Source organism: Folsomia candida, unplaced genomic scaffold, assembly GCF_002217175.1.
Source record: "Folsomia candida strain VU population unplaced genomic scaffold, ASM221717v1 Fcan01_Sc038, whole genome shotgun sequence".
Taxonomy (NCBI): Eukaryota; Metazoa; Arthropoda; class Collembola; order Entomobryomorpha; family Isotomidae; genus Folsomia; species Folsomia candida.
The window spans coordinates 764,431-836,519 of NW_019091230.1; the positions used below are offsets into that span (position 1 = coordinate 764,431).

At 37.2% G+C, this 72,089-nt stretch overlaps 3 protein-coding genes and 1 long non-coding RNA gene across 5 annotated transcripts; 2 read left to right on the forward strand and 2 right to left on the reverse strand.

The window, feature by feature from the left end:
- Positions 1–12,761: 12,761 nt before the first annotated feature.
- LOC110861181 lies at positions 12,762–14,345 on the reverse strand. The gene is made up of 2 exons (XR_002549031.2): positions 14,288–14,345; positions 12,762–14,216 (listed from the first exon to the last, which is right to left on the reverse strand). It is a non-coding gene; the product is annotated as an uncharacterized LOC110861181 (long non-coding RNA).
- A 7,548-nt stretch (positions 14,346–21,893) lies between these two features.
- On the forward strand, positions 21,894–23,011 carry LOC118432984. Of its 2 annotated transcripts, none has more exons than XM_035844475.1 (2): positions 21,894–22,136; positions 22,278–23,011. In XM_035844475.1, exons 1-2 carry the CDS (start codon positions 22,067–22,069, stop codon positions 22,793–22,795), a joined length of 588 nt encoding a protein of 195 aa, XP_035700368.1. In that variant the 5' UTR covers positions 21,894–22,066; the 3' UTR covers positions 22,796–23,011. The 2 variants fall into 2 exon arrangements, with proteins under 2 accessions (XP_035700368.1, XP_035700367.1); XM_035844474.1 differs by having other exon boundaries at positions 21,897–22,136; positions 22,275–23,011.
- A 2,404-nt stretch (positions 23,012–25,415) lies between these two features.
- On the forward strand, positions 25,416–28,326 carry LOC110861222 (RCC1 and BTB domain-containing protein 1). The gene is made up of 8 exons (XM_022110330.2): positions 25,416–25,767; positions 26,178–26,578; positions 26,636–26,704; positions 27,065–27,415; positions 27,478–27,602; positions 27,673–27,779; positions 27,888–28,025; positions 28,100–28,326. Exons 1-7 carry the CDS (start codon positions 25,533–25,535, stop codon positions 27,947–27,949), a joined length of 1,350 nt encoding a protein of 449 aa, XP_021966022.2. The 5' UTR covers positions 25,416–25,532; the 3' UTR covers positions 27,950–28,025; positions 28,100–28,326.
- Positions 28,327–28,430: 104 nt separating this feature from the next.
- Positions 28,431–30,708, reverse strand: LOC110861149. Its single transcript, XM_022110257.2, has 5 exons — positions 30,549–30,708; positions 30,394–30,456; positions 28,993–30,319; positions 28,756–28,901; positions 28,431–28,658 (listed from the first exon to the last, which is right to left on the reverse strand). The coding sequence occupies exons 2-5, from the start codon at positions 30,436–30,438 to the stop codon at positions 28,548–28,550; spliced, it is 1,629 nt and encodes a 542-aa protein (XP_021965949.1). The 5' UTR covers positions 30,439–30,456; positions 30,549–30,708; the 3' UTR covers positions 28,431–28,547.
- Between the last annotated feature and the right edge of the window lie 41,381 nt (positions 30,709–72,089).

Consider the following 72,089-nt stretch of genomic DNA (forward strand, 5'->3'; position numbering starts at 1 on the left):
GGAAAACTTACAAGTATCTACATACGTATGCATTGGACTGTCATATTTAAATTCAGAGGACTTCTTTGTCATGCCAGCTATTCAACTTATTAAATTATCAGTAAGTTTTGTTATTATTTTCGTCGATCCCAGATCTAAATACATAAATAATAAATTTATTACCTGTATCGTCATCTAAGTAAAACCCACAATAAAGCGCCCAACATGAACATTATACATTATACCCATTTCTAAGTAGGTTCAACTAATTTATTGCATACCTACGTCAACCTATACATTTTCCCAATAAGAATATAGAATTTCCTAACAAAACTCCTATCGAAACTTCTATTACTTAATTATTCAATTCTTTTTAAATTTTTAATCAGAAACTTTGAAACCAATCGATCCACATGTTTATATAACAGGATATCCTAAAAGACCAACGTTAGCATTACAAATTTTCATCACTTATTCTATAACTCGGAATCCAAGGAAATGGCTCCGCTCTACGTGTCCTCCAGTTTTTTAGAATATGGCTCGAAGTTAGGATTTGTTTCCGAATGTCCCATCCAATGGGATGGAAGGCGGGAATGTCTCCGCTATAAATCCTCGAGAGGAAACATTTCTGTAAAACTGTGACTTGAACATGTTCCTCGTCGTGGATACAATCTCGGGTGGGGTGGTCTCGTACACTTTCCTTCAAATTGTGCGCTCCTCGTCGAAAAAACCTTACACATCGCTACCATCCTCATTAATCTTGGGGTTTCTAGGGGTCTCTTTGTACTACGCAATAGTGAACCATGTCATGGTTACTGTATACGGAAAAGATGCAGTCAACGGGTTCAATGAAATTGTTAAGATTGAACGCCAGCTGGTAGCAACGACGTTAGAGGGTAAGTCGAGCTGTGTAAAATGTGAAATCAAATGGTTTTGAACAAAACAGTTTTTTGACTAAAACTTTAGGTCCGACTGAGTAATTTGTATATTTTTATGAGAGACTGAGTTAGAAATCTGTTTCCACCTAAGATCTGGTCTACATACCTTTTTCTGAACGAATCATGAGTAGAATTTGCTCATACCTTACATAAATGTACTTCGAGAAAATTTTTAACCCTTAGCCATGGGAGACCGTTTAAAAACGTTTTAGAGTTTTTGCTTTAATTCGGGAGACCGTGAAAAGCCGTTCACAAAAAAAGTTTCTGCCTTCGGGGTCAACGGCTTTTCACGTTTTCACGTTTCCATGTCAGGTGCGGGAAAACGGATATTTCCGTGGTAAAAATTATTTAGCTGATTCGGGAAACGACAAAACACGTTGGCACTAAAAACTAAAATTATTAGGGCCTTGGTTCAGAATCGTCCGTGGTAACACTAGGTCACTTTCATATAACTTCGCCCCAACATTGCATAGGATGGGTTGTACGTAAAAATTTTGACTCAAGTTTACTAACTACTAACACTATTCAAGAAATTTATAACGGAAAGTTATTGAACCCAAACTACACCCGTCTCGTGTTATCTTGGTTTTACCAGGACAGGTTCATTTTTGATAAAATTTGCTAATATATTTGCTAAGATCAACGTTGATGAAACACTATTGAGCGAAATTAGTTTCGGGTTTTGCAATAGGCTCAACAAATGCAAATGTTAGTGCACCAACTATTTCAGATAATTTATAAAGGTTCAGGGGATTATTTAAGATACAAAATATGAGGTACAACCAGTGTCGCCAATAAATAGTGCTTTTCAATCAAATTCATTAAATATCCAAGTGATTTCTTGGTCGAGATTGAGGTCTTGGCTGCATTTAAAACTTAAAATATACCATATGCATGCATTAGGTTAGTCAGAACTCTTGATCCAAGTTAAAAAAATCCACTATGAATGTTACGCAGCTCCACAAACGTGTGGTTAAGGACCAATAGCTATTTTTTACAAATATTAGTTTTGTATAGTCATAATTGTGCACCATAATCAGGGTCATAGTTCATCATTAATTCGTCGTAGTCATAATCCTCCAATTATCATGCAACGTTGCTTTACAAAGCTACATTGTTAAATTTTAATATTGATCATTTTAAATAATTTATTGCCGTTTTCCCGCAGCTAATTTTCTAACGTGTTTTGCCGTTCTCCCGAATTGAGCATTTATAAAATCGTCCCGAATCTAAGCAACTCATATAATAAAAGTTTCCAGATTTAGAACTTGTCAGATTTTAATTATTTTTTGGCTTCCCGAATGATCACAATTGTGGTCATCGAAACGCCCCGCAGCAACGCCAAACATAGTTACCGTTTCTCCTCGGCTAAGGGTTAACAGAAGTGAATAGCGTCTACGTTGTTCATTTTTAATGTGAACCAAATTCACGTTCTTTTACTGATCCTATTAATGGTAAGTTATAATGGAAAGTTCTTCTAGACTAGTCTCAACAGCAACCAGGCAACTAATTTAATCCAGTACCGATAACAGCATTGATAGAAATTCAACTTTCCAAATTAAAAAAATGTTAATTGCCTCTATTCCTAATTCTCATTCTAGAGGCCGGCACGACAAGACCCGTGATAGACGATTCTCACGCAAAACTGGCCTCCATTTTGACCATGATTGTTCAGAGTTTCTCCGCTTATCGATATATCATCGCCCCATCCCAGTTTTTCATGCAGTTTGACGCCTATTATTTTACATTGCGAGACTTGAACGACATATTCAAGTTTAGCCAGTCAACTATGCTCGTCTTTAACCTGGCTCGGTTGGGGATTCTCACTATCACCGTTTTCGAAATATTCCGCCTCCTGTGTCTTGTAATTCTCATTTTTATCAGCGCATTAAACATGGTCCGCTCCATATTTGCCGTCCTGCTGCACGTGTCGGGACAGCGTTTCACAAGTTTGGCACGAATCAACGCGGGTATCACGACCCAGTTTAAAATGCAACTAGCAATGAAAGCCTTGGCGCCATTTCAAGAGTTGGGTACCTTCTTCTTAATCCTGATCGGACTCGTGATCTTCGTCGTGTCGAATTTCGTCACGATTAAATTGTACGATTCGTTACCGTTTCCTGTGTATGCATTCTTTTCCTCGGTATCGGTTGTGGTGGCGCTTGTTATAAATCTCACGTTACCCCTGGCCCATGGGTTGTTGGATTCTAGCACGGAAATTAAGAGGAGATTGGGCGCTTCGTTGATGGGGGAAGGGAATAAGCGTCAGATCCAGTGTGGACGTAGGAGGTTAAACGGGATGCAGTTATTTTGTGTCTGGGCTGGATTCGGCGGAAATAGGATGTTCCGATTGAATAAGGAGACAAAGGTGCAGTACTTCGAGCAAGTTATTTCCGCGACGGTAAACATTTTGCTGGGCAATTAAGAAGGTGCATTCAGTTAAAAGGAATTATAAATCAGGAGTATTTGATTAAGAAATGTGTGACCAAAGTCTAAAGTGTAATTGGGATTGATGTTATTTTTTTAGTTATTAAATAAATGAATGAAAAAAATTTGGTATAAAATCAGTTGAACTATTTATTTTAGCGATATATATTCTGTATGATTGCACATAAAATTTGAACTTCCTGCAAACATGCTTATGTATGTATGGTTCATGTATTAAACCGGTGGCTTTTTCCATGAGAAGATTTCTCAAAATGCTTTTTCGATTACAATTTTTATTGTGAGCCTTTATTACAAGTACTCAGCAGGTTTCAAAATTGAGGATATTTTAAAAACTTTGGATTATTGACAACGATATTTAATTTGCATTTGTTAATTGTAACTCCATTAACTTGTATTCAAGGTCTTAGGAATAACAAATGACCATATTTCCATCGCAATTAAAAATTCATTATCGCCAATTTAATGCAAATTTCCACATAACAGTTTGTCCTCATAGCCATGGGAGTTGAAAAATACAACCCTGAAGTATCGCTAAAAATTGGTGTGTCAGAAGATGTGGAGAAAGCTACATTTAATATAACCATTTAAAGCTTTATCGGATGGGAGTCTACGACACAAGTAGAAAGTTAGGGATGAATTGCAAGAATATACAGTTCAAATTCTGCATTCTAATTTTGCACATGTATTTGGTTGCGTTTTATGAAAATTGTTCCCACCTATTTAAAGAAAACGAGTTTGCCTACCCACTTACAATTCAACGTAGTTATATAGGTATTTGAATTAGGAATGTACATATTTATTACATAATTTGTACAATATTAACTGTAGAATCGTTTCCAACTGACTACCAACGTTTCTGTCTGCTTTATCTTTTCTACCTATCTAAATAATATGTAGGTGTACACTTAATTATATTGTATATGTTTTAATCCAGTTTATCGAATATACCGGCCCTTTATAATTCATAACCCATACACTATTTCTGAAAGGTATTCTGCAACGATTAAGTGTTTAAATGAAATACTAGTGTTATTAATATAATTAATATGTATTTGTGTATGGGTTCTGCATTTCGAATTTCTTACTTTATGCTAGAATTGTGTCTATCGAATAATCCAACATTTGTTTGAAAACGAATAACTTCCTAGCCTTCCCCAAAATAAAAAAAGTTACCTCACCAAGACCAACATGTAACGCTAATGGCTCCAAACTTTTGATCCATCTCGCCATCTCATTCCTCTTCCTTGATTCTCTTACGTCGCCTAACCCTTTCTTAAATTTATGCAATAGATCCTCACTCTTATCATTAATATACGCGCCATAATTACAAACCATCGTTTGCACATAGGTAGTTACAAAGACCCCAAAACCGCTCAATAGCAAGAAAATAATCGGAGTTTTTGAACGCGTTCGGATCAAGACGTAAAAAAATAAAACGAAACTTGCGCTAACAAAGGTAATTGTGATGAACGCGCCGAATGCGCTTAGCACGACCTGTTTTCGATAGATGATTGCCACGTGAGAGTACACTTTAAGTTGTTGCATTCCATTTTGTCTTCCGAGAGATTTCACGCAGTCGAAGTAAGCGTCGGCAAAGTCGACAAGATTTTTGAATAATTGTATTCCCGTGGTGATTACGACTGCTAGCAGTATGAAGCAGCGGAAGAGATCCATCGTAAAGTAAACTAGGATCACGTACCTGGCCAGTAATAGAAATGTGTTGAGGCCGGTCGTACTACCGAAAGAGAGCCAGAGAGCTAAATTGTAGATATCTGGGTATTTTGAAGATATGAATGACATAATCAGCATTTCGGGGTCTAGTTGGAATAGGACAATCGTCGTACATGCTAGTGGGGGAAGAACTATTCCGGCCCACACTAGAATTCGGATGATGTAGTCAAGCATGGATGGACGACGAGATAGCTTTCGATGGGCGGCAACAGCTAAATAAACGTACAAAATATGTCCAAGATTTTCAGCTCGTAACGTAAAAATACGTAGGAAGCCAGAAATTAAGGTATTTGATCAACAGAAATTTCTTTAGAACGCTTTATCCTCAAAGATTAGCTGATATGACTTATGATAAAGAAACACTGCAAACAAATTACCTTTTGCCAATTCCACACCATATGGATAACCCAGATTAGCGCAATACATTGCCATGTCGCCATATCCCAAAATTGTCATGACGATCATGAATAAATAAATCATATGCATCGCCAAGAACCATTGGTACCCAATTACAATTAATGATCCGAGTCCAAGTGGCATTGAGTCAAGATTTCTTACTGCTATCCATGTCGATAACCCAATACGGGTCAGGCAAATGACTGACAGGACAAGTGGAATTATTGTATCGGAGAGTTTGGTTGATTTTGCAAGATAGACAAATTTTCCCTTGACGGAAATGGTTATTGGGAGTCCGGACCAAAAAAATGGCTTGGCATAAAATAAACGGTTAAATAGTCGAACCGTTTCGAACTGATGGGGATTCATTTTTAATAAGCAGATAAGATTAGAATATAACAAAAGGTGTCGATGAGAAAGGGCTGGGGAAATCTGACCCAATATTCTGTCTGCATAGTTGAAATTTACAAATGGTGAATTTCAACATCGCCTATATTTACCTAATAATTATGACGCATTTTAAAAATAGGGGCTATGTCTGGCTCTAGGATTCCATAGACTAAGCTTTTTACCACTCTGTATGTCGCACAACTATGTACAGTAAACCAAATATGCAAGAAATATCCACGTCACCAAGTATTTCAATGAATAGTAAATAAAATTATATTTAAATCCACCTTTTCCTAATTCTCGAGTATTACTACATGACGCAAATAAGGAATCGCTAATCCGTTCCAAAAATTGTTATTAAACATCTAATTTCTAAAAAAAAGTATCAAAAACAATAAACCATTACGCAAAATAATTTCTCAAACTTGGTAAATGAACAAATTCGCAAATATGTACCGTAAAACCTGTATTTATAGCCCTCTTCTAATTATAGCCGGTCTCCAAATATAGCCGGGTCTAGAGACCAAGATTTCGAAATTTTAGCCGGGTCTCTAATTATAGCCGGGTCTCTAATTATAGCCTGTCCGCTGTGTCCCTGTTCATAGTCCATTAAAGAAAAATGTTGCACATTATGCCAATCAACGAATAAGTTGAACTACTAATTTTTTCGTATTAATTTCAGGTTAATAATGGATATAATTATGACAGAAAATTTAAAAAAAAATCTGCTAAACTTCGTTTCAAGATGTAGATTAAAAGCGAATGGGTTACTTATGGCTTATCTTGCTAAATTAAAAAACTCAAATTGAGTCAACATGAATTATATTTGATTTTGTAACATCTAAGATTTTTGGAGCAACAAAATTTAGCCGGGTCTCTAATTATAGCCGGTCTCTAATTTTAGCCGGGTCCGTGACCCTCAATTTTGGATTTTAGCCCCGGCTATAAATAGAGGTTTTACGGTATATAACTTGGCCGAACCAATCAAGCCATAATATTTGTAGATGAGCACATAAGTAATTTCTAAGAAAATTTTCAAACATCCAACGGTATGAGAAAGTATTATTGTACATTATTTACAAATTGATTATGACTCAATAAATTATTCAGCAAAAACTTCCAATATAAAATTGGTAGAAGTAGGTTGAAAACTTTAAATTAAGTATAATTGTTATAAATTAGTTTTGATATAGTAGAATAAAGAGAACAAAGCTATTGCATCCCCTCTACATAAATGTCATGGACAGATAAACAAATTCCATACCAGGGTATTAAAAGAGCAACATTCATTAATTTTCACGACATCCACACGGAAATTAATGAATTTCTCAAGATAATGATTCGTCCAGTTGTTAAAGCTTTATCTTAAGGAATTGATACATAGAGAACACAGAACATTGCAGCTATTCGGCATAGAATTGAATAACTAACATGATGTTAATCATAAAATTAGTAAATAATGGCATGGTCTATTGGCTTGTCCCGTTCATTTTATAAAGCATCGATAAACTTATTTTTAATTGGTGATAAGCCCTTATCGACAAGTAGCTATGGTTTAATTTTTACGACGACAGGGCTGCCCGCCATGAGCTCTGCATGTAAAAGAGCTTCTCCTATTAAAACTCAAGTCATACTGTAATATTTAATATATATATATATTTGTTTATACTTTGGCGTAATAATTTGGAAGCCATATAAGAATAAGTTTGAATTGTTAACTTTAAATTAGTCTAGAATTTGTTCAAGCATAAAGGACAAACTCATTTATTATACTCTGGTTTCGAACACTTCGTTTCCCCCTTGGAATATTTAATTGTGAGCAACATTTTATAATTTTTCAAGCAATCCTACGAAGATCTACACGCTAACATGCAGATATAAAAAAAATTTGATATTAACTGGATAAATGCACTATAAGTAAATTTGATTAAAAGCTACTCAAGGTTGAATAAAACTTGCGATCACTATGAAAATAGTTGTACGTATACAGTTGATTTTGTGAAACTTAAAATTTATACAACGTTCTAGAATTTTCGCTCAATCTTGGCTAAATTCTACTTTACAAATTTTACACAGCCAGTTGTCTCATCGTAAATTTTACTCAACTTTATTTGGAGTGTGAGACTTACGGATAAATTACCCTACTTCAGTCGTCGACCCGCTCAAAACCAGCATAGAAATCGACTGCTTCGTACAAAAATCCTGCAAAACTAGAGGGGTCAATTGATCCACGAAATTATTTCCAAACTCTACCCTTAGTTTTCTAAACGATTTTAGCATCATCCTTTTCTCGCGGATACCACAATTCTGCTCTGCTTTCACCTCTTCTCTCCATCCCCGCAACAATCTATCCCCCAAAATGTATACCCTCGCTGCTCCAGTAAACACTAACACATTAAACATCGCCACATCCAAGTAGACACTGACATAAATCGGCATTGTGTAAAAACCCAGCTGATCGTGCAACTTGATCAACGCGAAACAGCTGGTGATCTGTAATCCTGGCAGAGCAATGGATACCATGGGCAGGATCCTACTTTTTACCGCGGCATTTAAAAGTTTCTCTAAGACTTGGAGTTTTCTGTACACCGACATCTTTGGATTTTCAAAATTCGCGGCTATGTTGCATTCTGCGACGAGATAGGCGATCCCTGTGAGCAAAACGTCGACGTTATAGAAAGTTCCGCCAATGAAGGTATTTGAAAGGACGAAGCCTTCCGTGAGTGCTAAGGTGAGACGGAGGATTGATTGAGGCATGGTGAGATTAGAGGTGGAGGAACATAGGGGCGATGAGGTGGGGAGCAGGAAGGAACCGATTAGGGGTTCTATGCACGGCGAGAAGTAGACGAGTATCACGAACCCGACCGGGAGGCCGATATAGGTCACGTTCATCATTGAATAGAAGATGTGCAAAAGGCAGGAAAGGATGCGGGTAGTATGATTTTCTGAAAAAAAGTAGAATTTTCTTGAATAATTATTATGTATGTATGCAATTATTGCCATCATAAATCCTGTATAGTCACGCAGATATTTATTTCTATGTAGATGTTAAACTTGCTATTGCTTGGTACTAAAATTGTACCAGTCCGTAAACCTTTCCTACTGATAGGGTAAAACTTTACTACCGAGCTATTAAATATTACAACGCAGTACTTGTCAATACCACCTCGGTATAGTAATAAATGCATACTGCTTGGTGTTAATTACATACTGGACTTATGTATAAGAGTGTGCTTAATCCTTGGTTCATACATAATACGTTTAATTCGCAAATTCATCTGGGTCTTATCCGTTTCTATTCCCCTGGGTACTATTTATCTAGTACTGGATTTCTAAAAGTGTAACCTTTACCTATGTACGAATTTCTGCTTATTAGTGGAATTTCAGTTACCTACATAATTTGGTGAAAAGAACAATTTCATTAGCATTTCACAAGTTTATAATTAACCAACACATTAAAAAATACCACGACTTTTGTAAAAAATTCTTTAGAATTATCACGGATTTAGTTCAACCCACCTTTTACTTCCGTATTTGCAATCAAATTCAACATCGCCACGGGAGTGGGATCCACTTCCCAATCCCACCAGATCGTGGTACAGGCAACATAAACCATGAAGAGAAAGCAGGCTTGCGTCTTCTCCATGATTTCCATCTCCTTCAAAAAGATGTAGGCTGGTTGTGCTGCCAGATAAATTGTGCAAAAGATCAGAAAAACTTTCACACGTGTGAGCACATTTCTACTCCGTTTTACGAGACAATTCCTTTCCTTGTCCCACGTGAAGTTGGAACAACTCAGAAAATCGGCCAGCTTGCAACGAATCTTTAACCGTTGGACGACAACGGCACGGAAAGATTTATTTAGATTTATCATGGCAGACTAATTTTTGAAAAAGTATATAAAAAAACTTTGTTACTTTGGCTGAAATTTTATTTTTTGTTTAATTAGATTAAGCCAAGTTGGTTACAATGTACAAATAACTTCAATACGCCGGAAATCGAAGCCATCGATGCTTTCACTGGCGAGATATGAAACTTATCCAACTTTGATATGTCGCAAAATTGTGTAATTGATTATAAATACTTTTCGTCATCAGACATTAATTGACCAAAGCAAATAAAGCTGAAGGGGAATGTTTAGTTGTGCTGGTTAAATTGATTGAAATGGGGATTATTTCACCGAAATTGTTAACCCTTCCATGATATTAATAACACCAATTAAATATAATTGTGTTTACTCTAAGACCAATTACTTGTCAATTAACCTGGTGGACTAAAGTTTAGTCTGTTTCGCAACTGCTGAAAGAGAAACAACTTGTCCCCAATAAAAATATTTACATACGTACATACTCATCTTGTTTTAAAACCACTGTCGTTTCACTTTTATTCGGACATTCGGACATTCGGTTCAATTTTTAATATGCACGTGTAGTGTCATTGGGAAAAAATATTTGTAAGGCGATACACAGTTTTCTAGAATCAGAGCACGTGTTTTTATTAAAATTTAATAGATTCTATTGATCACGTCAATTGATTCCAAATATTCTAAGTTATTCATCTTTGTTTAAATGGTTTGAGCGTTCCCAAGTATCGTAAAATAATTTTGCCTGTCAAATGCTATATACTAGCAATTATTGTTTTAAAGCTACTTTATCACGAACGTGTGGACAGTTGTTATCAACAACTTGGGTATTTACCTATTTAGCCAAATGGGTTAAGCAATTGTATGTCTATATCAACACATGCTAACGTGTGTATGCATGCATGCCGGAAATTCAATTAATCCAGAGCTTAACTTCGTAACGCCATTTTACATTCATGAAATTTGTTATGATTATGTAGCTTGGAGATGGTTAATGCAGAAATCGTGCGTCACGAATGCAGTCAATCTGTCAGTGTAATTCATACTTCCAACTTAAAGACCCTCTTAGAAACAAATCAAAGAAATACAAAGCGGTATTCATAAATATGTAATCCTACCAAAGTTATATGTATTTATACGTAATACGGTGTAACAACAGTTAGGCATTAAAGTTTTACAATATCGGTAGCAATTTTTTATTTTAACACCAAGCAATGGCAGCTTTAATACCGGGAAGTTAATACCCATGTTCTTCATATATGTACGAGATTGTTAACTGTGTAGAAAAATAAAGTCTTGGAGAATGGAAATTGAGGTTTCTTCCTCCACCTGAAATAAATCATAAATTTTTCAAGTCTGACAGCAAATATTTTGATAAATTCAAACATTCCACAAACTTCAAGAAATGTTGGTTGTGTTAATCCAAAATACGTAATTTGAAATACGGAGTGTTGCACTTTACACACACTATTGCAATGTAAGTTTGTTTATTATGTTGTCATAAATTTGAGACTAATTTAGAATTTATGGTTTGGCCTGATTATTGGGTATGTATTTATTATTTGATAAATTCTTAGTCTAAAGTGAAAACGCTTATCAAGCTTTTTATTTTGCATGAACAAATTTGTATCTCTTCATTGCTGATGAGAATGATAAGCTCGTTAGACTGACCTAAGCAGTACGAAAATCACTGCTTTAATTATACATTTATGTAGGTTGGATACAAAAATTTAACCTGTTAGACGGTCCATGTATTGACGAAATTATTATAAGGAAGTGCGCCTAGCGCAGGAGACTGGCATAAAAATGTGGATATCTGGAAATATAGCAGACTGGGTTTACTGAAAATTTACGATGATAAAGTATTGACCTTACCCTACAACCACCCTAAGCCATAGTTTGCTATGTTTCGCGTGTGGCTTCCACAACCACTTTGTTCCTGAAAACTCCCAAAAAAATTTTCTCACCCACCTCGAGCGAACTTGCTACCACATTCTGTTGAATCAAGTTTATCCATTCGGTGTTTCTGATTCCTTAGGATATTAGCTTTTAAAATCTGTCTCTACTTTTTCAATGTGACGACATCGGGGAAAGTTTGGGACAATTTCCTCTCGGCAAAAAAATCAAATTTTTTTTAACTTTTTGGCAATTTTTTAGGAATTTTGACTTCTTGACAGCAAGTTACGTCCAGCCAAAAAATAATTTTCTGCAGAAGATGATGACCAATGGCCATAGATTCCAAAATTCATTTTATCCAGTTTTTTGCGTACGTATTTTGGTCACTGGGATCATTTATAGTGAAGAATTCAGGGTCATTTATTTTCTGACAAATCCCCGAATTTTTTGATAAACTTGCTTGTCACTTTTAATTTGAAGCCATATCAGACTTCCTGACCCTTGACTGAAAAGAAAACCGGCCATTTGAAAATTCGGCTAAATTCGATTCTGGTCAGCCATATGAGTTTAGTTTCGAGCATATTTTTTGAAAAATTGTATGCAAAGTGCCCACTTTGAATTTGACCTATAAAAGTTGCAGGCATTATTTAAAGTAATACATCATGTGTTTTTAAGTCAACATAAGTTTGTCTAAAGATTCAAGAAAAAATTGTGTTTTTAAATCCGCGTACGAAGCCACACGGCGTTTTTCGACCAGTCTCATCCGCTAGGCGCACTTCCCTAATCTCTGCTTGTCGAAATATGACGAACGAGTTGTTTCGGCGGGGGTACTAATATAATACATAGATAAATTAGAATAGGTACGACGATTACGAAAAAGTTATACTGGTTTATGTGCATCGTGAAATATTGGATGACTGCAAAATGTCACAGTTTTTGGCTAATAGTCGAATTTAGTCTCCGGAAAATGAGGAAAGTTTTCAATTTCGTTTTCAATTTCTCCGATACATGTCGTTAACCAAACATCTGCAAATTTTTCGACGCTAATTATTTCAGGTTAACTGAGTCCTTCATGACAATTTGATGCATGTATGCATAAGACTAAAATAATATAGACAAGCTGAAATTGGCAACTATTTATTGAAAATACTATTAATGCATATTGAATTTGGAAATTCATTTTCCAAATTCTAATCCATCGTGCGCATATAAACATGTAGATAGAATAAGAAAATCGTCAATAATTAAGAATTACTCCGAAATAATAAATGCATTAACTTATTTCGGTTGTGCTGGATAAAACTGCAAATTATGTAGAATTTAGCTAACGTTATCTGTCGACTGTCGAATGTCTGAAATTATGACAAAATTTGTCTTTCACTGATTGAGGCCTACATTACACTACATTACACAGTGTATCAAACAATTGAGTGCACGTTGACATTTTTTTAATTACGATATGATGCCGTGTACTGTTATGTCCCACTCCGGTGGTTCACACAGAGACCCCACATCGTCGGCTAGGGGGGGAAGAGATGATGAACAAGTCGATCGTCGTCGTTGTTGTACATGGAAATAAATTGCGTCTTGGAGGCAAGGTGAGATTTGGTGAGACAAAGTCAGGACAGGTTTTATTGCACGTATCAAGATACAGGCAGTCGACTCGCTGTCGATGGTCACTCTTGTTCTTACTTATATACGTATACCTATTTAGTCTACTTATATGTCTAACCGGTTATTGGGTGGTAAGAGTTGTAAGAATTGTAAGAGTTGCCTTTTTGACATAGTAATCATTGAGCACTAACACAACTACGAAATGGAGATAGTGAGAGTTGCAGATCTAAAGAACCAGTTTTTCAATCAGGATGTTGGCCAAGATCACATCTTTACAGAGTAGATGTTGCAATTAAAAATTGCAACAGAAAGTGAGTCAATCACTTTCACACAAGACAACGTGATACCTAAATAATCGGGTTCTTTACAATATCCGACTTTCTTATACCGGGCCCCGGTCCAAAATTAAATGTGAGATTTAATTTAGCGGTCTGCATTATTGTTGTTTACAATTATTAGTGATTTTAAAGGTAGTGTTATTTTAACAGAGTTGGTAAATTAAACTAATTGGTAAAATAAACCACTTAACCAATATAACCCGATATTTGACAATACGGAGTACTTATGCTAACAAATTTGAGCATAATTTGACAAAATTTTAATATAGGTAGATGGATTTTGTAAAGTCTAATTCCTAACAGAGTATGGAAATATACGGATATTATCGTTATCCTATATATATCTATAAGAGGGGTCACGGGAACCAGAAAAATTGTCTCGTGCAACTGAGGCAAGCCTCTGGTGTACGAGCAATTTGTATTGGTGGAATATGCTTACATATAGGTATAAAATGACACCTAGGAGAGAGATAATTTAGTATATGAGCTAAACCTGAAGGAAGAGAAAAAAAATGTGCATACTGTATGATACACTATCGTGTGTTAGACAGGAATGCACTTTTTAACTATGTCTAGATATGCAACTAATATAAAGGGTGTTAATAAAGTCCGATCCCATTTTTCCTATAAAAAAGTGAAGGCTAGTATAAAAAAAACTACCCGTGATACTTACAAAAAATGTTCGACATATTTACCTTAGTATTTGGTCTTGTTACCATTTACTTTAACCATGCCCTCAACTCTTTGTTTAAGGCTCTGTGCTAATTTTTCCAATGTGTCTGTGGGAATCGAATTCCATACATCTTGAACTTTTTTTACTAGCTCTTCCCTCGTCCGGGGTTGTGGTTCTTTGTATACATTTTCCTTAAGTATGGACCACAGGTTCTCCAGGGGATTCAAATCTGGGCTGTTTCCGGGCCACACCCCCTTGCTCCAGACCGTTGAAACTTGCGTCTTGATGAGACTCAAACTCGCTTTTGCTGTATGGGCTGTAGCACCATCCTGCATGAAAACTATTTTTCTTTCATTCGGAAATATTTCCTTGTTCCCCATGCTATCGAAATAGATAGGTAATATTTTTTCCATATAATACTTTGCATTGACTGTTTGGCCTTTTGGTATGATATGTAGAGGAGTCACGCCACGTGCACAAAATCCACCCGCTACCATAACTTTAAGCCCGAATTTTGGGACTACTCTTGATGGTACATCCGATTTGTTTTCTGTCCTGTAACGAACATTTTGTTGGTTCAATTTTGGATATAGCTCAATAATAGATTCGTCAGTCCAAAGGATGTGACTGCGCAATTCTTCACCAAGTCTTTTTTCACTCAAATGGCCACTTTTCTGAAGGAGTTCTCCAAATTTCAGACGGTCATCGATATTTTTTTGTGACATGAGAGGTTTTTTGGTTAGTTTGTAAGCTGTGTGACCCCACCTCGTAGATTTCACAAATTTTTGCACGGTCACATAGTTAATTTGCTTCTTCTTCTCTTTATAGCGTTTTGAGTCATTTAACTCACTTGCACAATTACGTAATGAACTACCGGTTTTCTTGTAAAGTCTGTTTTTAATCATTCTAGGGGGGGAAGAGATGATGAACAAGTCGATCGTCGTCGTTGTTGTACATGGAAATAAATTGCGTCTTGGAGGCAAGGTGAGATTTGGTGAGACAAAGTCAGGACAGGTTTTATTGCACGTATCAAGATACAGGCAGTCGACTCGCTGTCGATGGTCACTCTTGTTCTTACTTATATACGTATACCTATTTAGTCTACTTATATGTCTAACCGGTTATTGGGTGGTAAGAGTTGTAAGAATTGTAAGAGTTGCCTTTTTGACATAGTAATCATTGAGCACTAACACAACTACGAAATGGAGATAGTGAGAGTTGCAGATCTAAAGAACCAGTTTTTCAATCAGGATGTTGGCCAAGATCACATCTTTACAGAGTAGATGTTGCAATTAAAAATTGCAACAGAAAGTGAGTCAATCACTTTCACACAAGACAACGTGATACCTAAATAATCGGGTTCTTTACAATATCCGACTTTCTTATACCGGGCCCCGGTCCAAAATTAAATGTGAGATTTAATTTAGCGGTCTGCATTATTGTTGTTTACAATTATTAGTGATTTTAAAGGTAGTGTTATTTTAACAGAGTTGGTAAATTAAACTAATTGGTAAAATAAACCACTTAACCAATATAACCCGATATTTGACAATACGGAGTACTTATGCTAACAAATTTGAGCATAATTTGACAAAATTTTAATATAGGTAGATGGATTTTGTAAAGTCTAATTCCTAACAGAGTATGGAAATATACGGATATTATCGTTATCCTATATATATCTATAAGAGGGGTCACGGGAACCAGAAAAATTGTCTCGTGCAACTGAGGCAAGCCTCTGGTGTACGAGCAATTTGTATTGGTGGAATATGCTTACATATAGGTATAAAATGACACCTAGGAGAGAGATAATTTAGTATATGAGCTAAACCTGAAGGAAGAGAAAAAAAATGTGCATACTGTATGATACACTATCGTGTGTTAGACAGGAATGCACTTTTTAACTATGTTGCAATTAAAAATTGCAACAGAAAGTGAGTCAATCACTTTCACACAAGACAACGTGATACCTAAATAATCGGGTTCTTTACAGTACTTAGAGCTTCTATACTTCGCAGGCATTTGTATAAACTCATAGCCGAATAATTCCGCGTCGCCGATTTTTAAGGTCACCGAAAGGTCAAAGGTCAGAATTTTTTTAGCAATTCAAAAAAAGGGCCCAAAAATAAAACTTCAGGGATAATTTTTTTGGACTTTCTAATATTTTTTATTGGATACCACAAGGCCTTACGAAGAAAATGAGCTACCGAACGAAAATCTACGATCTTTTTGACGCCCACAGGAATTTTTCGCCAAAAACGGTTTTGAGGCCTAAAATCGTGACCGCGGCGAAATTAAAAGAATTGAAATATACAAAGCATGTAGAAAGTGCATGTATGTTTTTGTATATTTCATACAGTTCAGTTTCGCCTCGATCACGATTTTAGGCCTCAAAACCGTTTTTGGCGAAAAATTCCTGTGGGCGTCAAAAAAATCGTACACGGTCGTACGATAGCTGATTTTCTTCGTAAGGCTTTGTGGTTTCCAATAAAAAATATTAGAAAGTCCAAAAAAAATTATCCCTGAAGTTTTATTTTTGAGCACTTTTTTTGAATCGCTAAAAAAATTCTGACCTTTGACCTTTCGGTGACCTTAAAAATCGGCGACGCGGAATTATTCGGCTATGAGTTTATACAAATGCATGCGAAGTATAGAAGCTCTAAGTACACGGTATCATATCGTAATTAAAAAAAACGTCAACGTGCACTCAATTGTTTGATACACTGTACGACGTCCTTCCGATGCCGATTTATTTCTCGTTTCTAACCCTTTCGGGAACGATTTTGTTTTTTGTGGATCTCACGTTGCCCTACGGCCATAGATTGCTTGAGATGCCGGTAGAATTTTTGAACAGGCGTAACACCTCAGCGGGAATTAGGGGTGGCATTTCGGGGAAATATATGCGATGCAAATTACGCGGGATGAGACCGTTACTGTTTTACTCTGGATTTGGAGGGATTAGGCTATTCACGGTTATATAGTTCCCGGCAATAAATACCACACAGCGTAAATCATATTTAGAGTATATTTTTAGCTAAATTCGTACGAGGTTTAAATTACCAACTTCCTTGCAGCCACCCTACTTGAAGCTGGGAATGGGCGTCAACCTTTATCAATTAATAGAACTTGCCACTAAAATTTTGAAAATCGAAATGGATTTCCAATAATAATTTTCTGTCCCCAAAACCCGTTAGCTGATAAACGATTGACCTCTCCAAGATTACAAATAATTTGGAGACCACTTAAAATTAAGATAATTAACTATAAATACATCGAAATTGTATCAATCGTATTTAATGTAATTCGACTACTTTGTTGAGTCAGCAATTAGCCCATCCCAGTTCTTCATATATGAAACTATACGTAAGACAGGAGTAATCTTGTCAAACTAACTTGTGCTTTTGTTGTACTTGATTTTATGTTCTCCATGTCGGGTAGACTCCCATATCAAAAGCTGAATCATTGAAAAACCATGTTATAACATTATCTATATAAATTTACAAATGTGCCAACAATGCATGCGACGTAGAAAGTTACAGCTTATATAAGTCATGAATATTAAAATGATTTATCATGGTCATGAACCATGATCAGGCGTCCATATTATGCATGAAGTTTGAATTCGACCTTAATTACAGATTTGTCCTACCAACTCGTGAAAAAATCTATGCTTTGATTCGACTCCAAAATAATTGTATCGGTGTATGTATCTGAACGTAAATAATTATACACAATTGCATTATTAATGTATTTCTAAGAATTACCAATTCCGCGAAATTAATTATTGATCTATCCGGGATCTCTATGTCTCGTGGTATATGTTTATAATTAATTATACAAGCGACGGGAAAGCCTCGCTGCTTGCCATTATCCGATTTCGAAGCCTTTATTAGATTGCTAGCACCAGCCCTGCCATTTCCCTTTCACGGTTACGATAAAAATGAACACAGGAAGTTGCTTTATCAGATTCAGCTTATCAAAAATGGGCTTTTGATAATGTCCTGAGAATTTTATTTTATTGTAAAGATTTAAAAGAAAAAATGCAGGCCGTTTAAAATCCTTTTGAGAGTCTTTAGTAGGTGTGGAAATAAGGCAATCAATAAGGCATGATATGCCCCAGCATATGATCTTGTCACTCATGCGGCACTGCAATTTATACAATATGCATAGAAATCTGATGGAGGCAACTAGTGCAGTTCTCCTTCCCAAAATAATTGCAGTATTAATTACTCAATTTCGGTTAATTAATTATTGATCTGTATCTCGGACGAATTTCTTCGTAGTTCCGCATTTCAGTTTCTCATCGTTTCTTGTAGCTTACTTAAATAATTTCCAAATATGTACATACATACATAATAAATCGCCGGAAAATATTCCTTCCAATACAAATAAACACTTACATATCTATGTACAATTGTTAGATAATTTAGACTCTCTGAATAATGAATAGTATTGTCGATTAAATATCATTATGTAATTATTGATCGTAAAATATATATTATTATATCAATCTAACGACGAACTAATCGTTGACAATGCTTAAATTTTGAGCTTGTCTGGAACACCATCAATTCTGCTTAACAACGTACGTATGTTTGGTACACTTCTGAACCATTTTTGCTTTCACGAGCTTTCCAGAACACAGTATATTTCCAGTTTTATTGGGACTGGAAATATTTAAGCCTAGACATGTACATATTTACATTTGAATAGTCATACTTTTACTACTAAACTTTTCTCCTGATCAAAAATTTCCAAAATGAAAATTTCCAGGAAATCATTCCGAGCCGTGGTGATCCAACGGTTAAGGAGTCGCTGCAAGCTTGCCAGTTTGGTTAGCTGTCTGTACTACAAATGGGACAAGGAGAAGAATCAGATCGTAAAAGAAAGTGCAAGTGTGATCATAAATGTGCGAGTATTCCTACTTGTTACGACAATCTATTTGATGGCACAATTAGGCTCGATCGGTTTGACAGAGATGGGAATTCAGGAGAAGACGCAGGCCTGCTTTCTCCTCATGGTTTATGCAGCATGTGTCGGAATGTGGTGGGATTGGGAGGTGGACCCCACAGCGGAGGCATTGGTGAATCTGATTGCTAATAGTGAGGTGGAAGGTGGGTAGTTTAGTAACAATTTTTAATTTACAATTATATTTAAATGGGCACGAATTATTAAGTAGCGTCAGCTACTTATTGTGATCGTTTTGTCCGTCCGTCTGTCCGTAAGCAGGATATCTCCAGAACGAGTCAACATAATCAAACCCCGTTTTCGCCATTGTGCTTCTAATTTTTAGTTCTCGGTCGAGTTCGAAAATGGGGTCAATCGGACCACACCCAACAGCGCCAGGGGGTGTGGTCAAGATTAAATTTGACTTTAATTTTCATATGTGGTATCATTTTAAAGGAAATTTGACGGAGATTTCAAAGATGTTAATATTTTTGACCTCGTGACCTTGGCGACGAGGTCAGAGGTCAAGAATTGCATAATTGTCATATGGGGTGTCATTTTAAAGGAAATTTTACGGCGATTTCATGGACGTTAATATTTTTGACCTCATGACCCTGAGATCGAGGTCAAGGGTTAAAGATACATAATTGTCATGAGATATGGGATCTTTTTAAAGGAAACTTGGATCGCTCTGACGCTACTTTTTTAAATTCGTTTGGAGGGTTTATTTAATGTTTTCCATGAAAATAGATCCTTAGGTTTATTTGATACTTCAAAAAATCCATTTTTTCTACCTAGAAAATCGTACCACCCTCATTCTCACCAGGGTCTTGCATATCTTCTATGCAATGATGCACCTGACGTACTTCGTACTTCCGCTCGGGTTTGCCGCACTCGTCTTCTTTGCTCCTTGTACAGCGCCACTAATTGGCTCCATCATGCTCCCCAGGTCATCTCCATATTGCTCAACGTTCACAACGAATCTTACGCTACCCCAAATCCTGGTGCGTCTCAACTTGGCAGTCACGGACGGTCTCCTCCTATCAAAATGTTTCATTGGGGGAACATTCTACAACATGGACGTCCTTCTTACAGGCATCGCCTTTCTCGTCTTGGAATGCGACATCGCAGCGAATTGTGAAAATCCAAAGCTAACAGTATACAGAAAATTGCAAGTATTGGAGAAAATTTTGAACGCCGCGGTGAAAACGAGGGTCCTGCCAACGAATTCGTTTGTCTTGCCGGTATTGCAGATTGCCAGCTGTTTCGCGCTAGTCAAACTGCACGATCAACTGGATTTTTCGGAATTACCGATTTACGTCGTTGTTTACGTGGATGTCGTGGTGTTTAACACTTTAACTTTTACGGGGGCCGCGAGGGTCTATATTTTGGGGGATAATTTGTTAAGAAGGTTGTGGGAAAAGATCCGAGGCGGACGAAAAGGTAATTCTCGCGGGAAAAGAATGATGCTAAAGTCATTTCGAAGATTGAGGGTGGAGTTTGGAAATAATTTCGTGGATCGCTTGACCCCTCTAGTTTTGCAGGATTTTTGCGCGAAACAGTCCATTTCAATGTTGGTTGTGAGCAGCGCGGCGAAGAAGGCGTTTTGAATGTCTGAGAATCATGATAACCCAATGAAATGAATTTCATTTAAGATTTAAAAGACTCACCAATTAGAATCAAACAAAATTATAAGTTTATTAAAAATTTGGCAAGGTTTGTGTTAATAATGCACTGTTCGAAACTTTTGGCATCAGGGTTTGATTTCAGGCAAGCGTTGAACTCAATATTCAAAGGTAATTCAAACAATTAATCCTTTAATAAATGCGTACATATCTACATATATGAGTCCTAAGTTGTAGCAGTAATGATCCAAATAATGCTGTATTAATTACTTAATTTGCCATCAAATCTTGCTTTGTACTAAACATTTACATATGCAGAGACTCCTTGATTCTTATTACTGATACTTCCCTTATTAATGCACTTCCTTGTATATAAAAGTGTGATAAGGACGATGCAAATTAATAACTTGATTTAATTAATCGTGTCCTCAATACAATTTTTGTCTCGGCATTGGGACCTGATACATAAATATGTATCGAGTTTAATTGATTCCACTCTAATTCTTGCAATAAAAGGCAAACAAATCATTGACAAAATCATGTACACAAATTAATGTGCACACTTGCAACGAAATTAATGCAATGAAAGTCAAAGTTTGGACAATTGGAATGAATAATTGCTGCGGAATTATCTCACGACAACGGTGGACTACCGATTTAATCCTGAGGGTAACACCACGTCACCACATTATTAGGTTAGTTAATTAAATTAAGGTAATTAAATTAAGTCATATTAATAAATTTCAAAGTATTCAGAGAATTAATCACTATATAACATTTATTTACCCATCCCAGCTTGGAAGCAAGTGAAGTCAGACAAATGTGCATACATAACCACAAGCAAATATGTATTACCAACAATAAATGTTTAGGAATGCGATAAATCCTAAATTTCGTGTCACATACATAGTCACACTTTTATCCACATATTATTTAGAGTGGTCCCATTCGATCCGCCGACCTACGTGTTCACATGTGAACCTTGCCGTTATCATGTAAACACGTTATTCATGTATAAATTATGCAAATAGCATTACTTGCTATTCATGCTTTACACATTTTTGATGAGAAAGAGTTGCGTAGAGGTTCCAAGCGTTCCAAGTGACAGGTATCAATCAAAGTTGTGTTCCGCTCTTCTATATGACGTTTTTACATCTATGAATTTAGTTCCATCAAACAATTACTAATAAGTCATACCTGACAAATAAGTTGCGTATTGTTCTCAAGCGATGCCATTGAGGGACTTAATTTCTCTGGGGATTATTTCCCCCATCATTTTGAATCTCGTTACAGGACAAGGTTTGCAAATATTCGAGCTTCTCTTTTAAATATATACTCGTTTGAAATTCGAATACTGATGCAATGTAACTTTTTGAAAAATAATTTGGAGCAAATTTTCTAAAAATAATTTGCAACATATTTTGCATATTTCAATAGTAGCCCCGACCGGATATTGTCCTCAACCTTTCGTCAACCAACCATGCCACTTCCCATTTGACTCCTGCCCCCCAGGATTTGGGATCAGCTACGATTACGACAATTACCAGCAGCTACAGTGCATCTGCACGCGACCTTTGACCCCACCAGAGCAAATGGCCCGAAACAAGTGCAGATGTCGAGGATACATCGACCTCTGTCTGGCGACGCGATTTGGTCACACGTCATACTCGTGTGGCGTTGCGGTTAACATTTGTCCGGTGGAGGACCGCTCCGAAATTTGCAGCGGGTATCAGCAATACCGAAAATTCAGCTATTACTGCGACAGAACACCGTCTCCTGTAACGTTTGAAGAAGGGCGGGAATCTTGTACGGCGATGGCGCTAGAATTGTGCTACACGAATGGGTGCGATCTCCGCATGACGTGGGAGGATTGTTGTAAAAGCGTCAAATTCTTATGCGGGGAGGGATTTAATAATCCCGAAGTGATTTTTAGAATTGCGTCGTCATTAATAACTTAATCATTGGAAATTTGGAATAAGGTGCAAAAAGTCGGATGTATTAAAATTTAATAGGATTTAAATAATGCCTGTACGTAGATATGTATGTAGCAAAAAATAAAAAATTGACGTTCTGAGATAATTATCTCTTTGTTATTTTTATAATCTACAATTTCAGATTTAAGAAATTGCTAATTATGAGAATTTAAATATTAAAAGCCTTGTCAACAAGATTGAGTAGAAATATTTATCGAATTTATTTTATAATTTTGTTATTAACAAAATTTTGTAATTAACAATTTGCAAAATCATTACAATTTATTATGAATTTACAAGTGCTTTATCATAGATCTATGTACATATAAATAAATATGCAAAATATTTTTTTGTACTTGACCGTAATTTGACTTTATTTAAGTTTGAAGAAGAATGCATGGATTCTGAGGACATTATATTGGCTAGGATTCCTAGCCAGTTTCGTCTATTTCAGACTAAAAATCTCCGTGGGACGAAAAATTTCCGTTCTATAAGCTCAATGCATGCTATAAGTTTATATTTCTCACCAGGGATTTTTTCCTGTGAAATATTTATAAAACGCATTCTTAAAGAAAAATGCCTTCAGAAAAATTATCGAAACTATTCGAACCTATCTACCAAAAACTTACCGCTATTCTATTAATCAACGTGCTGACTATAAATGTATCGTACAGAATCAGCAAATACGGAGGGTAGCTGACATCCGTGAAAACGTTTTTGACCTTTAATATCTTTGGCGCTAGTAGAAATTTTGAATTGAAATTTTTACAATTTGTTCACCTTATAGTCAGCATTATGGGTGCAAAATTTCAATTCTCTAGTGTAAAAAGCAGACCTTCAACTAACCCCAAAGTAAAACAATGATGACTTTTTTTGTTCCAGACATAAATTACCCTATGAAAGGACATGGAACAGTTGCTGATAGGCTAGAAATATTAGGAAATAGCAAATTGTGTGACCCCATGTCCGTAGTACACAATGCAGTTTAAATTTTGATAAAAAAATAACCGGGTAGAGTTTCAGAGTAAAAATTATAACAGCCCCCAATTTGTCAAAATTTCGCTAATTTTTCCGAAGTACCTCCATTACACGAAATTAAACATTTGTAGTACAAAATCTGTTTGCATTACCATCAGTAATGTCTCCTCTAACTACTAAAATAATAAACATGAACACATTTCAACTATTGTGATTTATAAAATTCCATTTAACAGAGAAATAAACTTTATTCACGCTTTTTTTGTACAAACCACCTGGTATGGAATGAATTTAAAAAAATTTGGGAAATTTTGAGTTATGTATGAAAGCCACATAGATGCCAAAAATTTTCATACCACCCAGTCTAGAGGTGAGCCAAATGCTCAGTTGAGCCGAGCTTGCTCGGGCTCGGCTCGGCTCAACCGAGCCTGAGCGAGCCGAGCTTTTTCGAGCTTTTCCTGAGTCGAGCTCGAGCGAGCCGAGCTTTTTCTGAACCGAGCTTGAGCGAGCCGAGCTTTTAGAGCTTTTCCTAAGTCGAGCTCGAGCGAGCCGAGCTTTTTCTAAAGCTCGTTATTTTCTAAAATTTCAAGTAAGGTGAAGTGAGAAATTTATATCCGTGTAGTTTAAACATACTTTTTCTCTCTTCACAATAATATTTAAACTGCACTCACAAAAAGTGAATCACATACGGTTTAAAATGTATGCATCAACTGCAAACCGTTGGTTTGACAATTTATTTTTTGGTTGATGTCAATCACTAATTGAAGTCAAATTGTTATATATCCAGTAGGAAAACAAAAGTTCTACATTTTTGCGTCTTGTTCTTTAATTAAACTATAAATATTAATTCAAAATTTAGTATGTATTATAGTATGTATGCATCTATGTCACAAAAAATGCTCAATTCAGCCGAATTTGATCGTGCACGGTTCGGTTCAACTGAGCTGAGCGAGCCGAGCTTTTTCGAGCTTTTCCTGAGTCGAGCTTGAGCGAGCCGAGCTTTTTTCGAGTCGAGCTCGAGCGAGCCGAGCTTTCTCGAGCTTTTCCTGAGTCGAGCTTGAGCAAGCCGAGCTTTGTTCGAGTCGAGCTCGAGCGAGCCGAGCTTTCTCGAGCTTTTCCTGAGTCGAGCTTGAGCAAGCCGAGCTTTTTTCGAGTCGAGCTTGAGCGAGCCGAGCTATTGAAAATCGCTGCTCGACTCACCTCTACCACCCACATCAAATTCCATCAACAATTCATAGTTCTAGAAGGTTTTAAAAATATTCTTTAACTTAAAATTTATGCAGTTTTGGAGTGTTTTAGAACACAACTATTTTTTCATATGCATATATCTCTGGCGCCATTTAGACTAGCAAATTGAAATTTTGCACCCATAATGCTGACTATAAGGTGAACAAATTGTAAAAATTTCAATTCAAAATTTCTACTAGCGCCAAAGATATTAAAGATCAAAATCGTTTTCACGGATGGGGGCTACCCTCAGTAATTCCCGAGAGAAATGATTAAAAATTTGACGACAATTTTTGTCCTAAGTCATCGAGGCCATGGTTACGCATTTTTTGTCTCAATTTCTCCAAGTCATGCAGTTTGCAGCCGCCCGGCTCGAATATTTCTTTTCTGATCTCCACGCGCTTGTCTTTGCTGCTGATTAAAAATTTGAAATTAACCGTTTTCTCATCATTACATTGCTACCTTCCCATTTTCATTCTTATCACTTGATTTAGTTGATAAGTGACCTGCAGCTAAAATGGAGCCGTCCCCTGCCATCATTCCCCAGGAAAAGTTGAAGATTTGGAAAATATTTCGCGACGTGGGACCCGAAGGAGAAGAAATTTTAAAGTTGGTGAAGTTGGCACATGTCGCCAACGAAAAGGAAGCCTTCGTCGTCACCTCGGCGGACGAAACGTTTTCCTTCCTCCGTGAGGAAGACGGTCTGTACCAAATTGCAAAAATTCCTGAACTTTGTCACGTCCAAGTCAAAGGTAAAGGTTGCAATAAAAATTTTCGCTAACTCACAATAAGCACATTTTTAATTATTCTTTTGCTCTGGGAATTAATTTAAAATTCTGGACGACAAATATTTAGCACAAAAGTCGTTGCCAATGTCCTAAAAATATAAATTCCAGTTTTTGAACGAGGACATTTCAAGGTTAAGAAGTCTTCAGAAAAATTCTAACTCATCGAAACTGGTCTAAAAATTAAAAAAAAATAAAAACTCAACCCAATTCCATTAATTAACTTACTGAGTACAAATTTGTAGTCCAGAATTTTGAAATAGATTCCGGCAGCTAAAAAATCATTAAAATAGGTTGATTTTAGCCATTTTGGTGGCATGTCATCCAGTTTTACACCTTAAAAATTGTGCAAATTACAAATTTGCAATTTTTTGTAGAATTGGTTACTGGATCAATCAACCTCGCAATAACGGAGGACGGACAACTTTACTCGTGGTGCAGTAATTTCACCTTGACAAAAATCCATAAAAATATTTATGAGCAGTTAGGTCGCTTCCGCCCGGTTTCAAAAACCTGTCCGGATCCAAACTTTATCAGTCACCCGGAAATCGTGACGTACACGGCAGCCGAGAAAGTGGTGCAAGTCGCCCTCTCAGAACTGCACGAAGGTCGCGTCGTGGCGTTAACCGGGGATGGAGATGTCATTCATTGGGGCGCGATCAGCTGGGACACGGACTCGCCAATTTTTATTCCGTGTGCAAAATTTGACAACAAGGAGCTTATCAGCATCGTGTGCGGGGTTGGTGGTATGACCTTTGCGTTAAGTGAGGATGGAGAGGTAAGAGCGAAAAGAAACCTTGGTGTTTTATTTAATTTTGAAATTGTATATTTACAGATATTTCAATGGAAGTTGGATGCAGGTTCGCCAACAAAATCGGACATTTGCAGCACCCCGGTTAAAAAGGTGATTGAAATAACGTACAAAAAATTCCAAGACTCGATGACTTATTACAAAATCAACAGATTTTCATTTATTTCTATGATCTGGGAATTTATTTTAAAATTCTGGACGACAAATTTGTAGTCATTAAGTTGATTAGTAGAAGAATGGAGGTGACCTTCTTAAGCCACTTTCGATTAGTTACAGTTTTTATGAAAGCTCCTTAACCTCTCCGCCTTTAAAAACTGTCAAAATCTGCAGGGTATATTTTTAAAAAATTAACAATGACCTGCTCTACAAACCTGTCTTTCATAATTTTGAAATAAATTTCCAGAGTCAAGTAATTATAAGAATTTTTAGTAACTTGCTATTTACTTGAAACAGCTTGTCGCGACAAAGGGGTGCACTTACGCGTTAACTGCAGACGGAACGCTTTACTTTTGCTGCACGGCACCCAACTGGAATCCGCTATGGGTGACGACGAATGAGTTCGAAAACGTCCAAGACATTGAAACCTGTTGGACGGGGAACGTTGTGGTTATCGAGTGGAAGAATGGCACCCGTCTCGCCTGGGATTTGACGACGAAGAAGTGGCCGTCTCTAAAAGCTGCCTCAGTGGACGAATATTTTGCCGAGCTTTGTCAAAAAAGTCACCGAACTATTGGGTCGCCAAGCACCAGTCCAGTGTGGAAGGAAGCGTTGGATCAGGAAATTTCCAACTTGTGGAGGAACAAGGTTACCGTAAATAAATTTTGGGGGAGGAAAAATTAGTAATGTTTTAATTGTTAACTTCACAGAACGATGTGGACGTCACATTTTCCGTGGAGGGGAAAACCATCACTGCGCATAAGTTGGTATTGGCGTCAAAAAGTGATTATTTTGCGAACATGTTTAGCACCGAATGGAAGGAAACTGCAGGATCGTGAGACTTTTAAAAAAGAAATACATATCTTTTATAATTGTAATGATTTTTTTGGGTCTGAATTTTACAGCGAGATTGACATCAAGGTCACAAAATACGTCACTTTTGAGGCCTTCCTCTTCTACCTGTACCACGGCAGGGTCACCTTCGCGGAGGCCGAGTACGAAAGCATTTTTGGTAAGGCGACTTCGATTTTTTGTGCACTTATGTAAATAAGTTGAATTTTTTGCACCACGAGCTGATGTAAGTATGACTTTAGTTAATGTTTGATTCCTATTAATTTAGTCCTTAGACCTCATGAAGTTAGCGGACTCTTATTGCGCCACCAACCTTGCTCGAGAATGTGAGAAGATTCTGATCCGTAGGATTAACCTGGGAAATGCTTTCTTCCTCGTTCGAAACGCTTCCTCCGCGAATGCTCTGGTAGATACGTGATCTGTTTTACTTTATTGATTCCATACGTACGTAATTTTTGATTTTGTAAATATTTCTTTTAGATTTTGGAGGGACAAGTGCTCAAATTCATTGTGGATTATCGAAACCAGTTAAACTTGAACAATTTGTCGCCTCAAGAGCTGATTGCGTTGATTGGACAGGATGCCCTCAATAAAGTGGCGGTTGCACTGCTCCAGCGCTAATGATGCATAGTTTATAGTTGAGAAATTAAAAAAAACGATTGTATTATTTTAGAATAAATATGACATGACTAAGGAATAATGAATTAATAACTGCTATTTAATTAGCCCAATCAAGGTTTTGCAACCAATTAATGGCGTAAAATCGCACAAACGACAATTAACTCTCATGGAAAATGAAATTCATGGAAAATTGCACTACAATTTGTTAAATATTTATTAACTAATTTGCAAGAAATACAGAACAGGAAATTCTTCAAACTTTGAAATATGTAAATGATGCCATGGAAGTCGTCGCTAAGTCCAAAAGTCAATCCCAAACACGACACGTCTCTCCCCCTTGAAACATCTTAAACTTGGACACCTCCATTTTGTTGGACACCATGAAATCCTTAATCTGTCTCCGAGATTCTACGCCAAACTGGAAAATTAAAATAAATTGCACTCAATAATGTAACACGAGTTTATCGGCATTAATTAATAAATCAATAAATACTTATCTGTAAATTTTCACTCACATGAAGGAAGAAAATAGTGACCTCATCCATTTCAACCATTTCCATAAGAAGTTTCTTAAACAGGTTCATCTCGTCTGTGGTCAAGTCGTGGCTACTCGGATAATACATGCACTTCAAAAGCTTAATTTTCAACGTTTTCAATTTTCCTGAAATTTCAATTATCAAAAGTACATAAATTTTGGACAAATTACTTTTCAAGATATTGTAATTACTTTATATCTATGAATTTGAACTCACCTTTAAACAAATCCTTATTATCCAACAGATCCCCAATGATATCCGCAACATTCCGTGGATACGAGGACACGCCCAAAATCAGATGTTTCAACCCCCTCCATCCCCCACACGTTGTCAGCACGACGCCCAACTCCGTACAAGAAACCGTCAACCAAGAAAGTTTCGTCCCGTAAAAGGAATTCACCTGTAACTTGCCCACGTTCGGAAACACAGGCCACAATCCCTCCAACAGGTTCGGATCGTACACCCCGATAAGCACCAGATTCGTCACGGTGCCCACGATCTGTCTCGAATTGGAGAGATCCTGCAAAATTTCATCCAAACGATTCGACGCTTTAAACGCTTCCCCAAGTTCCACCATGGTCAGACAGGGCATCGTCCCCGCGATGTTTTTGAAGAGGTCGTCGCACCGAAAAACGTCGACCATCTGATTCCGAAACGTTCGTAATTTGGACATCTTTCTTCCAGGCAAGACGATTTCAAAACGATCGGTCATTGTCATTCCAGCTTTTCCAAGACGCAGAGTGACCAGTTGATCACCGACTTGGTCCAAGATTTTCGACACGCCTGAAAGTTTGTCGACTTCCGTCGGCCAAAAGTAATCTTGCCCAATGGTTAATGAATCGAGTCGATTAGTAGGGGCGAAATCTGGACAAAATCCGAACGGAAGGGTGACCTCTTTTAAATTTGGGGCAGCGTTGACTACCAGCTGAGTAAAATGGGGAAGAACCGAATAGTTTGCCAGATTCCGGGGGACACTGACCGCGAACATGGTCAAGTTTTGTTTTGGTTGCATCGGTGGGAACAGTAATTCCGAAGGATTGTACGTAGTCAACGTCGCACGTCGGGTAACACTAATTAGTAACTGGGTCAAATTTGGACAGCTGTTCTTCAAAATTAGGTAAATCGGTGGTAAGCATTCTTCCGAATAGAGGGAAAACTCTAGAATTTGGATACGATGGCTAAACTTGTCGCAAACGTGGAGCAGCTTGGAGGCAAAGAAGTCGATCGTGGTTGTCGGGTGGACGGAAATTCCTCGCAAAGAAGACTTGCACGTGGCGCTGATTCGTTTCGTGAGTCGCTCATCTAATGTGAAGCAGAGCGTCTGAAAGGGAACGGGACCGGGGTCAATGTCCTCGTCGTCGTCGTCATCTTCGCTGTCGAATTGGAACAGGTTTTGATTTTCGTCGGCGAATGGATTTTTGCGGGTCAGCTTTAACGCGAGTCTCGTATTTGGGAGGGAGAGGACCACGTCGTTCCAAAAGTGAGAGACGAGTCGACACGTTTTCAATGGGGCAGAGGTCTGTTGTAGGATGTTGGACAAAATCTGAAAATTTTAGAAATATTTATTATGCTGGTTTCAAATTCGTTTTAAAATTGTGTAATTGGATTATTTATTACGATCGGATTATTTAGGGCGATCTCCCATTGAGGCTGAGGTTCCATCGCTCTTGAGGTTAATTACTGTAAAATTAAAATTAAATTCTTAAATTAAGACTTATTCAATTAAATTATCCACTTTAATTTAATGTTTCGTGAATAATAGCATTACAAACCTGTATAATTTATGTAAATAATATTCTCAGACACGTTACCAATGTTTGGAGTAGATTTACAATTTAATATTCAGGTTTTCTTGAATTTAATCCAACGGGAAGGAATTGGTTTTTGCACGTTGTAGTGAGAACACATGTCTCCTGAATCAAAATTAATTTGCCGCTCGACTCAACTCAACGTTCATGAAAGTTGTCGCACATGGGCGTCGCATTTTAGTAAGATTTTTTAGCAAGATTTTTAGTTTTTAACATTTCAAAATTTCAAACATTGCCTGCAGAAGTGTTGAGACAGGGGGACAATGTCTCACGGTAATTCGATGTCTGATCTAACCATGCATGATATGTACATAAGTATATAAACCCCTTCCACCCCTACAAGCCTACAATATTAATATTCCCAGATGTCTGCATGCATGGCTTCCGCCGCCACTGATTTTAAACACATGGAAATATGAACCCTTTATTATTTGAAATATGCTGACAAATTCATAATTTATGTCGATGTTTTCATTTAAATTTTAATTCGTTTTAAAAGAAAAAATAGAATTACATGCATGCATAAATACATATTTAGAAAAGTAGCGGTACCCTATTGTTAAGTGTAGTTTCGTGATAAATTTTGACTTGCTCATCGCAAGATTGACCATTCCGAACTTTCTCTTTCTGATCGTATTAATAATATGATCCCCACCGCTTGACTTGAACGCTTGACTACGCTCCGAATGTGATTTCTAAAGTACCAGTATGTTTTATACAATTTTCAAGTTAATTCGGGTAAGCTTTTCTGCATCAACATACCGACAGACATGGTGATTACATAAGTACTATCCATGACTATACATATATACATAAGTCGAAATTATAACTTGCATAGAACTTGTCTCTTGTTTCATACATGCATTGTAGCGAAAGTTTTGTTATCGGGATGTGATTATCACATAATAATTGCATGATGTATGTAACTATTGCAAGTAACTATGCAAGAAGTTTTTAATTTGTCACGTTATTTCCAGAAATTTACGTAAATTTTCCATTACGTGGTTAAAAGGTTGAAAGCTGAATTTGTATTTGATTATCATGTTTACACATAAATTGACACGTTATGTGCATACTTATCTAAAGGAATCTTCTTTGATAAGTGCATACATAAAATAAATAACTTGCTAAATTTAGGAGTTGGTTCGATTAAGCATTGAACAAACAATTATGGGGACGTGTGTATAATTACACTCATATGTAAGTATCGTGTGGGAATACAATAGATATAGTCTTTCGTGATAAGTGTCATGCTACGTTATGAGATCCGCCATATGGAATACATAATAATATCTACACAGTAGGGTTATAAGTTCCCGCACAAGTATTTCACTGGTTACATAACAAAGTATTGGAGCTATTTGTTAGAAATTTTCTAGGTGAACAAGGTATTAATATTATTATATAGAAAATATAACTTATTTTTCAAAATTTCCCCTACGGGCTTGTATATACATTAGACAAAGGTCGCCACGAGTCGTGTTGCCGGTGAGTTTTAAATGAGTTGAGATGAGTTGGCCTTAAATGCACTATAACTTTTCATCAGCTTACGCAAAATTTAATATTTAAGCATTTTTGGATTCCCAGATAAATTTGGGTTGGAATGGTACAAGTTTCAAATAACCGAAAAATTTCGATTTTTTTAAATTTGAGGCCAAAGTTAAATGAGTTTTAAATGAGTTTAAAACTCATTTAAAACTCATTTAAAGTTTAGCCTAAAATTATAAAGGTAGAAATTTTTGTAGTTATTTGAAACTTGTACCATTCCAACCCAAATTTATCTGGGAATCCAAAAATGCTTAAATATTAAATTTTGCGTAAGCTGATGAAAAGTTATAGTGCATTTAAGGCCAACTCATCTCAACTCATTTATAACTCACCGGCAACACTAGCCACGACAACAGCCCGATGGCAGCACACACCGTTTTCATTTGAAAAACGTTCAAGGCTTTCAGAAAGGATGACTTCTGGCTTTTCAAGCTTGTTTAGACTTAAAACAGACTTGCATCTCTAAATTCATCAGAAGCCATAATCCAGGGGATTAAGGCCGGTAGATACTGAGGGCAACTATTGGGACGAAATAAAATAAGAAAATTTTTTCCGGAGCCAGTTTTGGACAATTTTTGAACTATGCTCAGGAGCAGAGCATTGTTGAAAGTGGTTTTTGAATAGTTCATGGTCCAAGGGTTTAACTATTGGCCCTGCTCATCCATGAAAATTTCAAGCAAATAGCTATAACACTAGATGTGATTTATCAAACATAAGTATTTCTGCGAGAACTTATGAGTTGACTATGTATGTATGTACTTAAGTATATGTATGTAAATAATTCCTTCTTGACTAGTGACGCATGTACCTACACTCAAATCCAGTATTGAAATACCAGCAAGCGGGGGCATTCCCTACGTTTATTGTTGAATACGTACATACATACATAACTCCGTGGAGTGATAGCTCGGTATGAAAGTTTTAACTTGTCAGTAGCAAATTTTTACAGACTGATATTATTTTCATGCCAAGTGGTAGCCTGGTAGTAGCTTTAATACCTGCAAATCAAACCTGCGTGACTATCACATTGTTAAGAGTGTACATGCATGCAGACTTGTATGTTTGAACTAAACCTTACACCATGGGCGTGGTCCACCAGAGCAATTATCCAAATTAGTGTTTCCTTTATTATCATAGGAACCGGGAGTAAATATACCTATGTGCTATTATAATTATGCATTTACTTGTTTTACTCATAAGTTAATTCTTCAGTTTACAAAGCACATCCTGTTTTCTTTCAAATTCTTCATATCCACACAACAGGAAAAACTTTGTGCAGAACTTTCGCCAAAATTGAGTGTGTGCACTACTTAAGTATTTTTGTCCTTCGCTCGTATTTCTTCACTACACGCATTATCTGCTTTGGATGTATATCTTTGTGTTCCACTGCTTGCTAAAGCTCAAAATGCGGTGGAAAAATTCGCAAAAATTTGTTTTCCTTTACGCATTTCTTACTAAATTCTCATTCCCGCCGTGTCATTGTATTCCCATCCCGGCCTATTTTTCCCACTGTACTTTTCACATAAGGACCGACTTTACCCGGTTTGACGTAGCGGGTAGAATAGGTCCAGATATTTATCCAACCGAATTCCCGACATCAAAACAACGACCTCCCGTAGTCTTAACCCATATTAATAAAACAATCGTTACTATGTATCATCAGCGAAGTGCTGGCATGCAAGAAATCCTGTCCACTTATCAGAGTGACGTTACTTATCAAGAAATACCTTCGCGCCATAATGTGTGCACTGTTGTACAACTATTTTCATACTGGTTACCTTCTGGCGATCCATCTTTTCAAATTTTTTTCGCTATTCAACAAGTCCTCGATTCCTGGGTGAACCCGCACTTCATATTTTTCGAAGATACCAACCTGGGCAAAAATCCCATTTTGAAATTTCCCATAGTTTCTCACATTTCTACGACCGCTGTTTTTGGAGTATTTAACAGCGATGTTACTGGCGGAGAGACTAACTTGCTTCGATGGGTTAAAGGAAATCATGGAAGTTATCATGATCTCGTTGGTTCCCAAATATCTGGATTTTCCTCATCCCGGGAACTTATCATTACCTGGGAAATATTAAATTCAAACCTTGCCGGGTCCAAAATTTGCACGGGGTACACGCACCAATGGCACAAAGAAGATTTCTGCTCATTCTACACGCCTAGTGACCGGGTAGCAAGAATGCATCGATTTTCGGTCAACGACTGTGTCAAATCATCCTTCCTTTCTCGGAAGAATGTCTCAGCCACCCTAAAACCTAAAATGGTCCCGGACACTGTAGGCTATATCATCGCAGAAACAATGCCATTCTCCAAAAGGATTAAGTACCTTGTCGGATGCAGAATGTCTTTCTCCTTCGCCTGGATCAAGTATGGCATGCGGACGGAAAGTTACACGTTTTCGGTGTTTCTCGAACCTAAGGAAACCGTGACGAAGGCGAACTTGAGCGCTATCCTGTTGCCTTTCGACGTTGGAATATGGCTCCTAATTCTCGTAATTGGATCAAGTTTAGCGCTTCTATTGTTTCTCTTGTTAGGGAGAGGGACACGAGCGCTGCTCTGGTTTCTGGGAAGTCTTCTTGATCAGTCGGACCTACTATTTTGGTCGAAACCAAATTTTAAATTGCTTCCGAGCATCTGCTTTCCCCCCATCGCTGGATGGACCATGGTCTCTCTATTTCTAGGTTTCGCCTACAAGGGGGAGCTCTTCTCGTGTATGACGTCAACCCCGAAACCAGACGTTCCAAAAAATTTGAGCGATCTACTACGCAGCGAAATACCCTTGATTACGACGACTTACTTCGTTTCTCTTCCTAATAAGGTTCCCAGAGCACCGCTGGAATTTGTTTGTCGCGACCTTCTCGAGACCCTTAATGCTGAGGGATTGCATAGTATCGCCTCTGCACTCCTAAGACGCACCATATTCGTCCCCGCGTTTTATAAGGGGGTAGAAATAGCGGAAAATATTTCCCGCCTGGGGAAAGTTGAGACTTGTGCGAACCCACACGCCTGGAATTGTTCTAGCAGCGAGGGAAGTGTCGAGTTGGGAAATAAATTTGCCGTGATCAGTGTAAAACCAGATATTGCCTCATTTTCCAACTTTTTGAACCATTTTGGGGCAAAATTTATCCAACTGGAGAACGATACCCCGAACCCGATAAGTTTAAAAATGCCTTGGATCGCGTATTATAATGGGGTATATGGCATCTTTTCCCGCCACTTTGGGGCATTAGTGGAATCAGGGATTCATTCCTGGTGGAGGAGAAATTCTCACGTGGCGGGACAAGTTAGGCTTTTGGTGCAGAATAAATTTAAAATTAAGGCGGGCAACGAGTCCGGAAGTATTCCAGGGTTGGTACAACAACTTTGGGTTACCGGTAGGGTCAATATGTTGGGAGATAAGGGAGACTTAGGTGGAATTGAGATTGACGTATTGCTACCACCTTTTATTATTTGGTCGGCCGCCTTGGGGTTTGCGTGGGTCGTGTTTTTGTCCGAATTTCTGACTCACACGGCGATTGTTGCGTTAAATAGGAAAATTTATAGTTTCGTGAAATCAATAATTAAATTTTGCATATTTATTTAACAGGATTCGAAGGTAGAATTATAAACTCAGTTTTGATTTAAAGAATAAGATAAATTTAAAATTATTGTAATTACTTGGTTGTCAAATTAAAAGTTTATATGTGTGAGAAAACTGGGTTTAAATTAAGTCATTAAGTAGTGAACCTTAATTGCTGGACTTTAAATATATGCATCCATATGTACATACATACTTCCCAGTTTAAGTTCATGTTACATAAATGTCAGACATGCTTTTGAAGTTAAATTCTAAATACGAGAACGGAGAACATGAATTGTGAACCGTTTTCTGCCGTAAAATTTAGAACCAGTTGCACTTACAGTTATATTTCTTTGTAATTTATAGAGTCAAGTTTCACTGAAGCTACATAAGTAGATAAATAGATTACTTTACATACTCATATGTAACAAAGTCATGATAGCTAAACAAGAATCTGATCACCGCTTACATATTTACATACATATGATCTGATCTCCATTTGGGCCCAGTTCGAAATTTTGTTTGGGATTCATTTGAAGTACAGTGAACTAAGAAATATGTGTGAATAATATAAAAACCATTTTCCTTCTAAATGGTTGCCAAGAAGCTACAGGAATTTGGATAATGAAATAGAGAAGCCCTTCAATTCATGCTTCATTTGTAAACACTTTCCGCTTTTGTTCAACTGGACGCCGTAATATTAACACAATTCCTGGTAACTTTGTACTACATATCGAGGCCTTCCAATGGCGAAAGAAATTTGATTTAAGTTTTTGCCATTTTCCCATAAGACATCGATTTTGACACTCCCATTAATGACTAAAGTGGATTTCTATTTAATTGTTCTATAAATACTTGAAACTGAAAACCCACAAACTCAGTATGCATTATAATACGTAATATGGGTTGTAGTTTCATAATAAAAAATCCGCACATGGTTAAGTTTTCTAAAAAATTTCAAAACAATTTTTGAAGCGTGACCGATATTAAGTGTCGTAATTTCGTGTCCAACCTCAAAATTGAAATTTTGCTTTTAATTCTGAAGATACATTATTGTCAGAAACAAGTGAATTGTTTTACATACCCCAAAGATAAAATCTTCATTTTCTGAAAATTTTAGATTTTTTGGCCTACATGTTGACAAAATAATAAACAAATATGAGGTGTCGTAATTTGGTGGCCAGCACTGTAGATCAGTAAAATACAACAACTGGAAAAGCATTATCCACGTACATATGTATGTTATTTCCCTTTTCATTTACTGAAGTTAATTAATATTAGCAGCTATGTATTCGTGCCAAGCTTCAATCACTTAACACAATTCTTGTTAGGAAAGTAGCTTTGTTGAATTCTAAGCATGTATTTATATACTAATAAATAAATAGCTTTTTTGTCGTGATGAAATCACTTACGAAATTAAAATATTTCTAAGAAATGCCGTTTTCAATTCAAAATAATATGTAGACCACTGATAGCCACCTGATACATATGTGGGCATCTCATGTTCATCGGTATAGCGACTATTGGACACGTACACATTTAAATATTCAAGCCTTGGTTTTAAAATTAATCAAATTTTTAGGTCAAAACGCCATTTTGGTAAAAATGGCGTTATATTAACAATATGTAACAATAGGTATTTATATGCATATGTATGTATAAGTACTGCACCAGTACGTGTGACATAAAATTTATATAAATTAATTGTAGCAAATTTACAAAGTCGTCTTGCCAGTAAGACAACAAATTATAAAACGTTCTGAAATCTGGATGGAATATTGGGTTATTTTTAGTCCACCAGACTTTTAAGTGAAATCATACAACTTAATTGAAATGGCATAACTTTAATTTGCAGTGCTTTAATTAAATTGAAAAAACTGTAAAATTGAAATCTGCCATACTTGAAAATCATACATTTTATTCAATTTTCCCTTAGAAACTCAATGAAAACTTGAATATTTGTCACCATATTTGTGAAGATTATCAGGCTGCAAGTAAAAAATTGTTGGTTCAATTCCAGATTAGCCTTAAGAGTTAGTGCGTTTGACATTCGTTTTTAATCATGTCTTCTATCCTAATGACTATCTGCGTCTTGGGCTTATTTTCGTTAGCTTGTTGTACCCACCCAGATCTGTTCGACATTACCAACTTAATCTGATTCTAATGTTTTATGCGATTTGCAAATTTTGCACGATGGAATGAAGTTTTTCACCCTTGCCTCCTACCAAGTTCCCGTCAAAGTTGTGTTCGCGTCCAAATATATACCTCGCATAAGATCAGATTTTTACTATCCAAAGGTACAATTACCATCGCTTAATATCATTCAATCTCGACTTCCCCCATGTAAATTGACCTTCTTAGTCAGCTCTTTCTTTACGGGAACTGCTCAGGCCACCGTGTCATGGTCATTATTACCCATTCTATCGAAATAGCTAATAATAACGTCAGAATATCATCTCTCCTACCAGAGTTATTTTCCACGCCACAAATCATACATAGCCTCGCATAATACATTCGTGATTATTATATATACGCGAAAACGGGAACATTTCGCTCTAGATGTAACCGCTTACTTCCATATCTCGGATGTTACGCTTGTCCATCTTAGCGTCCTTTTTCTACAACAAGAGCAATATGACTTATGTGATATCCCGATGAACATATGGAGTAGATTTGAGACCCTGAACTGCCCCATTATAAATAAAGATATGAAAGAAAATCTCCCTCACTTCCTCCTCAAGGAGGAAGTTGGTTCCAAATTTATGAAATGGTGCTATAGGATGCCCCTTGGAGAGAACGTTAATCAAAAATATGCAATATCGAGTAATCCATTTGATCGTGGTTTTAATTATTCGATAACAAATTTTTTGAAAAACGTAATTAGTAAAGTGAATGCCACCGTATATTTCATACCTAGCGATGGCTCCTGCGATGTCACGTCGGAATTAAAAATAAACGGACTAATTGACTCGTCTAACAAGGAATCAACCATGATAGCGACAACAATTAATGGCTACAAATATTTGTCATGTTATGCCGACAACTATGTCTCATTTCAACTTTATTTTGCCCCATTTCAGCCAGTAATGTGGTTAGTTTTAATCATCTCATTGTTCATGGTGATATGCGTTTTGTCACTAAGTATCAAATGGAGACGTGATAAATTTTCTACACCGGCATGGTTATACACCTTTGGGACATTATTAGCTCAATGTTACGTTCCCGGAAGGAAGGTAGAGATTCCTTATTTCCGCATCGTTTTCAGTATTTGGTGTCTTATGTTGGTTATTTTGTCAAATGCGTACACCGGATTGATTACGACCGAATTAAATTCCCCGTTTCCTGCCTCTCATCCCGAAGTTTGGGATGACCTTGCTTGCATAAAATTGCCTAGCAAAGTAGATAACTCAACTACAGAGCACCCTACAGTTAAACAGCTCGTGTCTTACGTTAAACTATTATGGAAACTTTTACGGAGGCGCGACAAATTACCCAGCTTAGTGCCAGATAACTGTTTCCATCTGTTATCACTGCCGTTGAAGTATAAATTTGATTATCCAAGTTGGCCCATGTTTATAGACTTTTTAATGGGCCAAGCTGTACTTGTGGACAGAAGAGTACTTACAAATTCCTATCTGGACAGGCAAGTTCTGCAAATTATGAACTTATTAATGCCACAGAATTACCACCATACCTTAGATTTTAATTACGGGAGGAAATATAATGGTACGACCGAGTTACAGAGAAGTGTTGAGAAGGAAGTGGTGGATTGTGGGAGAAAATCGGTCTTCATTTCGTACGAATATCTTGTGGATGAGGAGTACAGATTTTTGTCGAAACATTACGCTGGAAAGAAGTTTTACAAGGGGAGAGATGTCATAGGCAGCGGTAGTTTATTTAATGGATTAGCTTTCTCGTTGAAGGGCAAAAGGTCCCGTTTGTTGAAGTATTTTTGGTATTTGGTGGATACCGGTGTTTATGGACGTATTGAGAAAGAATTGGGCGACAGGAGGGTGTTGTTCAGAACGGCAGCACTTATCATTAGTAAGGAGAATGACGCTGTGGTTCCATTAAGTTTGGATGGAACAATTGTTACCGTATTTATATTGTTTGGCTGCTTAGTCGTAGTGGCAGTAGTTGTATTTAACGTTGAGAATAAAATTAGAATCGGTAGATTTTTGGTAAAAACTTTAAATATTATATGCTATTATTTGGGTAAAAGTAGACATATTTGTGCTAAAGCGTGCAGGTTGAATTATATGTATAACAGTTTTTGCTTGTTGTGAAAAATAAGTAAGTAAATTGTACAACTTTTTATGCTACATGGTAAATAAGTTTAAAGCCCAGTATGAGTATTGTTTTATATCTAATAAGCTCGAATCTCTTAGTTTTACCCTTAAAATTCTATACATATATTAAATTTTGGAGTAAAATAAAATTAAGTTTCGAAAGAAGTCGTCTGAGAAGTGGGAACGAATGCCAAATTTTAACAGATCGTCGGTATGCAAAAACAATGTTATATATTCATTTTGACGTTTGACATGGTGCTTTCATCACACTTGGTTACATATGTTATACTTTCATTCCAGTTAAAATAGATATTGAGGAAATGGACGGTTAAGTTTTAAGACCAGTATAAACAGACAGACAGACAGACATGCTGGTTCCATACATAAGTTCTAGTATACCCCGCGAATATTTTGTTATGTGTGCGTGCTTATCAACTATGATAATTAAACAGTCAAATCTTGACTACTGGAAGTGACTATGGAAGAACCTTTTTAATTTTTCAAGTTTTTTTTCCAGAAATTTACATAGGTAAATTTTCCATCACTTATATGTAGCAAGGTGGTTAAAATTTTTTAAAGTTGAATTTGTTTTTGATTATTATACTACTCGTAAATTGGCACATTTGCCTGAAGAAAACTTTTTTCATAAGCAGGCATAATAAATAACTTACTCAATTTGACAAGGGAGTTGGTTCAATTAAGCATTTAATACAAAAGTAAATATGGGGAATGTAGCATAAGTATCGTGCAGCAATATGTATGTACAATAGACAGTCTTTCGTGGTTAACTTAATATGTAAGTGTCACGCTGCGTTACGAAATCCGCAATAAGGAATACATATGTGAATAGTTTCCATACCTACATAAATACGTACTTAAATGTATGTCTATACATACATAATTCCTTCTTGACTAGTTCTGTATGTGCACGTACACCCGAAGAAATCCAGTATTCAAATGCTACCATTCACATATCACGTTACAAAGGTGTATCACGGTAAGTGTAAATAGATAATATTAGTAGCAAATTTTTACGGACCAGTAAAATTATTTTATTATTTTAATACCAAGCGGTAGAACTGTGTCAGCCTTAATACCTTAAAACCTAGAAATCTATACCTACGTACGTGTCTACCAAATTTCTAAGAGTGTACATACCTATATATATGCTTGAACTTTGAACTAAACCATACACCTAAGGCATTGTCCACTTGAGCAATTATCAAAATTAGTCTTAAGTATACTTTTTTAAGAACAGGTAGTAAATATAGGCACGATAATTATGCATTTACTTATCTATTTCAGCCATAAAGTTATGCCCTCATCATACAGACAACATTGCCAAACTCGCCTACACAACTTTCACCAATAATTGGACGCGTGTGCCAATTTATATATTTATATTTTTGTCTTTCGTTCAAATTTCCTCAATAGTCCAGATCATTTGGATGTATGTACACTATTTATTAGAAATCTGGTAAAGTCAGGGTATTAATTTCTCGCTATTAAACTTGATACCCCTTTGTATTAAATTTATACCTGTCCGTAGAAATTTGCTATCGATATGATAAAATTTTAATACTCAGCTATTATTACATGGTATTACTTATCAACACCACTTTGTCATACATATATTAATACCGCCGATTAACAATGGCACACAAATTTATTTTGCTTTACACATTCCTTATAAAATTCTCATTTTCGCCGTGTCATTGTATCCCCATTCCGACCTATTTTTCCCATTGTACTTTTCACATAAGGACGGATTTTACCCGGTATGACGCAGCGGGTAGAATAGGCCCCGATATTTTTCCCACCGAATTCCCGAAATCCAAACACCCACCTCCCGTAGTCTTGACCCATATTAACGGAACAATCGTTACGATGTACCATCAGCGAAGCACCGGCATGCAAGAAATCATGTCCACTTATCAGTGACATCACTTATCGAAAAATATATTCACGCCATAATGTGTGTACCGTTGTACAATTATTTTCATACTGGTTACCTTCTGGCGACGTATCCCTCAAAGTTTTTATCGCTATCCGACAAGTCCTCGATTCCTGGGTGATCCCACATTTCATTTTTTTCGAAGATACCAACCTGGGCAAAAACTCGGTTTTAAAATTCCCCTTGGTTCTTCACATTTCAACTCCCGCAGTTTTTGGCGTGTTTAACAGCGATATTACTGACGGGCAGACGAATTTGATTCGATTGTCTAACACAAACCGTGGAAGCTGGAATGATCTTGTTGGACCCCGAATATCTGAATTTCCCTCTCCCCCGGAACTTACCATGACTTGGAAACAACTAAATTCAAACCTCCCCGGGACCAAGATTTGCATGGCGTACACGCACAAATGGCATAAAGAAGAATTCTGCTCATTCAACCTGCCTAGTGACCGGGTAGCAAGAATACACCGATTTTCGGTCAACGACTGTGTAAGATCGTCCTTCCTTTCTAGGAAGAATATGTCACTTACCCGCACATCTACATTGGACACTGTAAGCTTTATCATCTCAGAAACAATGACCCATTCCAAAATGATCAAGGAACGTTCCGGATCCAAAAAGTTCTTGTCGTTCGGTTGGATCAAGTACGGCGTGCGGATGGAAACTTATACATTTTCGGTTTTTCTTGAACCCAAGGAAATCTTGGCAAAAGCGAACTTTGCCGCGATCCTGTTACCTTTCGATGTTGGAATATGGCTCCTAATTCTGTTAGTTGGGTCCACCTTGGTGATTATAATGCTCCTCGTTTCCGGTAGAGGGACACGAGCGTGGCTCTGGTTTCTGGGAAATCTGCTCGATCAGTCGGACCTAAAAGTAAATTTTAAATTTCTCCCGAGCATTTGCTTTCCCGCTATCACTGGATGGACAATGGCCTCTCTCTTCCTCGGGTTCGCTTACAAGGGGGAGCTCTTCTCGTGTATAACGTCCACCCCAAGACCGGACGTTCCAAGAAATTTGAACGATTTATTGCAGAGCAAAATCCCCTTGATTACTACGACTTATTTCACCTCGATGATTACCAAGGTTCCCAGGCCTCCGCTAAGATTTCTGTGTCGTGATATGCTCGAGATTCTCGACCCAGGAGCTGAAGGACTCCGAAATATCGCGGCAGCTCTCCTAAGACGCACTATGTTTGTCCCCTCGTTTTATAAGGGGGTAGAAATAGCGGAAAACATTTCCCGCTTGGGGCAAGTTGAGACTTGTGCGAACCCACGCGTATGGAATTGTTCTGAGAGTGGAGACAAGGGCAGTATCCAGATTGGAAATACATTTGCTGTGATAAGTGTGAAAGAAGATATTGTAACATTTTCGAACTACTTGAACCATTTCGGAGCGAAATTTATGCAAGTAGAGAACGATACTCCGAACCCGGTAACTTTCAAAATGCCTTGGATTGTGTATTATAATGGGGTTTATGACATCTTTTCCCGCCATTTTGGGGCACTAATAGAATCCGGGATTCATTCCTGGTGGAGGAGAAATTCACACGTGGCGGGACAAGTTAGGCTTTTGTTGCAGAATAAGTTTAAAATAAAGGCACGCCACGAATCCGGGAGTATTCCAGGGTTGGTACAACAACTTTTTGTTAGCGGTAGAGTTAATATATTTGACGGTAAGGGAGAAGTGAGGGGAATTGAGATTAGCATGTTGTTAGCACCGTTTATTATTTTGTTGGTCGCCCTAGGATTTGCGTGGTTCGTGTTTGTATCTGAATTTGCTTTTCACAAGTTGATTGCTGCGTTAAATTGGAAAATTTATAGCTCCATGAAGTCAATGATTGAATTTTACGTACATATTTATTTAACATGATTTGAGTTACATGGTTATATTATTCTGTGTTATTATAGTGTATGCCAAAACTTGAAATACAAGTTGATCTTAATAGTTTTCTTGAGTAACGGACATCCGAAGTATTCATATTTTCTAATGAAATAAACGAACTGGGGAACTTTGATACTTTCAGTGAGGGACATAATCTTTATACATAGATAGATTGATTTGTCGTCAACGTTTATAAGTACTTCATCGTGCGTAAATTTGTCGATTAAATGATTCAAGCTGAAACACACACATTTATTAATCTTTCCTCAAAGTCAATAAAAGTCTAAATATCCCAGTGGCAATTCCTTGCAAAAATTTTAGCACTGTCACCTGTGTAATCGTCATAAATCCGGGACACCCAAAACTCAAGGGTTTACAACTTTTCATAAACTTCACCATATATTTCCTATCCTCACTCGATGTCCACAAATGAGATTTTATCTTCCACGAAGCTACACACGTTTTCGACACTCTTCCCAACCTTCCCGCGCTTTTCAGCACGGTTACCCAGGTCAACACCATAAACGGGATGCAGACCAGGATGATGAGACAGGTCACGTGGTCGGGTGGATGTCGGATTAGAATGTAGATCGAATATACCGCCATTTTTCCAAATATGGCTTGTAGCGGGATAACTAGCCAACCCAGAACGGCTGCAACCTCCTTCATGATCACCAGCAAACTACGATACGTGACAGAAACGTTTCTAGGATCGTCCTTGATGTCAGGAACGCAACGAAACTGATTTTTCCCGCCGCGAGAATTCCCGCCCAACCTTAATTCCTCCTGAATCAGCGGGACAACAAATTTGACCAAACCGACTGCAAGTTCGCTGACGACCTTCATGTAATTGATGTAAAAACAGGCAACGTACATGTAGATGGGGGCATACCCGGAATAAATCGCATAGTAGATGAACGTATTGAAGGGGAAGTAGTTTGGAAGGTGAACCGGATGTCGGGGTGCAGCCGGAATGTGTAACGTTATCAGTGGCGGGATGATATTTAGAATAAACTTCGGAAGGCGGGTGGTCCTCAGGCAGGAATTATCGTAACTTTGAGTAACTTTTGATCCTGGGTATGACCACCATTTAGCTGTTGGGAGAAGGATTTTGTTAATATTTTAATTGGAAAATTTAGTTAGGTTAGCCACACACTTAGAAATCTGGTGTTACAAGAATGCCAATCATTACCGTATTGATATTCCAATCTATCAAAGTGGTACTGATAAATAATGCGATGTAAAAATAGCTCGGTATTAAAGTGTTACATTTGTATATGATAAAATTTTCTACCCATATAGGCAGCAAATTTCCAAGTACTGTTATAATTTGAATGGGAAATGATTAAGAGACCAGAATTTAAAGGTTATTTGTATCCATACATTTGCTAGTGGATTAGAGTTTTTCGGCGCAAACGAAACATAGGGGAAAATACGTGTTAATTCATCAAACTGTTAAAAATCTGGAATGTATTGATTTCTCTGAATAAAATTTGCAACCGATATTACAACTATACAAAATTTACTTCTGATAAGTATGGTAAAACTTTAATACACCGTTGTTATTACACGGTATCAACGTTCTTGGCAGTCAGCAATACGTCCGGAAAACGAATACAGCCTGGTACTATTTCAATTCTGGATTTCTAAGAGTTCATATGTATGTAGATTATACTATATTTGCATTAAATTAGTTTTTTTTACCATTAAACTTTGTCATCATTAAGATCGCCGAATTGGTTAGACAGACGCACTCCTGAGTTTGGAAGATTATCGGAACCATGCCAAATGTAAATGCAGCCAGGACGTAGAACGCGATCAACAAGAGGCTGAAGACAGACTTGTCATGGTCCCAGTTATGCCGAACGGTTTGATATAATATGGCTAAACAATTTGCTACAATTATGACGTGCAAGATAACCGTGTTAGCCCAAAGTGTCGGTGAAACGTAAACATTTCCCTTCGTAGAATTCCAAATAACTGGATAATTAAAGAGGTTTGCAATTCTGTGGGTTTTAAGAAACCGAGAGAAATATTCTTCCGTGAACATGTCTGTCTAAAAGGGATAAAGGCCAAGGACTAGTTTGGACCAGTGGGCAAAATTATTGTTCTGGAACTCTAATGACTATATGTAGCAATTTGCAATTTTAATATTTTACAATTACCGTAATGAATCAAGTGATTGGGAAATAAATAGTTAATTTAGGAGCTAGGAGCTCCATGCACATATGTAATTTGTGGCGGTGCAATCACCCGCTGTGAAACGGAGTTTAAATACTTTTCAAAAGGGTAACATTTTCTTAAGTATACATTTGCAGAAAAAACGGAGTAAATTTTTATGCCACTTTTTTATCATATTTCCTTTTGGCTTGACATATTCCCCGCAACACCATGAGCTACACGCTTAATGCACTGTCCCTTAAGTCAATATTTATGTTTTTTTTGCAAATTATAGACTCTTGATTTAAATTACAAACGTAATTAAATCCACCTTAATGGCTAGACTTTATATGAATACTTCAATTAAGTAATTACACCCATATGGACAAACCAATGTAATTTATTTTTATGTATGTATTATGTAAGTTCATTTTACTGAAATGTCAGATATGATTTCGCATTTAAATTCTACATAGTATAAGAATAAGTACTTACTTTTTTCAGCTGTATTTATTTAGTACTTTTACTTTTGCTGATAATCGTGGTCTTGGAAAGTAAAATGAATCCTTCTTTTATTTTCTGACTGTGTCGTATCTTGTTAAGGTCTTTGTATAGATACTTATTTTTTGGTGATAACCTTGGATTCGAGCAGCACCTCGGAAGGTTCCCCTGTTAAAGTACTCCCTGTTAAAGTACGTATGTCGACTCGGTTATGGTTACCTAATTATTTTCGATCGTTCTACCACCGAAATTACGCGAATATGTTATGTACTTAACTCATGAATCAATAATGATAAATAAACATGAATCTGTACGTACTTATGTATGTATGCATAACAAGGCTTTCATTTTACGGTTAAATACCTACATATGTACCTGTGTACATAGATTGGTTGTTAAAGAGCCAAATTATTTAGCACTAACGAGGTGCTCGAATTTCACGACAGGAAATTAGTTCTAACAATATAAAAACATTATAAATATGGTCAATACATACAGTCAATGGAACAAGTATATGCACCACCCACGCAAGCTACCTAAAATTGCCTATAACTTTGGAATGCATTATCAAATTAGCATGAAACTTTGTACACATTTAGCAAATCTAATGTAGTGTTCGATTATAATCATGTTTTATTGATTAAAATTGGATAAACACAGTTTTTAAATAATTTGTTGGAAAATATGTAAACTTAACCCGCAAAAAGTATTGGCACCCTATAACTTATAAAATCATAAATCAAAGAATCGCCAATTTCATTACGTCACACTGCTTCTAATATTACGTGGCACCTCCCCTCGACGCAATAAGAGCATAAATAGGCCGTTGAATTGATTCGACAAGTTTCTTTATAACGCTTTTCTATATTGCTGCCAAAACTTCTTTCGCATTTTTGACAAGCTCGTTTTTCGACGAGTGGTTTCCCATCAGTCCCTCTTTTCTCAACCCGGACAATCAGAATCACATTGGGAGACACATTGGTGGTCATGATTTTGTCGATAATTACCAGGTAACTACGCCGCGACCTAGTCATTTAACCTCAAACCACAATCGATCCTACGCTGTGTTTAACTGCCATATGCACATATTCGTTTTTGTGAGCCTTTTATGGCATCCGCCAGACTTGGACCATTCAATTGGCTCCGAATAACTAATACTGGCTTATGGCGAAGCAGCAAATAGCCAGTGTTTCGTTTCTTGCTGGTTTGCTACACTTCTTGTGCTCTAAAGTAATGTTAAACAACGCTACAAAGTAAAGAATTAAAAGGTGCAAGTAACTGCAAGAAATACAGATATGTACCATGCACGAAGCCATGCTGTAATATAAACTACATATTTATTGCGTCGATAAGTACTTTCTTACATGTGTGTACATGCGTTGAACTTCATGCAGATCAAGATAGTTTAAAAAAACTCCTTTTTTATGTTAATTCTTGTAACGTGTTAGACACGAAACAATGGCTTGGTGAATGTCCTTGACGTATTTTTCTTAGGCATATTAATCTTAACCAATATTTTTTCAGGTTATGTAGCAAACATAAATTTAGGCAATTGTATATTTATTAGTTCAAAAAAACGTTAAGCTCAAACAACACATTAGAAAATTAATAAAATGGATTAATAAAATTAATAAAATAAAAATTAATAAAATTAATAAAATAAAATTCCATACTCAACAATGTACAAATGATACATCTATTAGGTAACTTAATTATTTGTACCTGGTTTATATGTACTCATGATCCAATCTTGCATCACCCCCAATTTTCCTAACCCAACTTACATACATGATGCCTAAGATCTCGCATATCGTCGTACTAATTCATAAAAGACCTAAGTGCAGTCGATGCTAAATTCAGAAAAGACCTAAGTGCACAGAAAAAAAGTGAAAAAAGACTTATGTGCAAGTATGTATTTACTTATGGCTAAATCGCGCGATATATAGGAAAAATCATTTTGGCAAGATTTAGCCATAAGTAAATACATACTTGCACATAAGTCTTTTTTTACTTTTTTTCTGTGCACTTAGGTCTTTTCTGAATTGAACATCGACTGCACTTCGGTCGTTTCTGAATTAAACACCGACTGCACTTAGGTCTTTTCTGAATAAAGCATCGACTGCACTTAGGTCTTTTATGAATTAGTACGACGATATATGTATTTAATACGTTAAAAGCAAATTCATCGTATACACTACAATATTCTGACAGATGGTCACCACCCAATTTTTCGTAATTGTGCCAAAGTGTCCAACCCTCACTCCCATCGGTCTCAAGGAACGGATCAATTTTTTCTCATACCTTCGAATACAAATTGCTCTCAAAACTCTCAGGTATTCGGAGGACACCTCATGAACCATCACGGATCGTGGTAAGGCCGTCGCCAAGAACCCATACGCTAACATACTAACTACTGGAAATTCCAGATACACCATAATGGGCAGCGTTCTGTACATCTTGATTGTCGCGAAATTGGCCAAGACGCACACGCTAATACCAAAAAATATCAAGGGAGGTGCGATATAATGACAGAATTCCATGTTGTAGTAGACATTCCAGACCTGTAGAATCTTGAACATTCTGAACGTGTCCAGGTCTCGTTCCTTATCCTTTTTCAGCGTTTTGATAAGCCCGAATATTCCTATCGTGGTTGCCTGCATAACGATGAAGCAAGTAAAAAATGTGGCACAGAGTGATTTGAATTGTTCATTGTGAGCGAGGGTGTAGAATATTAGCTTCACAACAAAACTGAATCCTCCCCTGCAGTATCGAATAGGATCATATATTCCAAGTGGGTCCAAGTCAGATATTATTGCAGCTGCAAATGCACACGAGCCCAGCACTGGAAAAAAGCAGGTTGCCTGCTTCAGAGCTTTTTCGAGGATAGGGCTTCCAGGGTTTTTAATCCCGGAGAGAAAATCTGAAATGGAAAAATTCGAGATACAAGTTGACGTTGATGTAACATTAACACTTGGCATTATTTTAGTTCTCGCACTGTTTCTGGCTGATATACGGAGTATTCAATCAACCCTTGATTAGTAAAACTACACCAGCGGTATTACGCAAACAACTCCTGTAATCTCAAGAAATTAGCGCGGAAATTCTGGGAAGACATATGTACATATTTACTAACTGATTTACTCAAGTTCTGACGTGAAAGTAAGTTAATAGATAGAAGGACTTGACACTACTCGACAATCAGTGTATTTTATGATTCAAGATAATTATGTACGCCATTGGCGAAAAGTTATTGAGGTTTGGAAAATTCAGAATAAAAATGGATCTCATTCAATATTAATTTTTAAAATGCTCAAAAACGGCATAGTTTTACATGTGGGGTTACGGAGTATATGTATATTTTCCTTACGACACTTTCACAAATTACATTCATTTTATTTTTTCATACAATTCCCACCTGAAGAATAATACTCTGTGCTGTGGTACTAAATATGTATCTTGTACAGTACAAGATACATATTTAGTACCACAGCACAGAGTATTATTAGTAGCATTATTATTATATTATGATTATTATTATTAGCTGCATAAAGTACAAGTTGTACTTTATGCAGCTGTCTTTAAAATTTTGAAATATGAAATCAAATTACCGGAAAATTGATGCTCAAGATCTTCAATCGGATTTACCACATGACAAAAACACTCGGGTATGAAAGCCAGAATGAAACTCGCCACTGTAAAGCAGAGAATTTGTACCACGACAGTAATTAGTATACATATTCGTGCCGTTTCCCACACATCCATAATCTTTGATGTTTCCTCTCCATGCAATTTGTGGAACAAAATTAACACAAACGCAACGATGGTGATAGGAAGAAGTGAGTGGTATAATTGCACCCACAGACGTCTTCTTGCTGAGGGAGGAATCAGTATTAATTGATGATTTTTTGCTTGAAATGTAAACGGTAATGCGTACAAGGAATGATGTACTTTGACAAATGTGTCAAACACATTCCACAAGCCTGGAGAAACGAGCTGATTTTTAGCTGGTTTCATTACGCGTACTATATTCTTCTTCCTTACTGTCATAGCGACTGGATTGCCTTTTTCAATTTTAATAAGTAGCTCAAGTCCCATGTTAGAATGTATTTATGTTTTGCAAAAACACATCAGATCGTGCAAGGTTAAGCTAAACGAAGTTAACCATCAATTAATCTTACAATCAATAGCTTATGTCCAGATAATGGGCAATGCACAGAAGGTAAAAATAATTGGAATGACCCTTGCAACTAATTGCCTCAATTTTTATTTACAACTGGGAAATTATAAGCCACTGACATGTTTGCTATTTTACGAAGCCGTTTGCAACAAAAATTGTATTCAAAAATAACTCTAAAACGTTGTTTTCATGTGGGTGTTTTTGTTATTATTAGTAGGATACTCTTGTCACAATTTGGCAAATACAATCTTGCAAATCTGTATTACTTACTGAGCAAAATCTAAATATTTTGTAGTCCAACTACTTGCATATCTAAATATATAACTGGGCCTTAAACTGGTCCGACGAGCATATAAACAATTTAAAGAATTGAGTTAGGTTTTATGGAAACTAAAAATACTACTTAATAAACCGTAGTAACGTTAGCAGTAGCTCACCCTGTCATAGTGATTTAGACAGAACCTTGGTGCGGAATAAGCCGATAAAATATATCCTAACTCCTATATGTTCTTGCGCCAATGATGCAATATAAATGCAAAAATATGTATAAAAAATTAGGGAATTCGTTGGCCGAATGATGATTATTTCTCACGGACATTCTGCAATATTGGTGCGTTTTGCATCCCATCCCCCAATTATTTCGCACCATTTTGTGTTACCAATTGTTGGATATCAAGGATGCTATTAATTTGTTAAAAGCTGTAATAATTCTGCACCAATGTTGCATGATAATCACAGTGTATGGGTATATACAAATCATGTAATTTTGCACCAATGGTGTAGAATAAGGCGACCAAATAAATACCCAATTTTTACATAATTTCCATTTTTGTCAAGAAAACATGAAATTGCAGTGTCATATTTTTTGTAATTATTTTCATCATTTATTCTGCAGTTTTGGTGCATTTTGTATCGATTCTTCCAATTATTTCGCATCAGTTTGGATAACCGATTGTTCTATCCTAACGGTGCAACTTATTTCAAAATTGTAGTTCTTTCTCAATCAACTTTATCAAATGATTTGCACCATTTTCGTTCGGCTTGTTCTATACAAATGGTAGGACTAGGATATTCTATACTGGACAAGGAGATTTTTAATTAGCATCAATTGATGCATAAAACTCGTCAACGGACGGACGGACGGACGGACGGACGGACAAGAGGAATTCAATAGCTCTCATGCTACGCAGGGTGAGCTAAAAATATACATAATCGATATGTCGACCTATGTACAGATACTTACTTGATTTGCATATTTACTTCTCCGCCTCTAATTGCGTCAGACGAAACAAAATATGCAAGGTTGAAGAAAAGAAGACCAATTTAGAATTTAAGGCAATTCCCTCAGGATTAGTGAAGCGTTCGTGAAATGTTGTAATTTTCGTTTAGAGGTCGACTAACGAGGGAAACCTTTTTGGTGCCACCAGCTCCCAGCATAACCACTATACACATTAGACGCAGTAGGTATTTAATACTAGTCCTATTATGTGACAATATTTCCGTGTTAAAATGACACTTGGTCAAGTTGTGACTACTTTGGTGACGCTCGGAATGGTCACTTTCGCCATGCTTTCACAGGGTAGCCGCGCGGAGATACACTGTCAACCACACGCTTCTCGCTGATCTCGCTTAAATCTCAATCCTTCTCATCAAGCACAGTCGTTTAACAGTATTTACAATATTATTACAATTTACTATTTGTAGCTTTTCATATTAATTTTTCCGCTCGAGTTCGAAAATTATGTATAAAACAGTAACATAACTTCTTGCGAACTTAAACAAGTGGATGGATTGGTTCTTAACAGATTTCAAAGCGCGTTACCATTTTATAATTTTTAAACTCGAGCGGAAAAATTAACATGAAAAGCTATAAATACATACAGAAGGGTTGGGCACTTACGTGGATACGAATTCGACCTTGAATAACCCCGGAACGGTTTGTCGTAGCGGGTCAAAATTTTGAACAGAGGAGCATGTTATACTCAAATAGTTGTGTGCAAAAAACCAACTCTCTACTTTCAAAAATGCCTCCCCCACAGTCCCCAGAAGCTGAGACACCCATAAAACCTCTTTCCAAACTTAAATACTCGTACAACAGAATTGCTAAACACTCTAAAAGTGAATGGAAAACAGTTTCGAAATCTACAATCAATAGGGTATTGAAAAATATAGGTGAAAAGCGATAAATTTTGAGTAAAGGGCAACCACCACCCCCTGAAAGAAGGCAAAAAAGTGTTAATTTCGACCGTGCATAGGAAAATTGACCTATTGACCTTCGAAAACAATCCACTGACCCAAAAGGAAATTTCCCGTAAGGTTGGGGTGTCTAAGCGTTCAGTGAAAAGAGAAATTATTTTGAAGAAACGACTTCGTCGGAAAAGCCGTGTGCATCAGCTGACTGAAAAGTAGGAAAAAAATCGCGCCCGTGTTTACAAAAAAAATTATTCGAATTTTTTGTGAAGGAATATGAGTGAGTTATTGGTGACATTTGACGAGGCACTAATATCTCTACAAGTTACTAATGAGGTTCGAAGAGCTTACTACACGACAAATGTCGAAAACAATTCACTCAAGTTGGTGCTTCTTTGTAAGTAGAACTTTTTTAAACGGTGGTCGTGGGTGCAATGTCAGGTCGTGGTGTCCTCCCACTTATCAAAGTCCCCCAAAAAGTGAAGGAATCTTCGAAGTATGATGTGGACCGTGTATTGAAACCACTTTTAGAATAACATTTTCCTAAATTGCACGGTAAAAAAATAATTAAGGTGAGTTTTCATCATGACGGTGCGTCTTCCCAGACGGCAAAGTTGATCCAAGATAATGCAAAGGACCTTGAAGCTAGATTGGGGATAAAAATCATTTCGAATACTGAATTACCTGTACAATCCCCCGACATAAGTCAAATGGACTTATTTGGGGTCGGATACTTGAAAATAAAAATTTTTCTGCGGAGACCGAATTTTTTAGACGAAGTTTGGAAAGAGTAAAAATGAGTGTTTGAACTTCTGGGGGCTGTGGGGGAGGCATTTTTGAAAGTAGAAAGTTGAATTTTTGCACACAACTATCTGAGGATAACATGCTCCTCTGTTCAAAATTTTGACCCGCTACGACAAACCGTTCCGGGGTTATTCAAGGTCGAATTCGTATCCACGTACGTGCCAAACCCTGTAGTAAATTTTAATGATATTGGAAATACTTTTAAACCAGTGTTCTCGATGAATGAAGGGTTGAGATTTAAGCGAGATGAGCGAGAAGCGTGTGGTTAAAAAAGGGTACTTACTTCGATGTTAGAAGCATGGCGAAAGTTACCGTTTCGCGCGTCACTAAAGTCGTCAGAACTTGGTCAAAGGTTATTTTAACACGGAAATTTTGTCACGTCGTAGGACTAGTACTAAAAACTGCGTCTGATTGGTACAGTGGTTATGGTGGGAGCTCAAGGCACCAAAAAGGTTTCCCTCGTAAGAAAAAATGTTTCTTGGCAAAGAATATAAGTCAGAAATACATACATATTATCATTAATGATGTTTTTTAGTCGATAAAAAATGGAATATACCCAACCTTTCTGTTGGATTATATTTAGTATTACAGTATAAATACATATCGGTTATAGTCATTCTGGCCCTTTTTCCGCGAGTTTCCTGGATCAAGTTGAATCGAATGAGATTTATTCGCTCAGATGTAAAGGCTAACAGAGGGTTGCACATTGTCGGTTTTAGGGTTGATACTCTAACCATCCCTTTCCGAGACCACACTTTCGTCACTGCTGGTGATGGGGACAATGGCGGACAGCCCTGTTTTGAACTCCGTCAATCCGACGACCTCCAGATCGACTCAACTCTGGCCCTTTTACGCGAGTTTCCTGGGTCAAGTTGAATCGAGTGCGATTTAGCCGCTGAGATGATAAGGCGAACAAAGGGTCGAACATTGTCAGTTTTTGGATTGATACTCTATCCATCCGTTTCCGAGACCACACTTTCGTCACTGCTGGTGATGGGCAAAATGGCGGACAGCCCTGTTTTGAACTTTGTCAATATGACGACCTCCGGATTGAATCTACTCTGGCCCTTTTTCGCGAGGTTCCTGGGTCAAGTTGAATCGAGTGCGATTTAGTCGCTCAGAAGGTAAGGCTAACAAAGGGTCGCACATTGTCAGTTTTTGGATTGACACTCTATCCATCTGTTTCCGAGACCACGTTTTCGTCACTGCTGGTGATGGGCAAAATGGCGGACAGTCCTGTTTTGAACTTTGTCAACTCCAGATCGCCTCATCTCTGGCCCTTGTTCGCGAGTTTCCTGGGTCAAGTTGAATCGAGTGCGATTTAGTCGCTCAGAACGAAAGGCTAACAAAGGGTCGCACATTGTCAGTTTTTGGATTGATACTCTATCCATCCGTTTCCGAAACTTGTCACTTTGTTTGTGAGGACACTCCTTATTAGCTCACCCTGCGTACCCGATAAAGAATTTATTTGTGGGCCGTGTCTGGGGCACAGTAGCCCGCAAGTATGGCCTATGTACCGATTTGACATCAGGGAAACATAATGCTCCGGAGTTGATAGCCTTATCTGACCCGTAGTTGGGGAAAAGCTGGGCCATACTTTTCCCCGAGATCATATGAATCAGGCACAGAACTGGCCCAAGTCTGGGACGCATGGTCATTTTCATGTTTACCCCTAATATGGGCCACTTCTATCTACTACTAAGGTGCCATACTTAAGCCATAAATTTCCCACAGGTATGCCCAATATGTACCATACTTTTATACTTATTTTTTATTGCACCTCGTTAATTTCAAATATACATAATTAGTATTATTTCTAGCTACATACTAAATTACAGCAAAGTCATACATACATACTCATTAACAGATATGGTTGGAATTAAATAACACTTTTGTAAAATATCTTCAATTTTAAAAGAAATTGATTTCTGAATACCCTTACATAGTATAACCTGAATATTTTTACTAGGACACGGATAATTATAAAAATCACATTGACTGTCAAATATTTTTCCATGCACGTTATTTTTATCAATCTTCTCGATAACTACGCACACTCCATTCTTAAGCATAACTGCATTATCGCCTTTCTTGATTGTAATAGAAAATAACCCAACCTTTACCTCATGCTTGCGAATTTTTGATTGACCCTTCGATATATGCAAACTTCTTCGCTCATGAATTCTGCTAATTATTTGTTGCATGGGGTATCTCTTGGCCCGCAGTGCTCGTTTTAATTCCTGCATTTCATTCTCATAAGGAAAAGCGCTTATACAATCTAATTGCCCAAATTTTAAGGCATCGTCGCACAAGTGTATCAAGGAATGAACATTGTAAGTAACAAGATTACTGGAATACAATTTTGGGTACTCGGAAACGAACTGTGTTAATAGTTTGGAAGCATAATTATTCCAATGCGGATTTTGAGCCGAGTTTGATAGCAGGATTCTCATAGCCACATGAAGAAGTAAAAAATGCTTGTAATTCTGGGAAGGCAATATATTTAAAAGATAGACTGGTCCAGTATAAATCAAAAATTGTGTAAATTCTGTGGCTTTATAGTACTCAATTTCTTTGATACAGTGGGGTTTTCTACAAAAATCTCTAGGAGTGTATGGAATGCATCTTTCTAGTTGGGAACTTATAGTCAAAATATTTCGATTTTGAAGTTTATATGGAAGTGGGCCTATGACCCACATTTTTAATAATCGCTTAACGACACCCAAACAAACTAAATGCATGTAATCTAGGGGCACCTGAGTAACCAATCCGAAATTAATATCTAAAAGCGGGGTGGTTGCCTGATGATGTTGAGGTTGTACTTTATGACGAAACGACTCATCCGTCCTTAAGGTAGAGTTCTGCTCAAGGAAAGTAACTTTATCTCTCCAGCTTCCTTTTTGAGTGCACCTTTCACATCCAAAATATGCATTATATGGGCTGAATTGCTTAATAAATGCTCTTGCGGGAGCATCTGCAATAATGCAACGGATATCAACGTAATACTTTTGACCGTGTAAAATAACACCGCGTTTAAACTCTAGAAGATCTGCACAAAAATCCCTTAAAAACTCCTCACAACTGTCAGGTTTTGCAGAACCAAAATACAGGGCTATAATCCCTGGGCACTTGCAAGCGCTCTGATCAATTATACAAATAATTGGCCAAAAATGACGTTTATCCTTTTGACTACTCTTTCTAATCGGCAATCCATCTATTCCCACAGAAATTGTTAAATGATATTCGTTAAGACAGCTATTTAAAATACACTTTTCTAAAATCCCTTTCAATCCAAAATAATAAAATTCACCTCGACCTAGACGCCCGATGCCAGTAACTCTTTCAGTACCCAGTAATGTTCTGGCATTTTTTGGGACCAAATGAGACCCTACTTTCTGATTAATTATACCTAAGAGATCCGTCGTAGCATTATGCGTAATATTGTGCCGAAGTGACCAGGATTTAAGGCTTTCCCTAAAACTTTCACCGTCAGATTCTGATTCGCTTATTTGGCTAATATCACTATCGCTAGCAGAGTTACTATCATAATCTAAATTATTTGTAATGTTAGAGCTCCTATCGTCATTGGGCTGATTATCACAATTATTTAAAGTTGGACTACTAATATTACTTAAAATTGTAGAATTTCTGTTATTATTAATGCTATGTAAAATATTATCAACCACTGCTTTCCTTTTCCTATACTTCGTTGACCTTGATGCGTCCATTCTTATGGAGCAGGGGTCTGGGGGTTACTTGGGTCAAGTAGGATGGTTGTTACACTGTTCTTATTCTTCCTGCGCTCTTCTCTTCCCCCATTCCTGTCCTTGGCCCCATTAAACCATTTCTCGATTATTTTTTCGACATCGAATTTGGTTTTCCCATGGCATTTTGGATTTTTTAGTATCGCATCTGTAAAACCAATACATACATACAAGCTAACAGAAGAGTGAATAATTGATTATAATTTATAAGATCCCCATAAAATTTACATACCAATGATGATGGAGGAACATTTCCACTTCATAAAACTAAACTTATTCCCATCCCCCTTTCCAGTTTTTGACGTTTTAAGGGCTATTGAATGACTGAACACATGACTCAAAATCCTAACTGTAGTTTCATTCACATCAAGGCCTCCGATTTTCACCAAGTCGACCAGCTATTGAAATATTGATTATAACTTTAATTTCGTATATGACAATTGTAATGGCGAGTCTCGCATAATTTTTACCAATATTTTTCTAGACTTCGGATCGCCCAACCACTGCTCGAACTGATCCACATGTTCATCAATTAAAAGGGGGAACTCAAAGGAAGGGTCTTCTTCTTCAATATTTTTGGCAGCAAGAAGGGTGCCAACTTTGATGGACAAGAGATTAACTTCAGTCTTCAATCCCTCCAAATAATGCAGCACTCTTTCTCTGAAAACTGATAATAGCGATTAAAACTTGTAAATTAAATGCAAATTACTAATGTGCATTACTGTTGTCAGACTCCGATGGAACTGTCTGAATAACAAATGGAGTAACTTCAGAAATATTTATATCGCAGTCAGGAGCAGTGGGAACCTCTGTTGTAGAATTTGTGATAGGAGTAAAATCTGTTAAAAGGGCTGAACTTGATGACGAGGATGGAGTCGCTTCGCCAGACAATAAGTTGAATGCTGAGAAAATAAACTTATTATTAAACACAAAAACGTACCTAAAAAATATACCAGTATACGAGTTCTCACCCGATATTGGTGGCTTAAAGGGCAAATTGCTTGTTTCAACTGGATTTCTATGAATTTTGTTTCTCCTTGAATTCAAATTTTCCGAGTCACTGGAGCTTGATTGGGTTTCGCCAGAACTCAAAACTCTTGCTTCGTCCACATTCAAATTAGCTCTCTTGTAGTCATCTATAAATACGGGTAAAAAAAATAATATCTTCTCATATTACAATGTATGTAATTACTGGTAAAAATGATTTACTTACCACTTCCAAAGGACCGAAAAATCTTCACCTCTAACTTTTTCCAAGTTGACTTGGGCTTGCTTTTTGAGTCCTGGATCAATTCCAAAAGCTTGACTCCCTTCGGCCAAGAGCACATTTGCTTGTCGTCATCTTCAGACAACCAAGTTGAGGGGACAGCAGCGAAAGATTTTTCCTCTAAAAACTCTACGACCGAAAACTTCGACGAAAATATTGGAGAAGACATCTTGTTTCCCGACGACAACGTGAAAAAACTAACACTAAGTTGTTAATCACAGTCGCACCAAAATTCTTGGGCCAACAGCTAGCCAAAGGAACGTGGGCCAACAATGGGATTGGATCATCTGGGCCAAAGCACGATATCCCGGACTGTGCCAGACTTGGGGCAAATCTACTACGTCCCATTTCTTGGCCGCATGTAAAATTTCATTTTCGGGAAATTTGGTAAATATTGTGTATGGCCCGTATGTGTGTACGCATAATAAAACCAAACTTGGGGTTTCAACTACGGGCCAATCGTGGTCCATAATGGACATTCGGCATACCACCTTTGTGCCAAGGGTGGACCGAAGTATACTTCCCACATCAAATTTTTTCCAAGTTTTCCCAGAGTTCCCAGACACATGCCATACGTGGCCCAAATATCATTCTTTATCGGGTAGCATGAGAGCTATTGAATTCCTCTTGTCCGTCCGTCCGTCGGTTGACGAGTTTTTTGCATCAATTGATGCGAATTAATAAGTCCCTGCTCCATTATTACCGGTCTGAGGAGCAACATTGGTATCTGAAGAAATTCATGAGTTAGTGAGTTTTATCTTTGTTTCTAGTATGTAGCTGCCCTCTAGCGTGTAAGTTAGTTTTGGAGGCATTTTTGATGAAACTGGGTAGTATGTTTTCTTTGTCTGTTAGTTTTTAGTACGCTCTCTCTCTTCTCACCTTCCGCATTCACGATCTATCCTTTTTGTGCCGTGAGCAAGCGAGATCCGTTAATCATTTATGTATCGTCAAGTTTTTGATTGTAATTAATAAATATTTTAAAGAGTATCACTGTTGAGTGACTTAGTGTTGATCCGTGGTCATTTGGGTTTTTCTCGTGACTTTGCTACCCCGCAGGGACTGATTTCATTTAATTACGCACCGGCCTGAACACCAGGAAAGTGACTTTGTTCAAGGCGAATAGGGCATCATTTTCAAAACCCCAGTAAAGTGGCCTCTTTCGGGTAGAAATTGGTCTCACTTTTAACAGTATCGAACAAGCCGTGGCGCAAATGGTGCGAATTAATTGTGCAAATTGATCAAGAAATGACTGCAATTTCGGAACAGGTAGCACCGTTAGTATCGAACAATCCGTTATCCAAAATGGTGTGAAACAATTGGGATAATCGATGCAAGATGCACCAAAAGTGCAGAATAATTAAGGAATATAATAAAAATCGATCAGGTCCATTCATTAATAAGTTAATAGCACCATTGGTATCTAACAATTGAGAACCCAAAATGATGCGAAATAATAAGGGCTACTGGACGCAAAACGCACCAATAGTGAAGCATATCCGGGAGAAATAATCATACAATTTTGACATAAAGTTTTCAATATTATGTAGCCGGAGTGCCGCTAATGCTGCACAAGTGGTCCAACTAATTTGAGCATTTGCTACATTTCTCCGTTTATATTGCACCATTGGTGCAAGAATATATAAAAATTATAATCTATTTTGTCGGCTTATTGTGCACCTTCGCGAAGGTGCACAACAGCTCATTGCACCGAAGCTTCAGTGCAAAGTTCTATCTAAATAATATTGACAGGGTGAGCTACTTTTAACGTTACTACGGTTTATTTGTTTCGAGTAAAGTATCTAGCTGCGCAAGAAAAAACTTTCCTGCAGTTATTTCTGGCAGGTGGTTACTTGTACCCGGAACACTGTTTTACGCAAATTTATCTCCCATTTGAGTCCCACTTTTGTCTGTAATATTTACTGCTGAGGTATGTACATACATAGATATGTGCGAACTCTTTCCCTATCCGAGTTAGTGAACCAGTTCTTTTCCTTTTCAGGTTGTTGTCATGTGCCAGCTCGTAAATATATTGTTCCATTTCTTATCCTTCGAATTTACAAAATGTTCAAAATATTATTTACCTCCATAACCTTAAAATTAAGCTTGTTAATATTGCACCTGGATATTGTAAGTAGTAAGGGAAAGGAGATTGACAGAATGCATTCTTTTACGGAGTCAAAGGCTATGTCTCCGTAATGGACGAGACCACGATCCAGATCAATGGATTGACCTACGATGGTGAAGGGCCCGGAAGTTGGTTCGTTGCTGGCAAGGGGGACGACTACACCAAGGAATTTGTAGATCTGGATGGAATTGTCGTGCCAGATGAGCGAAACAGGTTTTTAATAAAAAATTCAGGCTCTTTATTCTAAATTATTCAAGCACCATTTTCAACAAATGGATCGACATCGCCTTCTGACTAACGTTTGGATGCTTAAAGCAAGTTTCAGGGTAAAAAAATCAATAAATAAGAAAGTTCGATTATTAAATACGACGTTAAGCGATGGGATTTCAATTGTTGAATTTTTGGTATTCTGTTTAGTTCCGGATAATCGCTGCTTTCGAAATTTAGCCACCATGCTTATAAAATGGAAGTTGGCGGGCTTTCCAAAACGTAGGATAGACGTGACAAAAAATGACTTAAAACTATCTTTGTTCCGTGCTAACTGTTGTTTGTGCTAGGTTACTGGATTTGTTAGCGAAGGTTTTAAGAAAATCCGTGCCATGTTTGACAAATGTATGCTCTGTAAGGGTCTATGTACGTAACAAAAGGTGGGGTTATTAGGGTCCGTTCATAAATTATGTATCGGAAGAATCGACATTTTCTGGACCCTCCCCCTTGTAAGATGCATGTAACCAGTTTTAGCCCCTCCTTTAACTTACGAACGACGCTTACTATTTTTAACATCTACCTGCTGTTCCTTTCCCACTTGCATTGATGGCGCGAAAGTTTTTAGCATAGTAAAATTTTTGACTGCTTAGCTTACGTGACAACAATAAACTCTAGAATAAAACCGCTAAATTTAACATATTAGTCTGTGTATAACCTTGCATATTAATGAGACATGTTTCTTTTACTCCAAAAGGTGTACCCAATTACGACGATATTCCGGGGAAACCATCACCTTAACACTTCCCGGTAAAGTGACTGACTATGACTATTTGTCAATCTACTGTCTCAAATTCAACCACAACTTTGGCTATATTGGGTTTCCGGATGATATGAAGATTCCTGTAACGGGAAACAGTCAGGTACCGAAAGCACAAAATAATCAATAAATAATAAAAGAACATATGTCTTACCAACGATAACTTTGACATTGCCGCTATGGTAATACATTTGTTAGCTACCGGTGGTCGAGAATTTATTACGCAGGTTGTCCATATTTCTTACCCCATGGTTGCATTTGAGGGAGATCCAGAAATTATGTATGTCGTGCAAAAATCGCGAATTTTTAGACCCCCCCCCTTCCGCCTTTAACATGTGTCACATAGGCGTGATATCAATGGAGCCTTGGACCCCCCCCCCTCTCGCGTGGCATAATTTATAAACCGTCCCTTATTCCCAACTTGGTGCCAAGTTTATTACCATGGAGGTAGAGCCATATGTAGTCACCACCTGGTAATGCATATTACTGGATTATTAGCCCACCCTGCGCAGCATGAGAGCTATTGAATTCCTCTTGTACGTCTGTCCGTCTGTCTGTCTGTTCACGAGTTTTTTGTATCAATTGATGCTAATTAATAAGTCCCAACACCATTTTAACCCAAATGAGTAGCACAATTGGTATGCAATAATCTATGTCAAAATTGGCTAACAATTTTTTCCGCTTACTTTCCACCATTGGTGCATAGTTCTATTAAAATCACGTATCTAGGTTGTCGTTTTGTATGGTACAAAACAATTGAGATAATCGATGCAAAACGCACCAAAAGTACAGAATAACTGGCAGTAACAATCTTGACACCGCATTTTTTGGTTAGCGAGCTAAGAGTCGACATTAGGTTAAAATTATGTATCTATTTTCATCGCTTATTTTCCACTATTGGTACTAATTTGTGTCGCAACTATGTATCTCCTTTGTCGGCTTATTCTGCACCTTTGATCCAAATAACTAATCAAAATTATGTCAAAATTAGATATTTATTTTGTCGCCTTATTATACACCACAGGTGCATAATTATCTGGTTATGATATATCTATTCACTCTAGGGATGCACCGAGTAGTGAAAAATGAGACTCGGCCGAGCACCGAGTACTCGGCAATTCTTGAAACGAGTACTCGGCCGAGCACCGAGTAGTTCATAAAAATCGGGCAAAACCTAATAAGAACGAATATCTCCCAGCGTAATCTACCTAATTTTGACGGCATTAGTGTCGCTACAATTATGTCGGCAGGTTTGGCGAAGACATTTGCATACAAAGAAGTGAAAACGCGTCTCAAAGTTAACAAATTTCACACTTTCCAAATACACTTCACGTATTTTCCTATTCGGGTACAATAAATATCTATCACATGGATAGATATTTGCATCAGGAGATTTGTCTTATGAAAATGTGATATATTAACCAAATAAATCTGCGATCAATTGAAATTAATTTGGTCAGAATCCATGAGCATACGCTTGGTGATATCCATTGCTGGCACAGTCCAAAAACAACTCGTTAATTTCATCGTCACTGATAAATTTTGACTGAAATACGCAAAAATGTTACGAAGTATATTTTGCAAAACCCAAAATGCAAGAAAACTTCATGAAATCAGTTTCGTGGACAAGATAATTTGTTAAAAACCTACAGTGCAGACTCCATATAGCCTGAGTCAGGGACATAGTCCCTGACTCAATAAGTCCGAGCCCACTTCTAATTTTTTTCCGAATTGACTGACATAATATCACAAACTTCCGCGTTGTGGATGGTCAAACGTTTGTTAGATAGTTTCTACCATTTGGTACCAAATTTTTGAATTAGTTACAAATCATGTTCCTTGACCACCACGACCAGTGGGCTTCTTTAACATCCTGAAGTTCTAAGCTGTATGCATGTGCTACCCAGCAGTGGTTTTCACTTTTTCAGCCTCCATATCAAATTTCAGCTCGATATAACGATTTTGAAAAATCAGTATGGGTCATCCCATAGGGTCACTCTGGTCGCACTTTGCTCACTTTTAACTTGATATTCTTTAATTAGAAGCCATTAAGTATCATTGTGCCGGATTTCATCTTTTTAAAGCAATTTCTAAAAATCGGTATGGGTCACCCCATTGGGTCGCTCCAGATAAAAATTTTACCAATATCATATCATATTCTTTCATTAAGACCCATAAGCAACCTCTCCACCAAATTTCAGTTCGATATGATGGTTTTGAAAAATCGGTATGGGTCACCCCATAGGGTCACTCAAGATGAAAATTTTTCCAACCTGAAGTTATTTTTTTCTATTAGGAGCCATTAGCAACCTCTATACCAAATTTTAGCTTTCTACAACAATTTTGAAATTTTGGTGCATAATACCCCACCCACTCTGATGACCCCCACCGGTCAACCACTGGACCGATTTCGCCCATCTTCGAACTCGATTCCTAACTTTGTCGAATATGCGTATGGTAAAAATTTCAAGTCAATCGGTTCAGCCGTTTTGGCTCTATCGTGCCGGACAGACAGACAGACGGACGGACGGACATGACGGTTCCATAAGCCCTGACTCGGGCTAAAAATGGCCAAAATAATTTAACAAATACTCGGCCGAGTGGGGCGACAATCAGGGTTCGCTACCCCGGGTTTTTGTGGGTTGGGGTTTTTGGGGTTTTTGTGGGTTTTTGGGGTATCAAATCTCCGGAAAAACCCTAATGCTTAATGGGGTTTTTGCGGGTTTTTGTGGGTTTTTGTGGGTTTTTCCGGGGTTTTTGTAGGATTTTGAGGCAGATTGAAATAAAATCCCTTAAACTACTACGTAGATCAATGCTAATGAACTTTTCTGCTTCATCTTGAAATTTTGAGAATTTTCATTTGCGACTTGAATTTCTAAAAATCATTGCATATTTCCAGGCTTACATGTCAAACCTGCATTTTGGATGTAACAGTCCCAATCAATGATAACGATTAAAATTACAGAATAAATTTAAGATTTATATGGGGTTTGATGAATTAAAATCAGTGCGATAAGAAAGTTCGAATCAAATATTCATCTTGAGAACTGGTTTCTAACTTTATTGTCTTTCACCATGCATCACGATGGGCCCAATGCTAGTTTGGTTTACATCTTGAAGCATTTAGGTATATACGAACTCCAAGTTGTTAGACTCATTTCGCAACTTACCAGACTGGGCTGATTAACCACCGTGTCCAACCTTAGCATCTGGCGATGTGTACTATTTATGTATGTGTGACACGGGTCCAGCCGTTCATTTTATACATTTAATGTCGGCTTAGATACGAGCCTCATGATCTGACCTCATTTTCGTGCTGAATTTACTTTTCGACATTATCGACCGTAAACGGTCTTTCTTCCCAATGCTGTCGCAAACATGAACCTCTTACTCTTTTACTCATCTCTTTCAAACCACACCCTGCAGGGGTTACTTGGGGCCTAAATTATGTTACCAAAATCCTGGCATGTAATATTTCATTTTCCTCAGCTCAACAAGGCAATCTCAAAGGATTATTATAAATTTAAAACCACACCCTCAGGGTGTGAGGTTATTGGCGTCAGGTTTAATTAAACAAAATCTTGGCGTGCAATACTTTTTTTTCCGCCAAATAAGGCAGTCTCAAGTGATTATTATAAATTTAAAAACCACACCCTCAGGGGCGTCGTTATCGGCGTCGGTTTTTAATTTATAATCCTTTGCGACTGCCTTATGTGGCTTGGAAAAAGAAATATTGCACGCCAAAATTTTGCTTAATTAAACCCGACGCCGATAACCACACCCCTGAGGGTGTGGTTTTAAATTTATAATAATCCTTTGAGATTGCCTTGTTGAGCTGAGGAAAATGAAATATTACATGCCAGGATTTTGGTAACATAATTTAGGCCCCAAGTACCACACCCCTGGAGGGTGTGGTTTTGAAATTTAGAGTAGTATATCAGGAATGGCTTCATCTAACTATAGTATAATATTCGTACTTCAGGATCCAGTATGATTTTACATGATTAATTAACTATTTATAATTTTGGAATTGCAGTTAGGCCTTTTCATAGTTTTTATTGTGCACATAGGCCTTTGTAAAATTTCACATGGACTGCACATAGGCCTTTGTAAAATTTCATATGGACTGCACATAGGCGTTTGTAAAATAAATTATTGACTGCACGTACGCCTTTGTAGAAATAATACTACGATATGGTTATCATTTTTCGCGTTAATTCGCGCAATACGTGTTTAGGGATTGAACGAGAGTTGCAATATCAATGTGAATCAACAAATCTGCGTCACCGTAGCACTATTTATGGCCATACGGGGTTCAGAAAATTTCGACCCGGTTGGTTACAGTGCCATGGCTAATACAAAAATTCCATGACAGCACGTGTTAAATATATGGTTATTATTTTTCTCGTTAATTCGCGCCCAGAGTGTTTATGGATTGACCGAGAGTTACGATATCAATGTGAGTCAACAAATCTGCGTCACGGTATCACTATGCATGGCCATACGGCCTCCACAGGGGCACATTTCCCCCAGGTTACTAGTTTGTCATTAAAAGTATTACCCACAATAAGATCCAGGATCACTTAAAATAATTAATTTTTACCTGTTTTTTTGCCAGTTTTTTTCACCTTAGAACCATTGTTGCTCAAGTTGTCATGAAAGCGTGTTTAAATAACAGATCAGTAGTTCTTACACCCCAGGTGAAAGCACTTACGGAATTGAAATATATAATTCAAAATCATGCTTCCGACATTAGTTTATACTATTGTTGATTATTATGGAGTATGTACGCAAGCATGAAGCTTCTGGATCAGAGACACTTTAGATGCATGGACACAAAAAGTAGTTATAAGTCAGTTATAAGTCTTTGCAGATAGTGATTAAAAATTTTCATTAAGAAATGTGAATAAATATTAAATGTAATTTGAAATAATATTTCCTTAAATATGTAAATATTTGTGGTGCAACTAACCACTTGCGGAGAGAAAATTAATAACCAAAGCAAGCAAAAGATAAGAATACTTAAAATATCTTGGACTTGTGTAATATTATGAATGCATGCAGTGGTTGGTGGCTGGTTAAAGATGAATTCATGCACTCGCACACATCTGGCAAAAGATCCCGATTCTTGCAGACAGTTGCATGCATATGGAATGGATGGATGGGACTGAAGCTGTGCATAAAGCAAAGCTAAAGTAACATCTGAAAGCTATCCTCCGACCATCTGAAGATGAAAAGGTTACGGGCAGGCTATGCATATGTATGGCATGAGGGATGGGAGAAGAATAAGGAACCCTAACAGTGACCTGCACAGACAGAACAAGGACGAAGAGGGTTTGTGGATGGCTGGCTGAATTTTGGACTAGGGTCCACCTACTCTATAAGGAAAAGAGACAGAAATGTTACTTTTCCCAGCATAACTACTTTAGCCGTCGAGTATTAAAGAGTTGAGGTCGTGCATTTTTTTAAAACTACATTTAGTTGAATTTCAACTATGAAAATCGGTATTTTTACCGTTCTCCTTTTGGTGTCGTCTAATTGTGTTCTTACGGTAAGATCTCCATATCCATTACTCATTGTCAGATTTTAGGAATTTTTTACACGTTTGTCCATGTAATTATTGGCTTGATTTTTCAGGCTCCAATCAATTGCTCGATTGGAGAAGAGACCGTAGTGAAGCTTGTATTGAAGGCATTGTTCCCTCAATTCTGGTTTCAAGAACTTATCGACATGGCACCTCACATCTGCAAACCCGATAACCGAACTCGGGGTCAGCTTGCTGATGTGACCACCACCAACCAAACAAAGGTGACCTAGATTAGGATAATAAGATTAATACAAACGGAAGTTTATTTACTCGTGTTGTTGCAGGTAGAACCAATGTTCGAGAATTTCTGATGTTGGAGAATTTCTGATCTTTGGTTTTCTGCGGTTTACTGATAAGTAAAAATGGATTAATTTTTTCACAAATTTCGATTACATACTCTGATTTCTTAATTTGTTCAATTATACAAAACTATGTGTATTATTTGTGGTTTTCCAGAGTTTATCAAATACTATCTCCAAAATTAAAATTACTTGTCTTATCAACATGATAAATAAACACGTTTCTACCTTTTCATCATTTAACACAATGCTTTCATTTGGATTCATGAACAACATTAAATACGTCACAAAAAACATTATTTGCATTGTTTCAATTACTATTACACACAAATCTATATGTCAAGAAATCCACCAGTACATAAATGCTCACTCGCATGATGTCTGCATTCTCAAATTGTTGTTGCCTACAGACAGCCTGGAGAACAATCTTGTTTTTTTTGTACTTGTAGTTTAAAAATCGCTTTAATGTTATCTTCTCATATCCAGCCGTCCCGTGTATTTCGACCAACTTTCTTACTACCAGGAAGAAAAGGACTCCATTACAGCCACGACTACATAACCATAACATCTTACGTATACGCATCACCAACACATTACGAACGTAGAGCAACAAATATCTGGAATTTTTTTGAGGCGTCCGTGTGGAAAGATTTCTTAATGAGGTTGCTCTCTCCCTCAGATCGATAAGAACCAGGCAAGTAAGAAATGCAGCACATCTCCTAGAGTTTTTTCCTTGACCAACCAGACCCACATCTGTACGAGGTTCGAGGTTAGGTAAAAATACTGATGTTGAAGTTGCAACTGATGAGAGAAGATTGGATTGGATGATGGCGTGGTTACTTTGTCCCGGGGCGACGGCACAGAAGAGAAGGAAATTAAGATGTCTCAGTCATCATCATCGTTTACCGTCATTGCTTGCTGGTAAAAAATTACAAACACAAAATTCTCGGACTCTGTTGGAATTTTGGGTGCTTACTCATCCACGTTAACTTCTTAAATCCTCCTCCATTACTTATCCATGTGGCCGAGGAGGAGAGGAGATTGGTATGTTTTTAGTGGGGTTAGTTCCTCCAAAGAAGAAAAGAAATTAACATCTAACTTCATCCTTCCTAGAAAATTCGTCATTCTTTTTTTTCATAACAAAGACGCTTTCCAACAACGAAATAATTTACCGAGAGTTGGTTCACTTTATGTCTTTCATGTCTCCTTGTCATGGACAGGAAAGATTTTCATTCCTCTCTAAATAATGGATTCTGATCCAGTCTGAGAAATAAATTGCTGGACGGGAGGAATGGAATGGAAAAAGTAAATAAGTATACAAAGTTGTACTAAAAAGCGTCTTTTCTGGGAGAATTATCACTATTAACGAATCAGATAAAGGAGTGGACCACGGTTCAGTTTTCCTTAAAAAGTTCCTTCTCCATCTGCAATAGTAATTTAAACTTGTTCTCCTTTTAAAAAAAGTTTTTTGAAACGGTGCGATTTGTTTGGATGGGTTTCAGCAGGGGAGAAAATGGTGGACAATAATTTATGATGATCATCATCCATCTTCATCTCTATCTGAGCAAAGGGGGTTGGATTTGGGATTGGTTAAAAAGTAGATGTGATCAATAACTAAGATGTGGTCGCATGAAATGGAATGAAGATGCTGGTCGTGCATACATGCGTATTTTTACGCTGCTGGTTGCACAGTTAGAAAATATTCTTCTATTTATTTTCTGAACTTTGAATATTTTTAAAGATGCTAATCTTAATTGACTTTAATGAGTTTCGTAAACCAATTAAAATTGAGATCTTACAAAATTACGCAAAATCTGTGCCTCTCTTCATCTCACACGTATCAATCAAACTCAAGATCGAGACGATCCATGGTGAAAAGTATGCAATTAAAGCTAATTAAGTATTTTATTCCAGCCAGCAGACATCTTCCCTTCTTCTTAACCACCAAAACTACCCAGCCATTAACTGGACATTTGGCAGGGCAATGGCTCACATGCTTATAGTTGGGTGTACATGATGTGGCGTTTGGTGGGTATAACCAGTGAGGAAAATATGTGGCAACTCCGAGTAATGATAGGTCTCCTTGATTAACCACATTATTAAGTACTCTACTCGCTATTACTACAACAATGAAGGAAGTATTACTGCAGCCTTTTACTATCAGATGAACATTTCGGCCGATCTGTCGTATCTGCTGGTTGGTTGGCTGGTTGGTTCATCCGCAGTTGGCTCAATTCAAACGAGCAATCCGTTGTGGATTTAGGGAGGAATATGAACCGTTGGGGTTTTCTGAACGTATGAAATAAAAGCACTTGTACTCACACAAAATTCGCTCAGTACAATTTTGAGTTTGTAATCAAATCAACATTCGACACAATGAATTACAAATCCTTTGTTATCGTATTAATTTCAGTGTGTTTTTGTCATCGCGTGATACACACATACCCAATTAAGTACACACGTCTTCCACCAAGTGTCGGCCCTGATGGGAGTGAATCAAAGATCACAACTTTATCAACCGTTTTGAGAGACACAGAAAAAGATAAAGTAAAGGTAAGTTATGCAAATATTTTTCTGATTTCCTGCAGATACAAGTCATCCTAGGTTGTGTCAACTTTGTTATAATTGCAGGGACCACGAACCTATAATTCGAACATCTTGGGAGTTGCTCGTAAGAATTTACCAAATTTCTTTTCACCCTATGAAGAAATTGCTATTTTATTAAATAAATTATACAAACTGTTATGTTTTGCCTGCATTTACACACCCGACAAGTACTTATTTATTCCTAACGAGCAGCTTGAGACACGAGGATGACGACGTTTCGGTAAAAAATCTTGAAGGAACTCACTACTTCTGAAGCTCATCCATTGTTCTTCTTATCACAATTTTTTGTGTCTCCTGTTTATCCATCCATTTTTCATAACAAATCTTCTCTTCCTCTCTCTTATTGTATATAATTTTTACGTGTCGTTCTATCTCGCTCATTATTTGCTCTTGTGAAGGAAAGCCCAACATACAAATTTCAGGTTGATTTCAACAACATTAGATGTAAAGAATAATTTTTTTTTAATTTCAGCGACACCGTTTCCCTTATCGCTCGACTCAATTCTCTCGACCATAGCTGATGTACATATGGGGTATGCTTGCGGGGGCGATTCCCTGTATATGCAAGCAGTTCAAGATATATGTACCAAGTTGAGATTAACCGGCTTGTATGCAACATTTACGCAAGTAGAAGCCAACCTAAGAAAAGACTTTGGCCCAGAGGTTTATGGTACGCATTTTAAGTTTTGTATGTTTGTATATAAATTATCCGTATTTATCTTACCTGCAATCACATGAATATGCTTTTACGTTTCAGATCACACGTGTATGTACATGCTTGGTTATTCCAGGGCGATATTTCGTAGATTTCTCATGACGAATGATCATTGGACTTGTGAGGAACTGCTTAGAGTTCTTGCAAAAGTTACCCAATAATAGTTGATCTATTACAATGGAACACCCCATATAGATGGGGCATTACGTTCCAAGGAGAATACATTACATAAATAGTAACATTTTTTCACATAAACATTTGTTCATCAATTAAATTATAAATATCAATAAGTCTGTCTTCACATTGTGAATCAATTACAAATTTCTTAAACTTTTTCTTCAACATGTTATCACTAATACCACCCTTAATACAATTATGTAGGCTGATCATTACTTTGCACAATTTGGCCGCCTTATGGTAGGAAATGGCATATTATCTCAGAATTAAATTCTCTCCACTCACCAGAGAAACAACCCCGTAAAATACACACATCTCACAACCCTCTCTCATCTCTCACTTCCCCATAAAATCCCCTCCTCTCCTCTAGCCAAACTCCTCTATCTAAAGAACTCCTTCCTTCTCTCAAACTCATCTCTCTCAATTCTCTCCTCTCTGACTGCCACATCTCTCTCGCACTCGCCCAGCACACTCCCCCCAAAAAAAAGCCATGTATGCCCACAGGGTTGTTGCATAGCATCGATTTTTACTGGGAGCGCCCATTTCTTGGTCCAATTGTCCAGTTATAAACGATAAATTCATAAATATTCTAAAACCCGCAAAATAATGAATAAAAATCCACCGCAGAATCGCACGGCCTGTAAATACATGAGTTTTGTCATTCATTCCTCACCAACTAAATGTGACAGGTAGCACAGCAGAGAGAGAATATATATGGATTGGTGCAAAAAGTGGTGCAAAATACTTGGCAAATTTAAACAAATAAAATGATAAGCTTCTTATCAAGAGTTTTTATTAAAATTCACATCATTTAAATCATGGCTACATCATACATCAACTCGGCCGTTATCCACCAGTACTACAAACT

Bases quoted from the DNA above. Each gene is read 5' to 3' on its own strand.
- LOC118432984 (XM_035844474.1), top strand. From the start codon at position 22,067: ATGCCATTGAGGGACTTAATTTCTCTGGGGATTATTTCCCCCATCATT. The intron at 22,137-22,274 runs GTTTGCAAATAT...ATATTTCAATAG, and splicing joins GAATCTCGTTACAGGACAAG to TAGCCCCGACCGGATATTGT.
- LOC110861222 (XM_022110330.2), top strand. From the start codon at position 25,533: ATGGAGCCGTCCCCTGCCATCATTCCCCAGGAAAAGTTGAAGATTTGG. The intron at 27,416-27,477 runs GTTACCGTAAAT...TTAACTTCACAG, and splicing joins CCAACTTGTGGAGGAACAAG to AACGATGTGGACGTCACATT. The intron at 27,603-27,672 runs GTGAGACTTTTA...TGAATTTTACAG, and splicing joins TGGAAGGAAACTGCAGGATC to CGAGATTGACATCAAGGTCA.
- LOC110861149 (XM_022110257.2), bottom strand. From the start codon at position 30,438: ATGGAACCTCAGCCTCAATGGGAGATCGCCCTAAATAATCCGATC. The intron at 28,902-28,992 runs GTGAGTTCAAAT...TTGAAATTTCAG, and splicing joins TAATAAGGATTTGTTTAAAG to GAAAATTGAAAACGTTGAAA. The intron at 28,659-28,755 runs GTGAGTGAAAAT...TTAATTTTCCAG, and splicing joins TCACTATTTTCTTCCTTCAT to TTTGGCGTAGAATCTCGGAG.